The following is a 72089-nucleotide window of genomic DNA, read 5'->3' on the forward strand; positions in this document are numbered from 1 at the left end:
GATTAATAAAATTAGTAGTCTTCTCAATTTCAAAGGTAGCCTTGGTCTATGCAAGCTCAGCCTTGAGCTTTGTGTTTTATTTTTCTTTAGCAGGCCTACATATTCAAGATCATAGTTCATATGCAGCTGGTCCATGGCATTCTGGTGAGTGACACATATGACTTCAATTTCAGCTTATTTTTTTCCGTTTTGTATCACCTTTAAGGAACCGGTTCAATCTCTGGAGAAACAATAATTCACTCATCTCTAACCCCCAAAATCAGTAATCACCTTTCCTAAGAGCATTGTCTGCTTCCCAAAGTTTACAACTCTAATTTCAATAGAGTGAGTAAGAAGAATAAATTTTCTTCAACATCATTTATATAGGAACATGTTCTCCCAATTTGTTCCCTAGACGTGGTACTATCAGGTGTAGCACCAACTATAATAATTTTTTACATCAACCCTAAATCTCAGTTTATATGGATCCCAATAGAAGAACTAGGTTCGACAAAGGGGTCTCCCATTGATTCCCCCTCACTAAATGCACCCAAGTTGAGCCTAACAACTGAACTTTGTTCAACTGTAGGGTCCCCAAAATATTCCCCCTCACAAGGTACATCCTCCAAAACATCCTCAGTAATTTTAGACACACCCAATACAAATTCTCCCTAAGAACCAGCACAACCTACTTTCTACACCACAATCTATATTTTATAAGGCACCAAAGTAGAGGTGTCATCCACCAAAGTCATCTAAACCATAACATCAGATAGACCATCACACTTAGAATCTCCAAGAATGTAATTAAGAAACATAAATTGTAATTAATCAAGCATAGACATGTTTCTTGAAGAACGCTTTATTTCACAATTTTAGAAAAAAAGGATTTCTTGGTTAAGAAGTTTATGGAAGAGAAGAGTGTAAGTTGTAGAGACACACTAGGATAAGGTTTTTTAAGAAAATGTTTGTTTAGTAGTATTGAGGACATGAATATATCTTTTGGGACAAGTGGAAGGAACAGGTACATGTCCATTGATTATATATTTAATTATGAATAATTGTAGTGCACGTACCTTAGATCTCTGAAAAATGCTGAATTTTTGCTCCAATTTTACTAAGTTTCTCTCCTGTGACAGATGCAAATACAATGTTATAGTGCATGAGTAGCTTGGCTTTAAAAGTGGTATAGAGACATACAACTAAATGTACAAGACTGAGCATAAAATTCATGATTAGAAGGCAGTATGCGCAATGTTCATTAGCCACTGAGGGATACTCGTGTGATTTTAATCATCCCCAAGTTCCAACATGTTCCTTAAAAAGTGTTTCTTTAGTCTTGCCAACTTTTCCAACTTCTTTGATTTAACCAAAAAGAATTTTCACTACAAAAACTACCATTCCATCCTTTTCTTCTGCAGGTGAGAGGAATTTCTTCTAGTTTCAATCATGTGTCTCGAGCAACAGGTGTTCATATAGAATGTTGCTTGCTTCCTCTCACTTTTCCTGCAAATTCAAAGGTTAGATTTAGGAACCCAGACTAGCTTGGGTCCTTTGTATTGATAAAAGGGATGAGTAAGATCTCTATTGATCCATATTGGTAAAACATTTTTAAATTTTTTATTTTACCCCAACATGTTCCTTTGACGTGATTCCTTTTTTTTAACAAGGTTGATTTTTCTATTTGAGGCAGCTTTGAAGTTTTTATTCATGTGAGTTATATAACTATTGGGCATGTACCCCTTGAGTGACCAATACTACCACAATGTGTGCACAAATAAGAGGTTTTCTTAGAGACTTCTTTAACCAAACCTATTCCAGCTTTAGGGTTATGTGTTCTATTACTGAGCTGAGTTACAATCATTGATTACTGAGTCCATTTGTTTGCCCTCTCAAGCTCATACTTAGTTCTAGACAAGTCAAGATTTATTCTTCTAGATTTTTCCCTTTCAAAAAATAGTTCATCTTTTAACCTCTTTAGATCTTGGTCACATCTGATTTGGTCACCACTATTTTTTTTCTTTTCCATTCCCAGTTATACTTTGTTTCAAAATTTCAGATTTGAGAGCCAAAGTGCAGGAATCAAGTTGATGTACATGTTCCTTTAGGAATTGATTTTCTTTCTTGAGATTAGAATTAATTTTTTCAAGATCAATATATTCAAATTTTAAACTGGCTAAGGAAGTCAATAACTGATCTCTATTTTCATTCAACTCTTGAAAATTATCTATGGGAGTTAGAATAAGGGAAGATAATTTTTTCTTTGAAAAACATTTTAGCTTATTTTTAAGGTCAAGAAGATTTACCTCCCTTTTCTCAATGTCCGATTCAGAGTCTGGTTTAGAGTCCTCCATGGCCATCAAAACAACATCTTTTGTATCATCTTCAATTGAGTTGTCTGAACCTGTTCCCCAAGCAGCATACATAGCAATGTCAGATTTTGTTTCTTTGCTCGGAGGCAATTTTTTCTCATAGTTTCCACTTTTCTTGAGGAGCTTTCTGAGTTTTTTGTTGATCACGGCTATGTTCTCAGCATCCAGATCAGATTCATCACTCTCAGTTGCCTTGAAAGAAAAAAATCATATCTTTGCTTCTTTTACTCATTTTTGTGTTATCAACATTCATCTCATAAGTCTTTAGATTTCCTACAAGTTCATCCAAGCTCATAGTTGTCAAATCCTTTGCTTCTCTGATTGCAGTGATCTTGATCTCCCACGACTTAGGTAGAGTCCTCAGCACTTTATCCACATGTTCCTCAGTAGTATATATTTTTCCCAAAGACACCAGCCCATTCACAATAGTAGTGAATCTAGTAATCATATCTTGAAGTGATTCACCACTCTCCATCTTAAGTGCTTCATATTCAAATGATAGTCTAGCAATTCTAAATTTTTTTACTTGGGGAGTTCCTTCATGTGCATTGACTAGTGTATCCCAAATTAGTTTTGTTGTAGTACAACTAGAGATGCGATTGAACTCGTCAGGTCCAAGTCTACATACAAGGATGCACTTAGCTTTAACATTCTATAATCAGCTTCTCCATATTGAGCCTTGGGCTTTGGAATGACTTTCCCTTCATCATCCTTCATCATAGGAATAAGAGGACCATCAGTAGCTCTCATCCATAATTCATAGTCATGGGCTTGTATAAAATCCTCCATTGTCGCCTTCCTCCATGCATAGTAATATCCAGTGAATCATGGTATGTTGATGTGTTGACCTTCACTGTGTCCGAGAGGAGGTACAGAATTCATAGTGATCTTATCTTGAGTTATTAGACTCTACAAAGATAACCTGCTCTGATACCAATTGTTGGAATTATGACCCCCTTTATTCTGCAAAGGAACACATACTAACTACTTGTTCTTTACTGTTTGTGAGTTCTAGTAAATAATTTCGTAAAATAATAATTAGTTCACAATTTTGTATTATTTATCTCAACTCCAATCAACACAAAAATTACACACCTAGGTAATCTAAGGAATTATAAACTCTAATTCCTAGCTAAGAAATTATAAACTCTAATTCCTAGTTACCCAAGACAAAAAACCCCAGGTTTAAGTCTTCTGCCGTCCGTCAAGTATCTCAAACTTGTTAGACGAATCCTACACACACACTTGATTGTAATCAAAACTCTTAACTACAATCTTACAACTTTTTTCTCACAAACTCGCAACACTCCCCAAGTAAATCTCAAAACTCTCTCAAACTCTTGATCGTGTTTTGATCTTCTCTCTATGTAAGTGCGCAAACTTCTTCGAAGCAGTTATTACCCTATTTATAGATTAAACCTCCTCAAAGTTTTGTTCAACTCGAACTTGACTTTGCTGCATCCTCAACTCCTTGTTCAACTCGAACTTGTCTTCAATTTTCTTTCTTGACTTCACTTTGATTTATTTCCTTCTTGAACTCTTTATTTACGCCCCTTATTTCCTTCTTTGATCATGCTTCCTACTTCTCTTAGGATTTATACCTATGTTTACACTTTGACTTATTTGCGCTCCCTTTTCCTTGTAGGACTCCTTTATAAAAAAGAAACTTTATGTACTGGTTGCTTGTCGAAAAAATAATCCCTCCACTGTTTTATAACTTCTAATTCACGTGGTTGACGTTCTCCTTATCCCAGTCGGATTTGCTCTAAAAGGAACATGTCGCGCAACCGGTTCCTTTCATCTGTTCCTCTATGTGTATAAGATCATTAATTGCACATGTTGGATTAATATTGATGGCCTACTATATATTTACAAATACATAATAAATTATTTAAACCATCAAATACACCTTGAACTAACCATCCATTTACCAGAAAAAAAATTAATGCTTAACCAAAATAATTTATAAAATTCGTTTTATATTTGTTGTTAATTTTTTTTTTTGGGTTATATGAATAATACCATCATACACAAATCATACTCAATTTTCAACTTAAACAATTATACAAAAAATAATTCAAGTTTTTTTCCTGATCAACATACTAATTAAGATTCAAAATAATTATACAACATACGATTTACATAAAAATTCAACAAAAAAATTTAAAATTGTGTTTTCAGACATTCAGACGATTTTTTAAATTTAAAAATTGAATAATACATTCGTCGTTTCAATGCTTGAAACTATAAAAACTTGTAAAATTGATCTACGAAAAACTCGACACTAATTTAAAAACCTCATACGTACCTATTACATTCCATTTTCGGTCGTGCTGAATTAAAATTGACACATAGTTTCTTTCAGCCATTGAAACGAGTTTAACAGGAGATAGACAATTTGTTTTTGGTTTAAATACATTCTTTTGAGGTTATGAGAGAGAAGAATTAACTGATGAATGAGATATTTGTGAAAGGTAAATAACAGGACGGTGAAAATTAAGCAATTAAAACCCAATACCAATCATGCGTTATCTTTTAAATGTATATACTGTTTTTTCCTTCTTTTGTTTTCAGTTTTGTAAAGATTCTATTGCTATGTTGATGAAATGTTAAAATACTATTATATAGGAGTAATTTAGATGCCTAAATTGTATAGTTATGTTTTTTTACCCTTAGTCCAATTATATTAGCCATCTTATTTAAAATATTTTCTTAAATTTAGTATAGTCCAAATTAATTTATGGATAAATCTAATAGAATTTGGAAACTTGCATAGTTACTTACACAACAAAGTAACCAAAATTTTAATATTGCATATATTTCTTAAAATAGTCAACCAATCTGAACAATTAACATCCTTATTCTAGAAACTAAAATAGGACTTTTTAAGTTAAATTGCCTTATAAATCAACCTAAGTAAAAAATTCTTATCCAATATAGCTCAATTATTGTTTATTACACAAACTGTTTTTTCTCCTTTTTTCGTTGATGAAGTACATTCGGTCATTCCTTACACATTTTGACGATTTGTCCATGTGCCCACTTTTTGGTTATTTACAAATAATTCTAGCTTTAATTGTGGACACTAACTAATCGATGAAAGAAATTTATCGGTTTAAAATTTAATCTGTTGCAGATGTGAATTATTTTTGAGTAAATAATATATTAAATGACTCAAAATATTGAGAGAAGCTCATAGGGATTGCTTAGAGGAGATTTGAGTTGATCGGAATTGAAAAAATCAGTTTGTGTAGGAAAGATGAACTATTGAAATTTATAAATATTGTATAAACAACGTACATGGATGTATATACATTTTTCATACATAGTTATATATCATATAAATCCAATTATACATTATTTGTACACTATCGATACATTCCATCCTAATGGGTAGAAGTACAAGTAGGAATGCAGAGGCGGCAGTGGCATTGTTTTTTTTTGCCTTAAGTGGTGCATTGACAATGGCTTCAACATGATCATTTGTGAAACTGATTCTCTGGTAGTATATAATTTTTTATATGGGATCAGGACAGTTCCTTGGAGAATTGAAGATACTACTAAGGGAATGAGAAGATTAGTTACTAACTATGATATCATTATCCGACATTAATTTAGAGAAGCTAACAAAGTTGCTGATTAATTGGCTACTATTAGTCTGTACAATATTTTTGCTGAACTTCCTAAGAAAGTTCGAGGCTTGTTAAATATGTATAGCTGACAGCTACGTACCTTCATTCAGAGTCAAGAAGAAGAGACCAAGTATGCTCACTCATGAGCCTCCTTATACTTTCAGTTTTATTGTCACTTTTATTTATTATTTACGCACTCCCTTTAAAATAGGCAGGTGTCTTACGCCTGCAAATTCGAGGGGACCTATTTTTTAAAGTTATAATAGGCTATGTTTTTTTAAAAAAAAAGAAATAACATTGAGTACCATTTTTTTTGGTCTGCTTATTGAGTACTATTTGTAGAAAAAATAAAATTTTCATATAAAAAGCAAATATTATTAGAAGCTTGACACATCTACATTATTATGTCTCAAGAAAGATTAAATGAATTTACTATATTATCAATTGAAAAGGAATTATTAGAAAAAAATTGATTACGAAAAAATTATTAATTTTAATCTCAAAAATCAAGAAGAATACACTTGAAAAGATAAAAAGAAATTGTTTGAGAGAAAATTCTCTTCTCTATATGTTTGACATCACTGTACAGATGCGTATATATACAACTCACAAAATACGTGAACAACAAACTCCGTAAAGATAATGAAGAACGTGACCGACCAACTATGAAATGTCTCCTACATTATCTAACAAAGTAAGTGTCCTACTTTGTTTAAAAAACTAAAAGATAATTGCAAGGAATAAAATGAATATATATGAATAAATCGGCTAATTGAGACGAAGATGGAGTGAATGAGAGTGAAATTAAATCAGCAAGAAATTGTTGTCGGAAGAAATGGCAATCAAGCTCCACATGCTTGGTTCGCTCATGAAAAATGGGATTCTTGGCAATATGTATAGCAGTTTCGCTATCCGAGTGAAGAGGAACTGACAAAGCTATAGTAATCGAAAAATCAGTGAATAATCGTACCAACCAAGTCAACTCGGCAACAACTCTCCTCATGGACCGATACTCAGCTTCAGCAAAGCTGAGAGAGATAGAAGTCTGCTTCTTTGACTTCCAGGAGATAGGAGAAGCACCAAGAGCTATCTAAAATCCACTTACAGACTTTCGTGAATTGGGGAAAGCCCCCCAATCCGAATCACAAAAAGCTATCAATTGAAAGGATGTTGATGAAGACATGAATAATCCCAGACCAGGGTCCTTCAATAAGTAGCGAAGGACACGAAGAGCAACATTCAAATGAGGGGCCCTTGGATCTTGCATATATTGGCTCAAATGTTGTACTGTAAAGGCAAGATCTGGGCGAGTATGTGTGAGATAATTTAACTTTCCGAGTAGATGGCAATACAAAGTTGGGTCTTTGATTAGATCACCCGAATTAGCAAGCAATTTTGATGTGGGATCAAAAGGGGAAGATACTGCAGTAAGGCCGAGAATATCAATTTTTGTCAATAAATCCAAAGTGAACTTGCATTGACTGAGAATTAAACCCCGATGCTCGCGAAGTACCTCCATACCAAGGAAATAGTGGAAGTTTCCAAAGTCTTTAATTTTGAACTCTTGAGACCTATTAATCAAATAGGTTGTTTTATATTTGTGAACTTTGGAAGGAAACCTATTAATCAAATAGGTTATTGTTAAAAGACAATCACCCCAAAACTTCATAAGTAAATGCGATTGAAAAATAAGCGCTCTAGACGTTTCTAATAGATGCCTATGTTTCCTTTCTACAACTCCATTTTGTTGTGGAGTGGAAACACAAGTTGTTTGATGAATGATTCCTTGAGAAGACAAAAATTCAAATTGCAGTTTTCCAGTCCCTAATTCAAAAGCATTATCTGATCTTATTTTCTGGACTGTAGTGCGAAACTGCCTCTCTATCATGATTAGGAAAGATTTAAGTACTGTAAAAGCATTTGATTTGGAAGATAGTAAGAAAGTCCATGTTCCTCTACTAAAACCATCTACTATAGTGAGAAAATATCTGAAATTGTCATGAGTAGGATTGTTGTAAGGTTCCCAAGTATCTACATGAATTAATTCAAAAATAGATTTTGTAGAAATAGAACTAGAGGGAAAAGGGAGTTTGGACTGTCTAGCCATTGGACAAATAACACATGGAGATTGAAAATTTGAACAATGAGATACTGGAAAAGACATAATTTTTCTCATATTGATTAAAGGCATATGACCGAGTCTATAATGCCATAGCTTCTCTTCTACATTTGAAACATGAACGTTGAAACTAGAATTTAAAATAGGAATAGGATTGGCAACACAGTGCCTTCTTGGAATTAAAACTTGACTAGAAACAAAACTATCCCTAGAAGCTGCAGCTTTAGACTTCGATTTTAGAATGTAGAGTCCACCTTTTTCTTCACCAATATCCAGTGGCTGCTTCATTGAAGGGCCCTATAGAAAGCAAGAATCAAGAGTGAAGAGAACATGTCGATTAAGTTGTTTATACAACTCGTGGACAGACATAAGATTGAATTTAAAAGATGGAATATAGAGAACATTATGCAAGATCAAATTTTTCAGAAGAGTAACAGAACCATAATGTGTGACCTTAACTTTGTGAGAATTGGGAAGTGTCACCATGATTGGATTTCCTAATGACTTAAAATTGGAAAGAAGATGCTTGTTAAGAGTTATATGTTTAGATGCACCACTGTCCAATATCCAAGATTGGTGTCTATTTTAACCAAAAATGCATAAGAATTGAAAAACCTTTTCATACCAGCACAATTGGCACTCGTGGTAGCTTCAACATTGTTATCACTTTGCTATCCCATTTTGAATTGTTGAAGTAATTGCAAAAGTTCTCCTATGTTCTCCTGAGTTAGAGTTCTTCCATTTGAGAACTCATTACCCCCTTGATCAACCTCCTCCACAGCGTGGTAAGCATTGTTAGCTAGAGTTTGGAATTTCCTTTGCTTTGTGAACTTGAAATCTGGAGGAAATCCATGAATCCTGTAGCATTTGTCAATGCTATGACTTGGCTTTCTGCAATAGGCACATGTGCTTGAATTCTTCTTTGATTCAACAAATCCCTTTGGTGGTTTGAAACTAGGATAGTTTTTATTTCCTCCTGCTTGATTTGTTATGATAAATGATGCAGAATCCCCTGGATAGACAGGAGAAGTATTGATTTCTCGTTGCTTTTCATCTTGGATAACCAAGGAATAAGCCTGTACAATAGAGGGTAAAGGGGATGACAACAAAATATTGCTCCTAACACCAATAAAAGACTCATTTAGCCCCATCAGGAATTGTAACAACCTTTCATCTTGATGGGTTTCAGAAGTTTTGCCTTAGCACCACAATCGCACACACAAACACAAACAGAAAAAATGTTTAACGCATCTAGTTCATCCCATAGACTCTTCATTTTAGTGAAATAGTCTGATATACTAGAGTTACCTTGCACCATAACATTTAGTTCCTTTTGTAACTGGAACAATTTTGCACCATACGTCTGACCAAATCTATCTTTTAGGTCGCTCCAAAGTTCTTTGGCACTTTGGGAGTAAAGCACTGATTCAACTATCTCTTTAGATAAAGAGTTGAGAAGCCACGAAAGAACCATGTCATTGCAGCGTGACCATGCCTTTTGAAGAGCCAAATCTGCAATTGGAATTGCCAATGAGCCATCAATGAAGCCAAGTTTGTTTTTGGTAGAGAGCGCAATTATAACGGCCCTTCTCCATCCACCATTGCTTTTCCCATCAAACATTGTGGAAACGAGATTCATCCCTGGATAATCAGAAGGATGAATATAGTAGGGATGAGTTGAATCGATAACATTATTTCCAGCAGAAAAAGTGACTGGAGTGCTTTAAATAATTGGATCAGAAGTAGAAGACGTGGGTGCCATTGCAGAGAAGATGAAGAAAAGAGAAAACGAAACAAGGATTTTAGGCAAATTCTAAACCTGCTCGGATACCATGAAAAGATAGCAAGAAATTGATTGAGAGAAAATTCTCTTTTCTGTATGTTTGACATCACTGTACAGATGCATATATATACAACTCACGAAATACGTGAACAACAAACTGTGTAAAGATAATGGAGAACATGACTGACCAACTATGAAATATGTCCTATTTTATCTAACAAAGTAAGTGTTCTACTTTGTTTAAAAAACTAAAATATAATTACAAGGAATAAAATAAATATATATGACTAATCTTCTAGAATCTTTTTTTTTCCAGACAAGAAACACACCTAGCAAACCTCTGTCTTCTTCGTCGTTACTGTTTCACATTATCTACACCAACAACACTTCATAAAAAAATATAATATTTTTGGAAAAAAAGTTTAAGGCCTCTTTTTGTATTTAGCTTTAGTTCACTAGTGAGTAGTGTGTTTGTATTCAGCTTTAGGCCACTAGTGTGCTTGAGCAACATTGCTAACACTTAATAGGACCAACAAACCAAAAGTAGGGACAATGGGACGGGGCAAGTTTGAGCTTTTGTGGAGGCGGTGTCCAATTTTATTTTATTTTTTAAAAAAACATGTGGGGCGGAGCAGATTTGTGGTTTGCAAATTGAAATGGCAAATTTAAACTNCTGTCTTCTTCGTCGTTACTGTTTCACATTATCTACACCAACAACACTTCATAAAAAAATATAATATTTTTGGAAAAAAAGTTTAAGGCCTCTTTTTGTATTTAGCTTTAGTTCACTAGTGAGTAGTGTGTTTATATTCAGCTTTAGGCCACTAGTGTGCTTGAGCCACATTGCTAACACTTAATAGGACCAACAAACCAAAAGTAGGGACAATGGGACGGGTGAGTTTGAGCTTTTGTGGAGGCGGTGTACAATTTTTATTTTTTTTAAAAAAAACATGTGGGGCAGAGCAGATTTGTGGTTTGCAAATTGAAATGTCAAATTAAAACTAAAACCTAAAATCATTTCAATCAGGTTGTTATTCATTAGGTTTCCTTAATATCAATCCATCTATTCCAATTGTTTTGTTTTTGATTGTTTTTAATTATTTTTTTAATTTATCAACGGTCGATGTTAAATCAAACATAAACGACTTTCACTATTCGAATTAGATATTCATCAATAACTATAAGAAAGAGTAGTAAAGTTGCAATTTTTTCAGCTATTAATGTAAGGAAAAATTCATTTATAAATTCCACTCTAATATAACCATTCTAAAAAAAAAACATGATAACTATTTTGGGAGGGGGCAAGTCAGTAAATGAGAGCTCTTCGTTATAATTTTCAAGCAGAATAAGGAAACGAATGCACATATTGCTCCTATGTGAAGTGGGGCAGGTTAGGGTCATCACAACTTTATGCAAGTTTGCCTCGTAACCGCTCCGCCCAGGGGCGGACCTAGGTGGTGCCCAGGGGGTTCACCCGAACCCTCTCGTCAAAAAATTACACTGTATATATAACTTCAAATTCTGAGTTTATATGTATATATATTAAAATGAACCCCCTGAGAACACAGGACAGACTTGGCTCAATGGATAAGTGGTTCATGTAGTTCCCCTATGTCATGGGTTCAAGTCCCATTGGCAACATTTTTTCCCCTTTTTAATATTAGCTTTGGAAAATGGAACTTTTGGGCTTAGACCTTCTTCTTCTGTTTCATTATTTTTTCCTTTTATTCCATTTCTTCTTTTTAATTTATTTTTGTTTAAATTTATTAGACACATTCTTTTTATTTTTATATCTATTATTCATTTTGTTTCAACGCAACTCTTTTTTCATATACGTTTGAATAACTTTTTTAAAAAAATGATGAATTATATTGAACTTGAAATTGAGATAGAAATATAGTTTATTTTAAAAAAATATGTAAATTAGATGTAATTGAGTGAAAAAACTTAAATATCGTCAACGTCCTTTTAAGCATATTAATTTAATAGAATTAATGAAATTTCTTTTATATTTTTAATTCTATTTTAGTGAGATGAAAACTAAACTTATTTGATTTATTCGTTTTTTTTTTTTTTTTACAAATTATGACTAACCTAGTAAATTGAACTATATGAACTAAAAAAATTGACGATGATATTTATTTATATTAATAATATGCATTATAATATTAGTAACTCTATTCTTACACACTTTTAGAGAATCTTGACGATTTTCATAGTAATATTTGATTGAATGGATATTAATTTAAAAATTTTAAAAGTGAAATATAAAGTAAAACATTACAAAATAAAAGTATAAAAAGCACAAGAAATTTTAAGAATGCTCGAGGGAGCATGATAAAAGTAAAAAGAAATGTTTAATACAGTATGATAATTTGAGTTAAATTTAGCATGATAAGGTAAAGATTTTTCTTCCCCGTCTCGCTCCCTTTTTCATTATTTAATTTTCATGTGTTTTAGGAATTAACTTAAGTAATACCGTCGATCCACTAAAATTCTTATCAATGCATCTTTGTTTTCAATATCATTGATTAACTTAGTCTTTACTTTTATGAACCAATGAAATATCTATGGTTCTTGTACAAAGAGCATACCGAGGGGCTACTACGCTCACTGCACACTTGCATTACCACCTGAACTTCCTCTTTATACTTCGAACCCCCTGAGCAAAAATTCTAGGTCCGCCACTGGCTCCGCCCTGCCCCATTTTCCATCCCTAAACAAAAGCTACCTTCTCATAAAAGTCAAGTTTCAGAAGGTTGACATTTCTTACATCTATTTAGAAGAATATTACATATCACATGTACCAAAAATTTGCACATCACTCGGCACCAAAGCTGCAACCAACATAATTTTGNACCAAAGGACATCAATAATAACACAACTAAAAAAATATACTAACATGAGAACTAAATCCAGACAAAATTAAATTTAAAATCTCAGCATGTTAGAATGGTTTAATCTCCTCAAGCAGGCTGGCAAAATTAAACAAAAACTCAGCTCTTCTGGACAGTAAATGAATATTGGCAGAAGTGCCAAAAGGAGACAAAAATCAGCTTTTCTGCTGGACAGTAAATGAACTTATGAAGTCAAGAATGGTATCAATGTCATTTACATTTGAGTTCAAACTAACATTATATTCTTTCCTTTCTCGGTGAAGTATCATTGAATCTTCTCTCTAGATGATCCATAAGATTGCTGCCAGAAGGGAAAAACCTACCTTTGATCAAGAGTGTATAGCAAGACTTAATAGAAAATAGACCATTTGTTTGTCCTTCCCAATCATAGTATCAGTCTTGGGCTGTACTTTGGGGCTGCTGCTCAGTTGTTCTAAAAGCTGTCCTAGTTGCTTCTTCCTTCTAAGGAGGATTTTCTATCCTTCTTTAGGGTCCGCTACATAGTTAAACAAATCTGAGAAGGGGAGTGTAACAGTGGTTTGATACACGAAAAGATGCTAAACAATCTGAAATTCCGTTTTTAGCGGGTATTATCTTTCCATATCAGGATCTTTTTTTTTCGTATACTCAACCCTTGAATAATGAATAGTTCATGTTTCTGTAGTTCCTTCCACAAACCTCCAATGTGTGTCCTCAATCCTTTCGACTTACTAAAAATTATGTAGCAACGAATCAGTAAAACTCTCAGACATGGGTTTCATGAAATAGTTGAACCTCAAAGAATGCTATGAGGGTATGAACAGAAAGAGAGATAATACGTATACTCATACTCACAAAGATTCAACCTCTATCTCATACTATTTATCTATTTTTGAGGAAAAATTAGATAAGAAACATCTTTCATACTCAACAACTTTAGATCAAATAACTAACAGAAGGGATAAATGAGAACAAAATGTCACATTTATGTGTACATAAAGGCAATAAAAATTTACCTGGATTTGGGAAAAACCTTCTACCGTCATTTGGGCATGAAACAAATAGAGCATTCTGAGGGTTGAAAATGGCTTCACATACCAAGGAAAACCACTCCCTCGACACACCAGGCCCGGTAGCTTCTTCATTCTCAAATTGAATAAATAATTGACCTCGCAGAGACCTAGGACTAGCATGTCCAATGTACTCAAATGAGTCTTCAAACAAACGAGACCTACAAATGAGCATCTCGCAAAGCTCCTCGTTCTTGTGCCTCCCTTCTAGAAGCATCTTCAAGGCAAAATGCTGCCTTATCTTAAAATGTGTTACTTCCTTGTGCTCAAGAATCCACTGATAATCTGTAGACTTTTTTGAAAGCTTACCTATCAGAAAGCACAAAGCAACTCTTCTTTGCCTCATCTTCTCCCAAAACATTTCATTCAATCCCTTATACAACTTCGAAATGCTTTCCAACTCCTTTAGAATTAAAAGATACTGGGACCAACAGCCTATAATAGGCTCACCTCTTCCTATGTTTACCAAACCCAGCTGGCGTTCCAGTTCCTTCAGACAAAGCTCCGATTTTTCCAGCAAGTCACAAAAGACATGATGCATGCCTTTAATCTCAGATCTTTCATTTCCTGCTTCATCTTGCATCAAGGAAGGGAAACTAACCAGACTGCCAAATGCTTTTTGACGTCGTATTGCACACTTTACCCGATGCATGAATTGAATAAACTCACGCACATCAATCTCTGATAACTGTATAAACTCAGCTAATTGCACACTCAATTCCAAAGCATGAGATAACCTTGTTGCCAATTCATGAACAAAAGGGAAAATATCCTGCAATCTTAACACATGCTTAACATCATGGACATTCCTCTTCATCATTGCAGCTAAACTACTACGGCAAAATATATATAAAGTATCATCAACACCCACAGCCCCTCTTAGATTCGTACAGAACTCGAAGAATATCGGAGCAAACTGCCTATATACGGTTGTAGGATCGGTGAAAAGTATCTTACAGTTATCTATAAATTGACAAACGCATCCATGAGCAGCTTGTTTTTTAATTACAGAAGGAGATACATAAAGTTTTACCAGGGCCAGAGGAACAGAGAAGTTAATAAATATTTGGAGATATTCCTCCGATCCATCTGCGCCATCCTTCGGGGTATTTNTTATACAACTTCGAAATGCTTTCTAACTCTTTTAGAATTAAAAGATACTGGGACCAACAGCCTATAATAGGCTCACCTCTTCCTATGTTTACCAAACCCAGCTGCCGTTCCAGTTCCTTCAGACACAGCTCCGATTTTTCCAGCAAGTCACAAAAAACATGATGCACGCCTTTAATCTCAGATCTTTCATTTCCTGCTTCATCTTGCATCAAGGAAGGGAAACTAACCAGACTGCCAAATGCTTTTTGACGTCGTATTGCACACTTTACCCGATGCATGAACTGAATAAACTCACGCACATCACTCTCTGATAGCTGTATAAACTCAGCTAATTGCACACTCAATTCCAAAGCATGAGATAACCTTGTTGCCAACTCATGAACAAAAGGGAAAATATCCTGCAATCTTAACACATGCTTAACATCATGGACATTCCCCTTCATCATTGCAGCTAAACTACTACGGCAAAATATATATAAAGTATCATCAACACCAGCAGCCCCTCTTAGAATCGTACAGAACTCGAAGAATATAGGAGCAAACTGCCTATATACAGTTGTAGGATCGGTGAAAAGTATCCTACAGTTATCTATAAATTGACAAACGCATCCATGAGCAGCTTGTTTTTTAATTACAGAAGGAGATATATAAAGTTTTACCAGGGCCGCAGGAACACAGAAGTAAATAAACATTTGGAGATATTCCTCCGATCCATCTGCGCCATCCTTCGGGGTATTTGCGAGAAAATCGGTAAGCATCTTCGTCATACGAGTGACATTAGCATTAATATCTGTGTCGTCATTGCAGTTGCAGAGGTCATGAATAACCAAATTCAAGTCACTCATCAGTTGCAGGGTATCGTCATTTTGTACACCACATTCCAATAACGTTTGGGACAACTCAAGCTGTTTGCCGCGGTAGATTAATCGCTGTTCCATTGCTGGTACAGCAGAGGTCGATCGGATTGGTCGAATTCCGGTGATGGAATGGATTTTCCAGTGAACTGATGCAACTGTATCAGACGAATAGGCTTGAATGACCAGGGTTTTGCCGCCGGAAAACATACGGACGAAGAATTGAATGGGAGTTTTCAGAGAAGAATTGAAGAGGATTTCGTTATGTCTCATCCTGGCTGTGCTGGCAGCGGCATAATCATTGAACTTGCGTTTGGTGCTAGTTTCGTGAGGTAACTGGTACGCCATTGATGAGCAAGAAGAAGAGAGTTTTGAGCTCTGCACTAATTCTGAACATACGTTAAAGAGGCAGTCAAATTTGTCTTGCCTGTTAAGACTCACCCTTCTTCCACTTGTGCACTGATTTTAAACTATTTTCCTTTTTTGTCTATTTCAAATATTTTTTATTCTATTTTAAAAAGATATATTTTTTTAATTTTAGCTTTTCACATATATATTTAATGTCATAAGATTAAATGTTAAGGAGTATTCGCCGAAATGAATCAGACAAAAAAGAAGTCAAACAATCCAAAATACTCTCCCATTTTATACTATTTTCCTTTATTGTCCGTTATATATATATTTTTAGTCTATTTTAAAAAGATAACTTTTTATGACAATATTTTATCTATAAGTACATGTATATTTAAGGTCATAAGATTAAAGGGTTATTTTGATACATTTGACATAACTTTAATTTAGAATTACAAGAATAAAAAATCTTCCTTATTTTCTTAAATTTTGTGTCGTTTTAAAACTATTTTCCTTTTTTGTCTGATTCAAAAAAGAAAAAAATTATATTTTTTAAGTTTGTTTTAAAAAAGATAACTTTTTTTGTGGCAATATTTTAACTTTAGCTTTCTACATGTATATTTAAGGTCATAAGATTTAAATGTTAGAGGAGTGCTCAGTGAAATGTGTCAGACAAAAAAGAAGTCACAAAAATCCAAAATACTCCCCGTTTTAAAAGAAAATAGAATTATTTTTCTTTTTAGTTTGTTTCAAAAAAGAAAGGAAAAAGGGTCTGATATATCCCTCAACTTTGTTATTTGAAGCTAATATGCCCTTCGTTATGAAGGTCACTCATATATACCCTTACTGTTATACAAACGGCTCACATATACCCCTACCGTTACAAAATGAGCTCACATATACCCTTCATTTAACGGAAGTGAAAAAATTAGTTTTAAATTTATATTTTTGACTTTTGATTTTCTTAAAAATTATTCAGGGGTATATACGATTCTTCTAGAAAAGTTCAAGGTATATTTTAATCTTTTTCATACATAAATTATTTTTTGACTTTTTTATTATTATAATTATTTGAGTTTCTTATTCTTGTTTTATTTTTTTTTTCATTTCTTAGTGTAAAGAAAAAAAATTAAAACAAATTTTTTTGTGGCTATATTATAATTTAAAACAATTTTTTTGTCTATATTGTAATTTAATTTTTGTATTTGAAGAAAAAAATTTGGTCTTCTATAATAAGTTTTACAAGAATATTAGTGAAACATAAATAAATTTGACCATCAAAATAATAAATCTAAATTAGTCATTGCAACAAAAAAAAAAGTAAAAAAAATATATATATGTTTGAGGAGGATTAAATATACTCATATGAGATTATATTTTATTTTTTAAAAAAATAATAAAAAACAATTAAACTAAAATTATTATTTTTCATTTCCGTTAGAGGAAAAGGGTATTGTGAGCCATTTGTATATAAGTAGGGGTATATATGAGCCACTTTCATAACGAGGGGTATATCAGCTCTAAATGATAAAGTTGAGGGGTATATCAGACCCTTTTCCCAAAATGAAATGATATATAAATATTTTTGTTTGTTTGTTCTAGAAAGATGACTTTTTTTTTATGACAATATTTAATTTTAGTTTTTCACATGTATATTTAAGGTCATAAGATTAAAGGGTAATTTTGGTACATTTGATATAACTTTATTTAGAACTATAAGATTAAAAAATCTTCTTTATTTTCTTAAATTTTGTGTTACGTCAAACTAGGTCATTCTTTTTTAAATGCAGGGAGTATAATGATAAAAGTATTTAAAATTCAAGATTCGTGCGATATATATGGAAAAAAACGACCTAATTCGACGTATATTCAACCACATATATTAATCTTACATAAACTTTCAAATAATTACCTAAAATTTCACTATTTAAGAATTTTGTATCATTTTTGTTGTGAGATGCACCACTCTCTGACAAAAAGCCTAGAATAGAGCAATGTGTATAATATATCCCTTAAGGGTCGTTTGTTAGAGGGATAAGCTCAAGGATAATATATGAATTCGGTATTCATGTATTCATTTGTACCATGTTTAATTTGTAAATAAGAAAAAAGTTATGCATGTATTAATTTTTTACAATATTTGGTTGGTAGGTTTGCAAATGTTGTACAAAAATTATTCATGTATTATTTTTCTATAGTGTTTGATTTTTTTTTTTTGTAATCCTACATAATTAATAGAGAAAAGGCCCAAAATAATCTCTTATCTTTGAGTTAAGACCCATAGTCATTCTTGAGTGTTTTCACATGGAGCAATAATAGTCCCTCATGTTTGCAATATTGGTGCTATTTTGGTCCTCCCAAACTTTTATCTATTTTATCCACAATTTATGTATGGAATGTTCAATTGTCTTTTTATATACATAGTAGAAATAATAACTCCATGTGAGGGAAGGTGAAGAGTGAAACATCATGTTTTGTTTAGTATAAGTATTATTGCAACTAAAGTTGAGAAACTCATCATATCGTTTTAACATGCAATAGTAAAAAATTTCTTTTCTTGTAATGTCATATGTCAATGCCTTCTTAGTTTAGCTGCAATAATATTTCTAATGAATAGAACATGCTCTTCTTCTCTTCTTCTCTCACATTGAGTTATTATTTCTATTAAATTTATAAAAAATTATTGAATATTCCATACATAAATTGTGAATTAAATTAATGTAAAAAATATGCAACATTCTTCCTCCATCCGTGCAAAATCCGAAATACTTTTATTTTTCTTTTTAGTTTGTTTCACCTACTTTATCACACTGTTACTGTAACTCAACAATAAACATGGTTCTCTCATGAAACTCACACACAAATTATTAGTGTACCTATGCGATAACCATTCACGTTATTAGTGTACTGATGTGGTATCTGATTTAATAATAATATATACTGGCGTGATAACCGATCCAAATAAATATATGTACCGGCGTGGTACCCGATTCAATAATATATATGTATCAGTATGGTATTCGATCTAATATATATATATATATATATATACACACACACACTGGCATTGTACCCTATCAAATAAATTAATATATGCATCGGCGTGGTACCAATATATGAGCCCTTACCAAGGGCTTAATGAAGAGTCGCCGCAATCAACAACCCTATAATATCCTACTAGTGGTGCAGTTATGGAGTTTAGATTATCTAAATCCTTACCTAATTCGGTGTTCAATACTACTTCCAAAACCATGCAATAATGTTGAATAACTTTATGATGTCTCGTTTAGGGAAAAGGTCCCAGTTTAGGAGAAAATTGATTGTCCTTGTGTTGAGTTAATACTCAAAAAGGCTTCTTTATAGCTTTACTGAACTTGCTTTAAAAGACTATGCTTTATGAAAATTTGATTGTACTTTCTCAAAATTAAGATATGTTTTTTTAAAAACAAACAATGCTTTTCTTTCTAAAAATAATGCACTGGAAGCAATTCATGCTTAACTGAAACTCTTTTTGAAATAAAACTTTAAAACTTGAAATTTACTTTACTAATGAAAACCATGTTTATGAAATAATATGTCAAAATTTTCAAACAACTCTTAGCAAGATAGGGTTCATATGACAAATTAAGTATGAACAACAATCAAAGATCATTAATAATAGGAATAAGGGTGTGAAAAATACCCCAACGTTGGTCGGATTTGCTGTTGCGATACTAAACTTTCATAAGGACCTATTACCTCCCTAGATTATTTAATACCATATTTTTTACCCCATGAACTATTTAATAGTGTATTTTAAAGCAGTGGCGAATTTACAGCCAAAAAATAGGGCACCCGCACCCGTGGTCTCTTCGTAAAATTAGATATTTTATATGTAAATTTTTTAAGATTATTTGTATTTTTACATACATCTCAGAGTTATATGTATCTTTGCATACACACAAAGTTGGCATCATGTTTTTAAATAACTTTTCTTTATATTACACATGTTTTAAATTGCTTTTTATTGAAATGAGTTAAGTTATGTTGAGTTGAGTTGAGCCAGGTAAGTTCTTCAGTTTCTTTCATATTCTTTTCAAGCTTTCAAGATCATCAACAAGAGTTCGTTGATACATCCGGAAGTTCGAGTTAGCTATGGTGAGCCTCTTTTTTTCTAGAGGATTTCATTTACTTTTCAGTTCAATCAGGATGTCGTGTGTCTTGTCCCGACTTCCATCGTTATCAGTTAGAGGCTTCATAGATAGTCAGTATAGTTGAGAAGTCTGTATTATTCATTTATTTTATTAAATGTTTTAAAGACTTACGCTGCCTATTTTATGGCGAGTTGAATATATTATTTCATTCAGAGTTTTTCATTTGAGTTAAAGCTTTGTATTTCAGTTTCATGAATTTTAGTCAGTTTTTAAGCTTTGTATGCTTGAATCAATTTTTCGCTTGTAGTCAGCCAGGATGAGGGTTCGCTTGGGGACCAACAATGGTTCTCGAGTGCCGGCCACGTCTAGGGTGTAGGCTCGGGTCGTGACAAATATAACTCAATTATTGTTCATTACACAAAATGATCATTTACCCTCTTTTTTTTACTGGCGAAGTACATTCGGCCATTCCTTGCATATTTTGATGATTTCTCCAATTGCCCACTTTCTGAAAATTTACAAATAATTCTAGATTTAACTGTAGACACTAACAAATTGATGAAAGAGGTTTATGTCACTCTCCGAGCCTACACCCTAGGCGGGACTGGCACTCGAGAACCATTGTTGGCACTAAGCGAACCCTTGGCCTGACTTACTTACTCAGCGGAAGACTTAAACATAAGAAATGTACTCATGCAATAACTTAGCCAAAAATGGCACCTCAAGTCTTAAACATAAATAGCTAGAATGAATAAGACTAAATAGCTATAACTATTTGTCTATGAAGCCTCTAAAACAAAGAGGGATGTTGGGACAGGACCCCTGATCATCCTAACAACTGAAAACTAGAAAGCAATGTAAAAAAGAGCCCTCTGGAAATTAGTAAGGAGGCTCACCAACCAACTCTGAGTGCTCAACTGGATAAACGAAGCGCTGGATGTTGATCTTGGTTACCTGCTTCTGCATCATAAGACGATGTAGGCCAACTGGCATCAGTACATTGAATGTATGAGTATGTGAGTTGGAATGCTAAACATAACATAAGCTTGAAAAGAATCTGAAAGGAACACTTACCTTGGATTTACTCAACTTATAAACAACTTAACTCAATATAAAGCAATAAAACACATGCAATATATAGAAAACTTTTAAAACAGTAGAAAGCAACTCAGTTCGTTAAAGAAATGAAATAACAAACTCAACTTTATTCATGTAATAAAGTAATATAATTTTTGTGGGAGTTTCTCTAACCGACAACCACTACTATGAGCCTAAGTGGTGATACAACGTCTTTCCCATGCTGCCAGAACTATCCTATAATTTGTTGTCATATAGAACACTTTAACTAAGTGGATCCACTAGTCTATACTAAAAAACACTTAATGAGTCATCTAAAAAGTATGATCCATTACTACCCATGATGGCTACATGGTTTATGGAGACTTGAGTTAATATGAACTCGCATCCCCATATCGGTGCTCAACAATACTCCCAAAATATACTTAGCTCATATGTTTTAAAACAAAACTTAGCTCATATGTTTTAAAACAAAACTTCTTTCTTTGGTTTGAGATAATTACTTAAAACTTAGCTTAAAATCTCTCTTGGAAATCGGTGTTTCCCTTTCTTGTTCAAATGTGAAAACATTTTAAACTCTTGGGAATACTTAGTTCCCTTATAACATTTGAAGAAATGAACTCAACTCTTTACTCTTTGCTTAACTTAAAACTTTAGTCTTAGAACAAAGTTAAAACGTTTGTGAAAGACTTTCGAAAAACTTTATGAATTTCTCTTGACTTCTAAACTTGACTCTTAACTTTCCTTGAATTGAATTATGGATTCAAGGTTCATGATCTCATATTTATGGAAGATTTCATGATGTTCATATGTACTTTCGAGTATTGGAATCAACTAGGAAGTGTTAGTACACTTTAGAAGGACTTAAAGGGGCTATAAAACGTAATGAGGTGAAAAACTATGATTCGGGCGCATCCCTGGCGCACCACGCCAGACCCAACTTACTGGGGATCCAAAATGGCGCATTGATGGTGCGCCGCCCTAGCCTGCATGGCGCTATAGGGGAGCGTCGCGCCAGCCTTCCCTTCAAGAAAAAACCGACGAACTTTTGGTCTCATTTTCTGATCTTAAATCGGTTAAATTCGATTCCTTTTCTCAAATTCTCTTTAGAATCAGATACCCCAGACATATACACAAAAATCTAACTCAAACAACTCAAGGAAGCAACACTTCAATATCAAGAAACTCCTTAATCTCAACTCATGTTCAAGAACGAAAGTAATTCAAAAACAACTATCAAGAACATTCAAATTCCAATCTTTTTCGAACGAATTCACGCTGAATCAAACATGCTTGGCACGTGGGTGAACAAACCCAACGTTATGAAAGTCTCACATACCTTGTAAGATTAAATCCTTGGCGAAATCCTCAACCAAATTGTACGATCTTGACGAATTTTGCCTTTTCTTCTCCTTTCTCCTCTTTTATCCTTTCTCAAAGCCCTAGTGTGAAATTTCCAATTTTTCCTAAACTGATCAAATTGTGATTTGACCCTTATTAAACTCTTAAAAACGAAATAAACTAATAGGGTATGGAAAAGACCAAAACACCCTTTAAAAATCCGGATTGGACATTTCCTTATTCGAACAACCCAACTTGAAATGGACATATCTCACTCATACGAACTCGGAATCACACAAACTTGGTGGCGTTGGAAAGACCATTCCAAGATCTTTCCTACGATATCTGGAAATACACCTAACTAATCCTGAGCTAGAAGGTATGACCGTTTTAAGTTGACCAAAACTCAACTTAACATACTTAGCAAATTTTCCAGATTTCTATTCTTTCCAAATATTGACTATTTCCAATTCTTAACTTCTTCCTAGTTCTTTCAATTTGCGAGGTGTTACAATATCTCCCTGTTGGAAACATTCGTCCTCGAATGAGATTACTCTTATTAGGCTAAGGGTGTAAGATCTAACATTCAGCTCAAACACTCAAGACAAGCAATGCAATTACAACATGCAATCTCATAAATTAAAGAGTACTAAGAAGAGAATTAGTACCTTGATCTGGAATTTCTCCGGTTTCAAAGAGATGTGGATATCTCTTCGTCATATCTTCCTCCGCTTCCCAAGTAGCTTCCTCAAAAAATTGGTTCCTCCAAAGAACTTTGACTGATGCTACTTCCTTAGTCCTCAACCTGCGAACTTGGCGATCTAGAATCTGAATAGGAATCTCCCATAGGATAAACTATCCTTGATGCCAATATCTTCAGTTGGTATGATCAATGAAGGATTGCCCATGTATTTCTTCAACATGGAGATGTGAAAGACCAGATGAACCGCGACTAACTCTTGTGGTAGCTCCAACTCATAAGCTACATTACCTACCCTTTTCGATATTCTGTAAGGGCCAATCTACCAGGGACTAAGCTTCCCCTTCTTACCAAATCTCATAAGACCTTTTATCGATGAAACTTTCAAGTAAACCCAATCACCTACTTCAAACTCTAACTCCCTTTTCTTAATGTCGGTGTAGGATTTCTGATGACTCTACGTCGTATTAAACCTCTCTTGAATCACTTTCACCTTCTCCATAGTTTGATGAACTAAATCAGGTCCTATCGACCTAGCTCCACCAACTTCAAACCATCCAATAGGAGATCTGCATCTTCTCCCATAAAGGGCTTTATAAGGAGCCATTTGGATTCTAGAGTGGTAACTATTGCTGTAAGCAAATTCAATAAGAGGTAGGTGATCATCCCAATTACCTTTGAAATCAATCACACAAGCCCTCAACATATCCTCTAAGGTCTGAATAGTGCGCTCTGCTTGACCATCTGTCTGAGGATGAAAAACAGTACTTAAGTTCACCTTTGAACCCAAACATTTTCGAAATGACTTCCAAAATTGTGCACCTTTATATGATATAATCCAAACAGGGACTCCATAAAGTCTAACTACCTCTTGAATATATAACCTGGCATAATCCTCTGCTGAGTGGGTAGTCTTTACTGGCAAAAAGTGGGATGATTTTGTCATTCTGTCAACAATCACCCAAATCGAATCATGTTGCGTGCGAGACCTTGGTAAACCTGTGATGAAATCCATGTTTATCATCTCCCACTTCCATTTCAGAAGTTCTGTATTCTGGGCCAAACCGCCAGGCCTTTGATGCTCTACTTTAACTTGTTGGCAATTCGGACACTTGGCCACAAACTCTGTAATGCCCTTCTTCATACTACTCCACTAATAAAGTTTTCTCAAATCGCGATACATCTTTGTGGAACCCGGATGAATGAAATATCTAGAGCTATGAGATTTTTCCTGATCCTTTCTTGGAGTTCATCCACTCTTGGTACACACAACCTACCTTGATACCTCAATACGTCATCTCCCCCTTGTTCAAAAGCCAATATTTTTTGCCTATGAACATTTGCCTTCATTCAAGCAAAACGGGATCTTGGTCTTGCTTTTCTTTTACTTCTGATGCTAATGATGATTCAATCCCATTCATCACCACTGCCCCTCCTTCTGTGGAATCCGTTAGTCGGACTCCCAAACGTGCAAGTCTATGCACATATTTCGCTAACTCTCTCTTTTCTTCCTCAACATGGGCGGTACTACCCATAGACACCCATATTAAAGCATCAGGGTGGTAAAGAATACTCATTTCATAATCCTTGAGTAATTCTAAACACCTCATTTGTCTGAGATTAAGCTCTTTCTGAGTAAACACTAACTGAAGGCTCTTGTGATCAGTGAATACATCAACATGAACACCATACAAATAATGATGCCATATTTTCAAAGCAAACACTACATCAAGCAATTCTAGATCATGGGTTGGGTAGTTCTTCTCATGAACTTTCAACTGTCTGGAGGCATAAGCTATAACATTGCCATTTTGCATCAACACACAACCCAAACCAACTCTAGACACATCACAATATACTATAAAACCTTGAGTACCTTCTGGTAAGGTCAACACTGGGGCAGTAGTTAACCTCTTTTTCAATTCCTGAAAGTTTTTCTCACAAGCTTCAAACCATTGAAATTTCACCATCTTTGGAGTTAACTTGGTCAAAGGGGATGAAATATATGAGAACCCCTCTATGAACCTTTTATAATAGCCAGCCAAACCCAAGAAACTCCTAATATCAGTTGGAGATATGCGTTTAGGCAATTCTGCACTGATTCTATTTTATGGGTATCAACTTTAATTCCCTTTCCAGACAATGTGGCCTAAGAATTCCATAGACTCAAGCCAAAACTCGCACTTAGAGAACTTGGCATACTACTCTCTATCTTTTAAAGTCTGGAGAACTATTCTGAGATGACTAGCATGATCTTCTTCATTCCTTGAATAGATTAGTATGTCATCAATGAAGACGATAGCAAACATATCTAAATAAGGTTTGAATTCTCTATTCATAAGGTCCATGAATGTTGCAGGCACATTGGTCAAACCAAAGGACATGACCAAAAATTCATAATGACCATAACGGGTTCTGAAAGCTGTCTTTGGAATATCACATTCCCTTACTCTTAACTGATGGTAGCCAAATCTAAGATCTATCTTAGAGAAACAAGTAGCACCCTGAAGTTGATCGAAAAGATCATCAATCCTTGGGAGAGGATATTTGTTCTTGATGGTAACCTTGTTCAATTGGCGGTAATCTATACACATCCTAAAGGAACCATCTTTCTTTCTCACAAATAAGACCGGAGCGCCCCAAGGTGAGACACTTGGTCGAATGAAACCTTTATCTAGGAGATCTTTCAACTCTGCTTGTACCATTCTATATGGCAGAATAGATATAGGACGAGTATATGGAAGAATGTCTATACCGAAGTCTATTTTTCTGTCAGGAAGGACTCCGGGAAGATTATCAGGAAAGACTTCTGGAAACTCTCTTACTACTGAAACTGATTGAATATGAGGTATCTCAACACTAGAGTCATTAACTCGGACTAAGTGATAGATACACCCCTTGGAAACTAACTTTCTTGCCTTAAGGTACGAAATAAAATGACCCTTAGGCACTGCTGAACTACTTTTCCACTATAAGACTGGCTCATTAGGAATTTGGAACTTAACAACTCGAGTTCTACAATCAATGAAGGCATAACAGGCATGAAGCCAGTCCATACCTAGAATGGCATCAAAATCTACCATGTCTAACTCAATAAAATCAACCATGGTGTCTTTGTGATTGATGGAAATGACACAATCACGATATACTCGCTTAACTATAATAGACTCCCCAACAAGTGTAGAAACACAAAAGGGTTCACAGAGTTTCTCAAGTAGAACATCAAAACTATTTCCAACATAAGCGGTTACAAAAAATAAACTTGCTCCTGGGTCTAGCAAAGAATAAACATCAAGAGTAAAGACTTTGATCATACCAGTGACAATATTTGGATAGTTCTCTTGCTCTTGGCGAATAATGATCTCATAAAGACGGTTTGCTCCTCCGCCAGTACTGGAAGTAGCTCCTCTAGGTGCAGCCCTGTCTGGTGGAGCAACTGATGAAGATTGGGCTTTATTGCCCTGATTCTCATTCCCTTGCCGATTCTTGGGGCATTCTTTCATGAAATAACCCTCTTGTCCACACTTGAAGCAACTTGTGGAACCATCGCGACACTTACTTTGGTGGGTTCTACCACACTTAGCACATGCAGAAGCCCAGTTACCTCCTTTGCCATACTACCCTGAAGTATCAACCTCTTCTTGTCGAGCCCCTCTTTGTTGCCCAACCTGATTAATCACAACTTGACTTAACATCCTTATCGCTTCCCTAAACTCAACATTAGTAACTTCTCCTTGGGGTTGCACTTCAAGTGCATTAGGTACCCCTTGCTTCTTAACATTACGCCTAGCAAGACGACCTCTGACAGTTCTTCGTGGAGGCATGATTATCTGAAAACACGCGCAGGCACGAATTAAAAGAAACCTTTTAGAGATCAAACTCTAACGCACAAAATGAGTATGAAAGAAGTGAGAAATTTTCCTAAGTGTTGCAACCTCCTAATTATAGATATGGCGCACTTCACACCGATAACTAGGACTCTACAGACACAACTTCATAGACTCCCTAGGACTCAAGAAAAATGTGCTCTAATACCAAGTTTGTCATCCCCCGAGCCTACACCCTGGGCGAGACTGACACTCGAGAACCATTATTAGTCCCAAACGAACCCTTGGTCTGGCTTACTTACTCAGCAGAAGACTTAAACATAAGAAATGTACTCATGCAATAACTTAAGAGATAATAACTTAGCCAAAAATGGCAACTCAAGTCTTAAACGTATACAACTGAAATGAATAAGACTAAAGAACTATAACTATTTGTGTATGAAGCCTCTAAAACAAAGAGGGATGTCGGGACAGGACCGTCGATCATCCTAACAACTGAAAACTAGAAAGCAATGTAAAAATGAGCCCTCCGAAAACTAAGGAGGCTCACCAACTGACTCTGAGTGCTCAACTGGATCAATGAGGCGCTAGATGTTGATCATGGTTACCTGCGTCTGCATCATAACACGATGCACGCCAACTTGCATCAGTACATTAAATGTACGAGTATGCGAGTTGGAATGCTAAACATAACATAGGCTTGAAAACAATCTGAAAGGAACACTTACCTTGGCTTTACTCGACTTATGAACAACTTAAATCAATATAAAGCAATAAAACACATGCAATATATAGAAAGCTTTTAAAACAGTAGAAAGTAACTTAGTTTGTTAAAGAAATGCAATAACAAACTCAACATTACTCATTTAATAAAGTAATATAGTTTATGCGGGAGTTTCTCTAATCGACAACCACCACTATAAGCCTAAGATGTGATACAACGTTTTGCCCACGCTTGCAGAACTGTCCTATACTTTGCCGTTATAAAGAACGCCTTAATTAAGTGGATCCACTAGTCTATGCTAAAAAGTACTTAAGGAGTCATCTAAAAAGTATGATCATTTACTACCCATGATGGCTACATGGTTTATGGAGACTTGAGTTAATATGAACTCGCATCCCCATATCGGTGCTCAATACTACTCCCAAAATATACTTAGCTCATATGTTTTAAAACAAAACTTTTTTCTTTGGTTTGAGGTAATTACTCAAAACTTAGCTTAAAAGCTTTCTTGGACATCGGTGTTTCTATTTTTTGTTCAAATGTGAAAACATTTTAAACTCTTGGGAATACTTAGTTCCCTTATAACTTTTGGAGAACTGAACTCAACTCTTTACTTTTTGCTTAACTTAAAATTTAAGTCTTAGAACAAAGTTAAAACGTTTGTGAAAGACTTTTGAAAAACTTTATGAATTTCTTCTTGGCTTCTAAACTTGACTCTTAACTTTCCTTGAATTGAATTATGGATTCAAGGTTCTTGATCTCATTTATGGAAGATTTCATGATGTTTACATGTACTTTAGAGTATTGGAATCAACTAGGAAGTGTTAGTACACTTTAGAAGGACTTAAACAGGCTAAAAGACGAAATCGGGTGAAAAACAACAATTCAGGTGCATCCCTGGAGCACCGCGCTAGACCCAACTTACTGGGGCACCAAAATGTCGCACTGCTGGTGCGCCTCCCCAGCCTGCCTGGTGATATGGGGCGCGTCGCGCCAGCCTTCCCTTCAGGCAAAAGCCCATGAACTTTTGGTCTCGTTTTTTGATCTTAAATCGATTAATTTCGATTCCTTTTCTCAAATTCACTTTAGAATCAGATACCCAAGACATATACACAAAAATCTAACTCAAACAACTCAAGGAAGCAACACTTTAATATCAAGGAACTCCTTAATCTCAACTCATGTTCAAGAACGAAAGTAATTCAAGAACAACTATCAATAACATTCAAATTCCAAACTTTTTCGAACGAATTCACGTTGAATCAAACATGCTTGGCACGTGGGTGAACAAACCCAACATTATGAAAGTTGCACATACCTTGTAGGATTAAATCCTTGGCGAAATCCTCAAACCAAATTGTACGATCTTGACGAATTTTGCCTTTTCTTCTCCTTTCTCAAAGCCCTAGCGTGAAATTTCCATTTTTTCCTAAACTGATCAAATTTTGATTTGACCATAATTAAACTCTTAAAAACGAAATAAAATAATAGGGTATGGAAAAGACCAAAACACCCTTTAAAAATCAGATTGGACATTTCCTTATTTGATCAACCCAACTTCAAATGGGCATATCTCACTTATACAAACTCGGAATTGCACAAACTTGGCGGCGTTGGAAAGATCATTCCAAGATCTTTCTTACGATATCTGGAAACACACCTAACTCATCTTGAGCTAGGAGTTATGGTTGTTTGAAGTTGACCAAAACTCAACTTAACATACTTAACAAATTTTTCAGATTTCTATTCTTTCCAAAAATTGACTATTTCCAATTCTTAACTTCTTCCTAGTTATTTCAATTTGCGAGGTGTTACAATTTATTCGGTTTAAAATTTGATCTACTACAAATGTGAATCATTTTGAATAAATAATATATTAAAAGACTCAATATTGAGAGGAGCTCATATTTAAAAATTTGGGATTGGTTAGAAGAGATTTGAGTTGATCGGGATTAAAAAAACCAGCTTGTGTAGGGAAGTTGAACTATTAAGGTTTATAAATATTGTATAAAAAGTGTACATGGATGTATGTACATTTCTGATACATAGTTATATATCATATATACTCGTTTATATATTCTTTATACAATACCGATCCATTACATGTACATACAGTTATTAATTGAAATTACTTTTGGCCAGTGGTATATTTACGCAATCCCTTTAAAATAGGCAGGTGTCTTACACCTGCAAATTCGAGGGGCCCTATTATTTTCTAAGTAATAAAAGGCTATATGTTTTTTTAAGAGTACCGATTTTTTGGTTTGTTTATTGAGTATTATTTGTAGAAAAAGTAAAGTTTACGTATACAAAACAAATATTATTAGAAGTTTGACATATCTAGAGTACTACTAGGTCTCAAGAAAGATTAAATGAATTGACTATATTACCAATTTTAAAAGAATTATTAGAAAAAAAAATTGATTATGAGAAAACTATTAATTTTGCATCTCAAAAAGCTAGGACACACTTCATAAAAAAATATAATATTTTTGGAAAAAGTTAAAGGCGTCTTTTTGTATTTAGCTTTAGGCCACCAGTGTGCTTGAGCCGTCCTGCTAATACTTAATAGGACCAAAAAAACAAATCATTTCAATCAGGTTGTTATTAATTAGGATTCCTTAATATCAATCCATCTATTCCAATGGTTTTTAATGGTTTTCTTAGTTTATCAACTGTCAATATTAAATCAAACATAAACTACTTTCACTATTCGAATTAGATATTCATCAATAACTATAAGAAAGAGTAGTAAAAGTTGCAATTTTTTAGCTATAATGTAAGGAAAAAATCATTTATAAATTCCAGTCTAATATGCCCATTCTAACAGAGCATATGATAACCATTTTGAGAGGGGGCAAATCAACAGAGGAGAGCTCTTTCATGTAAATATTATGTTTTCAAGCAGATAAGGAAAAGAATGCACATATTGCTCCTACGCTGAGCGGGGCGAGTTAGAGTCTTCACAACTTTATGCAGGTTTTCCCCGCTCCATTTGCCATCCCTAAACAAAAGATACCTTCTCACAGAAGTCAAGTTTTAGAAGGTTGGCATTTCTTACATCTATTTAAGAATATTACATATCAATAGTACAAGTTCAACCCAAAAATTTGCACGTCACTCGGCACCAAAGCTGCAACCAACATAATTTTGGGTGATTATGTTAAGACGATTTTGCATGACATCCATAGACGGATAAGGAGGGAAACACAGGCGGTAAAAGCATGTGTGCGAGGAAGTCAAGCAATCATGATAGTCTGAAGTTCGGTAGATGCGAAGTTTAGAATCTAGACCACCAAAACCCTCAACAGGCAGAGACTTGATTGAAGTCCAGAAGAAGAGAAGCACATCTCTGCTCAGTCGACATACTTCCAACTATCTGCAGCAATAGAAAAGAAAACTTTGAAAATGTTGTCGGGATAATAACTTTGAAAGAGTTCAGAAATCTACCACATCCGAAAACAATAAAGAAAGAGAAGATCAAAGGGGCCAAGGTGTAGACTTCTCGATAGTTAATTCTCTGAAACATACTTAGTAGCCGACAAGAAATAAGTACCTCCCAGAACCAGGATATTTGAGGATCATCTTTTTTGTAGCCATTGTAATTTGTATGCTCTTCCCAATCTTCTACAGAAACCGTTGTTTTACTGCCATGAAGCAACCTGTTAAGGTCTTCATGATCAAGGATCCGGTAAAAGGATTCTCGGAGCCGTCGGTCAATAATTATGTCACCAAAACCTTGAGCAAAATGGGCTACCTGACGAGCAATTGATGTGACAAAACGGTGTTTAACAAGAAGATTCACATAGTTATCCCTATTCTGACTGTTCACTATCATATTTTTCCCATTAGGGCAAAGCTCCACTACTTTCCTGGATCCCAATTCTTCATCTTCACAAACAAATGTTAGGCCTAGGATATCTTCAGTATCTTCTTGCAGCCACTGTACAAGTAGGGATCTGCATCCCTAATGTCTTCAAACCAAATATCCTCTCTAGCTAATTGCAAAAAGAAAACACGGTCAAACGCAATGCTTATTTGTACTCTATGCAACAAGGCCAATGCAATAATCCTGCCGGAGAAGACAAAATACTCAAGGTGCAATGCTGCAAGCACAAATGCAGACGAAGGTTATTTGCATTGTAGCAGAGAGAATAATATTACTTTCGTAAAACATCAAAAGATTGTATCAAACAGCTTTCTAGTTACAACCATCTTATAAATGTAGCTGTGCCATACATTCCAAGTATACTAATGAGGAAAAAGAATGATAATACAACTAGTAAATACTCTTTCGACAAACTCTTTCGATCATTACTTCGTGAACTTTATCTGATTGCCTGGTGTGATTGGAGAATCAGAGAACCAAAGGACATCAATAATAACACAACTAAAAAAATATACTAACATGAGAACTAAATCAAGACAAAATTAAATTTAAAATCTCAGCATGTTAGAATGGCTTACGCTCCTCAAGCAGGCTGGCAAAATTAAACAAAAACTCAGCTTTTCTGCTGGACAGTAAATGAACTTATGAAGTCAAGTATGGTATCAATATCATTTACATTTGAGTTCAAACTAACATTATATTCTTTCCTTTCTCGGCGAAGTATCATTGAATCTTCTCTCTAGATGATCCATAAGAATGCTGCCAGAAGGGAAAAACCTACCTTTGATCAAGAGTGTATAGCAAGACTTTATAGCAAATAGACCATTTGTTTGTCCTTCCCAATCATAGTATCAGTCTTGGGCTGTACTTTGGGGCTGCTGCTCAATTGTTCTAAAAGCTGTCCTAGTTGTTTCTTCCTTCTAAGGAAGATTTTCTATCCTTCTTTTGGGTCCACTACATAGTTAAACAAATCTGAGAAGGGGAGTGTAGCAGTGGTTTGATACACGTAAAGATGCTAAACAATCTGAAATTCCGTTTTTAGCGGGTATTATCTTTCCATATCAGGATCTTTTTTTTTTTCGTATACTCAACCCTTGAATAATGAATAGTTCATGTTTCTGTAGTTCCTTCCACAAACCTCCAATGTGTGTCCTCAATCCTTTCGAATTACTAAAATTTTTGTAGCAATGAATCAGTAAAACTCTCAGACATGGGTTTCATGAAATAGTTGAACCTCAAAGAATGCTATGAGGGTATGAACACAAAGAGAGATAAGATGTATACTCATACTCACAAAGATTCAACCTCTATCTCATGCTATTTATCTATTTTTGAGGAAAAATCAGATAAGAAACATCTTTCATACTCGACAACTTTAGATCAAAAAACTAACAGAAGGGATAAATGAGAACAAAATGTCACATTTATGTGTACATAAAGGCAATAAAAGTTTACCTGGATTTGGGAAAAACCTTCTACCATCATTTGGGCATGAAACAAATAGAGCATTCTGAGGGTTGAAAATGGCTTCACATACCAAGGAAAACCACTCCCTCAACACACCAGGCCCGGTAGCTTCTTCATTCTCAAATTGAATAAATAATTGACCTCGCAAAGACCTAGGACTAGCATGTCCAATGTACTCAAAAACATGATGCACGCCTTCAATCTAAGATCTTTCATTTCCTGCTTCATCTTGCATCAAGGAAGGGAAACTGCCTATATAGAATAGCACAGAACTGCCTATAGAATCGTACAGAACTCGAAGAATATAGGAGCAAACTGCCTATATGCGGTTGTAGGATCAGTGAAAAGTATCTTACAGTTATCTATAAATTGACAAACGCATCCATGAGCAGCTTATTTTTTAATTACAGAAGGAGATACATAAAGTATTACCAGGGCCGCAGGAACAGAGGAGTGAATAAATATTTGGAGATATTCCTCCGATCCATCTGCGCCATCCTTCGGGGTATTTGCTAGAAAATCGGTAAGCATCTTCGTCATACGGGTGACATTAGCATTAATATCTGTGTTATTATTGCAGTTGCAGAGGTCATGAATAACCAAATTCAAGTCACTCATCAGCTTCCACGTGTAAGGATGGCTCGTGCTTCGCATTCTCCGGACGAGTTGCAGGGTATCGTCATTCCGATAACATACGGACGAAGAATTGAATGGGAGTTACCAGAGAAGAATTGAAGAGGATTTCGTTATGTCTCATCCTGGCTGTGGTGGCAGCGGCATAATCATTGAACTTGCGTTTGGTGCTAGTTTCGTGAGGTAACTGGTACGCCATTGATGAGCAAGAAGAGAAGAGTTTTGAGCTCTACACTAATTTTGAACATACTTTAGAGGAAGTCAAATTTGTCTTGCCTGTTAAGCCTCACCCTTCCTCCACCTGTGCACTAATTTTAAACTATTTTCCTTTTTTTCTATTTCAAATAATTTTTTTATTTTGTTTTAAAAAGATAAAAACTTTTTTAACTTCAACATTCCACATGTACATTTAAAGTCATAAAATTAAATGCTAAAGGAGTATCTATGGAAATGAATCAGACAAAAAAGAGGTAAAAAAATCCAAAATACTACCACCGTTTTAAACTATTTTCCTTTTTTGACTATATTAAATATTTTTCTTATTTTGTTTTAAAAAGATAAATTTTTTTAACTTTAGTTTTCCACATATATATTTAAGGTTATAAGATTAAATGTTAGAGGAGTATTAGCAGAAATGAATCAGACAAAAAAGAAGTCAAAAAATCCAAAATACTCCCCTCGTTTTAAACTATTTTCCTTTTTTGTCTATTTCAAAAAAAATTCTTATTCTGTTTTAAAAAGATAAACTTTTTTAACTTTAGCTTTCCACGTATATATTTAAGGTCATAAGATGAAATGTTAGAGGAGTATTCGCGGAAATGAATCAGACAAAAGAGAAGTCAAACAATCCAAAATACTCCCCTTGTTTTATACTATTTTCCTTTTTTGTCCGATATATATATATATATATTATTATATATATATTATTATTTTTTTCTAGTCTGTTTTGAAAAGATAACTTTTTTATGACAATATTTTAACTTTAGCTTTCTACATGTATATTTAAGGTCATAAAATTAAAGGGTTATTTTGATACATTTGAGTATTTGACATAACTTTAATTTAGAATTACAAGAATAAAAAGTCTTCTGTATTTTCTTAAATTTTGTGTCATGAAACTATGTCATTCTTTTTTAAATCCAAAATCCAAATTCCTTGTTTAAAACTCTTTTCCTTTTTTGGCTGTTTCAACAAAGAAAACTATATATATTTTTTAGTTTGTTTTAAAAAGATAAACTTTTTTAACTTTAGTTTTCCACAGGTATATTTAAGGTCATAAGTTTAAATGTTAGAGCCTAGAGGAATGTTCTTGTAAATGAGTCAGACCAAAAAGAAGTCAAAAAATCCAAAATACTCCCCGTTTTAAAAGAAAATTGAATTAATTTCCTTTTTATCTTGTTTCAATAAATAAATAATATATAATTTTTTTAGTTTGTTTTAGAAAGATGACTTTTTTTCTTTTATGGCAATATTTTAACTTTAGCTTTTCTACATGTTTATTTAAGGTCATAAGATTAAAGCTAATTTTGGTACATTTGATATAAGGGAAAAGACATAAATTCACCTTTGACTTTTCTCGAAAAGTCAGTACACGCTTAAACTATCATGACGACCTATTACACACCTTAGCTATTTAAAAATGAATTTTTCCCCACCCCACACCTCTTCATCTTCACAGGCAACCAACTTCTTCTTCTTCTTTATTTTTTTTTAATCATTTTTTCATAACCAATTTTCATCCACGCAACTATACCTCCACCAAAATCCTTTCCCACTATCTCTCATCCTATCCTATTTTAATGCTTATTCGATTTCACTATTTTCATTATATTTGATTTTTCTCTTCGGCATTGTTGGTGCTTGATAAAATTGATAAGTTTTTTTTAAAAAAATCTAATGATGCATTTGTTGGTGAGGTGCGACAACGAAGTGGGAATTGAAGGTTGTGGAGAAGAAAAAATCAATACTGACAATGGTAGTAGTGATATTTGGTGGTGAGTTTGGACCTTTTGATGGTGATGATGTAATTTTGGTGATGAGTTTGTTTATGGGTGTCAAATTTTGTGGTGGATCTTTATAATTTTTGTGGGGATAATGGTGATAGTATGTTTTTTTAGTCTGTTGTAAAAAAAGATAACTTTTTTTGTGGCAATGTTTTAACTTTAGGTTTCCACATGTATATTTAAGGTCATAAAGATTTAAATGTTAGAGGAGTGCTCAGTGAAATGAATCAGACAAAAAAAAGTCAAAAAAATCCAAAATACTCCCCGTTTTAAAAAAAAATTTTGTTAAAAAAAAGAAATGATATATAAAAAAAATTATAATTAGTTGTGTACTTGAGAAGTTAATTAAAATTTAAAAACACATCTCTTGGGGTTCAATGAAATAATGTATGTCGCTTAAATAATTTGGATTAAATGATGTCTTGGCAAGTCCCTTATTCAAAATCATTCGCAGTCGATGACACTACTTTGATAGCAAAAAGGCATATTTTGTTGTTTATGTTTCGAACAATATGGTTAAAACTTTTTTTTGCGACGTTTAATCTAATATTTATGTTTATAAGGACATAAATATTTCTTTAATATTTGACTAATATAGATTCATTCTACTTTAAGGGGTAATTCATTGACTCCAATCCAACATTTGAACCCCAAACTTTTGATTAAGGTTGAGTACAATACTTACCATCCCACTACATTCCTTTATTTTTTGGATGTCACTAATGGATTGAATGCCTCAATAAGATAGAAAGTTGAATAACTTAAACTCCAAACTAGTGTGGAACCACCATAACTTCTTAACACTCAAAAGTACCTTCTTGGGTATCCCATAGATCTTTTAGCTACTAAAAACTCTATAAAGATCAAAGTCGTTTATTTTACAAGTTTAAGAATTATAATATACATGAGACCAATAGTCTAATGATTACATCAAACTCTTGATTAACATATCTTTCCTTCAACATAATGATCAAAAGCAAAAACATAAACAATAAAGTTTAAAACATGTACTAAAAAATAACAATTAATAACATAAGCATAAATTATTGACCGTAAAAAACATACCAACCAAGATCTGTAACAATAGAATGAAAGAGAAAGGAAAAAATCGAGTCGTTGAATGCACATTGTCCCATTGAGGTTTAAAGAAATAGATCCTCTCATGATAGAACGATTCTATTCACAGTGTCTTGATACAAAAAAAAATGGTGTCAGTGAGCCACTCAACAGGAGCAAAGTACATGAATATTCAATTTAGCAAAAGAAAAAAAAAAGTTCAAAATTTTCGTTGTTTTAAAATGTGAGGAAATCCCTCTATTTATAAACAGCAAAGGGTAGTGTGAATTAATGCTTAGTGTGCCTTATCGGAAAGGTCACAACTCATTGGAAAAGTCACAATCTTTCATAAAAGTCACAACTTTTCAATAAAGTCGCAACTCTTCATAAAAGTTGCAATCCTTCATAAAAGTCGCAACTCTTTCTAAAACTCGCAACTTTTCATAAAAGTCGCAACTTTTTATAAAAGTCACAACTTTTCATGAACGCGACTTTTATGAAAAGTTGTGACTCTTCGTAAAAGTCGTAACTCTTCGTAAAAGTCGGAACTTTTCATAAGTCACAACTTTTTATAAAAGTCACAATTTTTCATGAAAGGAAGGGCTAATTTTGGAAATAGATAAATTAAAAAGGGAATCCTGGTTTGTGGTGGCGCCACGTAGGCGGGCCTAGGGTTCTCTTTTATATATATATATTACACAAAATGATCATTTACTCTTCTTTTTTTTTGCTGGCGAAGTACATTCGGCCATTCCTTACCCATTTTGATGATTTGTCCAGTTGCCCACTTTCTAAAAATTTACAAATAATTCTAGCTTTAACTGTGGACACTAACTAATCGATGAAAGAGATTTATTCGGTTTAAAATTTGATCTACTGCAGATGTGAATCATTTTGAATAAAATAATATATTAGACTCAAAATATTGAGAGGAGCTCATATTTAAAATTTGCAACTCTTTAGAAAAAATTTGAGTTGATCGGAATTAAAAAACCAGCTTGTGTAAGGAAGTTGAAATATTAAAGTTTATAAATATTGTATAAAAAGTGTACATGGATGTATGTACATTTCTGATACATAGTTATATATCATATATACTCATTTATATATTCTTTATACAGTACCGATCCATTACATATACATACAGTTATTAATTGAAAATATTTTTGGCCAATGGTATATTTACACAATCCCTTTAAAATAGGCAGGTGTCTTACGCCTGCAAATTCAATGGCCCCTATTATTTTTAAGTAATTAAAGGCTATATGGAAAAATAACTCTAATACCCCGAAAAATGAAATTAGCTCAGAATTCCTCAACTCCCAATTTCGCACCCCCGAAAAATGGTATCAGACCTATGGAATCAGGCATAATAAAACCAATAATACAAGTTGGTATTTATCTCTGATACCATGATGAAATAAAACCAATAATACAAGTTGTAAAAATAGGATTAACCAGAGATATGATAATTCCAGAAGATATCGGACAACAACCAGAGATACAAGAAATTGAGATACCAAGTTTCTATGCTAATAAGAGAATAATTGGTATGTCAACAATTATCCATGAACTAACAAATAATTATCTAAATGGGAATGCAATATCGAGTTATTATTCACGAGACCAACTTATGATATATTCAAACTCAAGGGAGCTAAGGCAAGTAGATATGGATGAAGTACAAAAATGGATATTATCTCTACTCAAACCAGAAGAACAACCTATTACCAGAGCATTAAAGAAGGGATTCATCTCAAATGAACTATTAACCAGATATTGTAAGCTAATTGGACAAAAATATCCAGATCATATATGTTCAAAATGCAACGGAGAAGATAATGTGATACCAAATGTCCAGCTAGAATAATCAAATAAAGAGAAGAAGAAGAAGACAAAGAGATAAAAAGAAGATAATACATGGCCATAAAGACAAATAAAATATGTATTATTTTGTAGGACATTATTAAAGTAGGTAAAAAGTCATGAAGTAGGTGCAACAAGATAGACAAAGACAAGAAGATAAGAATGAACAAGTGACAACAAGATAGACAAAGAGATAAGAAGACAAAAGACAAGAAGATAAGGGAGCACGAGAATGAAGAAGAAAAGATGTAAAGAAGATAGTGACATAAAGTAAAGTAAAGGCTTTCTTTTTCTGAAAAGTCAAAGAGTGAATAGTACTATTATTGTAAATTATTAGTTTTATCGTAAGAAAGTGTAGTGTAAATTAGTCAACAATGTAGGATGCATATTAAAAGTGGTAGGTGTGGTAGAGACAAGTGTAAAGTAGGTAGGTGTGGTAGTGTAAAAAAGTCATAAAGTAAATAGTACTATGTAAGAAAGTCATGAAGTAGTGCATTATTGTGCATTATTGTAAATTAATGTAAGATATGATAGAATTTGTAAGTGCAGTAGATAGGATTTTCTTTCTATATAAAGGAAGGAAGATGTAACATAAAGGACAGACTTTGAATAAATGGTGTACTTTCATAAAAAAAAAAAACTCTCTCAAATATTTAAAATACTTAATGGAACAACCCTCAAATATCATGGATAAGCAAGAGGCAAAGGTATATTGTTCAACAAATATGCAGAACTAATTTCATATATTCCTGTATATCATATATATGATTGAATAAATTTATGTTAGTTATTATTTATTAGAATTATTTGAATTATGATTTCTAATTTATTAGCACACTGGAAACAGGGAGAAAACTTCTATACTATGTCATCCTAATGTTGAAACCAGTAGGCGAGGAAAGCCGTTTAGGGGAATAAACAAAGTTGAGGCGCTGATAAGGAGGAAGTATCCGCTAAAGTACGATGCTAGTAGTGACAAGAGAACATGATAAACAGATAATCTAGTTCATAATAATCTAATATGAATTTAATCAATTATGAATATGATAGGAAAGAATAATTGAAAATAAAAACCTGCATGATAAAGAACATGACTACATACTGATAAAATGATAAAAAAACCTATGAAACTTATATATACTTAAAGGTATAAAAATAATTGAATTAAGAAGAATCATATGGAAAAAAATATTTAATGATAACGAATCAGAAGATATATTAAACCAACAATGGTATGAAATAGACCTACATGATTTAGACCTCGAAAGAATAGAATGGTATGATTTAGAAATAAATTCAGACTAAAATGATCTACGAATATTTACAATATTTGACAGAATCTATGAATGATATAAAACTATTAGAACAATTAATGGAAGAAAATTTATATATGTACCTAAGAACCCAAGATATGTTATAACTAGAATATATCATCAATAATATTAAAAAGATATCAAGATTAAGACCCTTGAAAAAAGAATATTATAATAAAATCTTTAAGATAAATTCTCACCTACCACAGTACCAAAAATATGAATTCCTCAACTACCAATTTCGCACCTCCAAAAAATGATATCAGAGCTATGGATGAAATTAGCTCTGATACCATTAGCTCTGATAAATTCTTCACCTACCATACTATCATCTACCACACTACCAAAAATATGAATCCTCAACTACCAATTTCCCACCCCCAAAAAATGGTATCAGAGCTATGGATGAAAAGAAATAAAAGAAGAAACATACTAGCAGAAAGTTAAGAAGAAGAATAAGAAAATAAAATAAATTATATCCAGAATACAAACAACTCAATATCACAAAAACTGATAACGACAAATTAGATCAATTAATAGATAATATATCTAAAATAGAATATAAATATATTCAATATTTAAAAACACAATGAATAACGAGAATAACGAATATAGACAAAAACTTACTGATATAATTATAGTGAAAAGATAAGAATTAGCACATAGGCAAAGTAGACTTAACAGTAATATATTCGCAGAAACTTGTAAAAAATCTATAGTAGCACAAAGGAAAAAACTATTTTATATCTACAGATACAGATAGAAAGTTTAGAATATAAACTTCAACACAATCTATAAATGAATAAGGAAGAATATGTCATAGAAGAAAAAATATATGAAAACTATGACGGATTAAAAATAAATATAATATTTTCTAATCTAGAAAGAAGATACAAAAAAATAGGTGACAATATAAGTTTAATGTTAGAAAAAGAAACGGTAAAACTAGAAGATAGTTTAACTGCTATGATAAGAATAACAAAAGAAAATGAAGAAATAGATAGAAAAATGGAAATTGAAAAATAAAATAACAAGCAAAAAAGGAAGTATAACAATTAGAAGAAGTAAAAATACTAAAATAATAGAACTAGAAAAAGAACTGGCAATATTAAAAGAAATGTATGAAATTAAACAAAAAGAAAAAGAACAAAAAACAAAATTAGCAAATGAGATAAATAAATTTAAAGAAAAATTGCAATTAGAAGAAGAACTAGAAGAAAAAGAAGAAAATAACCAAGATAATCTACTTGAAATAAGAATTGATGAAATAAATGATAATGATCTAGATGAACAACATTCGGAAACAAGCGAAACATATACGGAGTTTTAGCAAACATAGATAATACAAAGAATTTAGAAGTAAATACATCAGACGTAGACATGGATGAAAAACCTAGCACATCAGGAGTAAAAAACCAAAAAAATTTAAATCCAAAATATTATAATGAAAACCATGAACAATATGATAGAGAAAAAACTATATGGGATAAAAGATTAAATAAAAAATGGACGCCTAAACCGATAACTGAACAACATGATTTTTTAGATTTAGACTGTGTAGCAGATATAAATAAAACAATCCAATTATGGATAGGATATATATCAAAACAATTAATAGATAAAAAAATAGGAATGATGGAAACACCAGGATATATAGAAAGAACAATTATAGGAACAGTAAAACTATGGAAATATTATATAAATACGAAGTAGTTATAAGAAATGAATTTAGTAGTATGACAACAGAAGTAGAAGAACAAAATAAAGAAAAAATCATAAATTGGAATCTGATGACAAAAATTAGCAATATGTAATATGTGTTATATAGATGACTATACATGTGCATTTAGAGAATACTATTATAAAGGAACATATAGCACAGAAGAAAGTAAAGAAATAAGAAAATTATATTTTACAAAATTATCAGAACCTTTTAATTCAAAAGTAATAAAAAGTTGGAATGAACCAGGATTAACAGATACCTTATGAGCTAGAATGAAATTCTTACAACTATGGTTTATAGAACTACGTGAAAAACATAAAGAAGAAATAAAAATGGAAACATTATTAGTAAAAAACTTGGCATGTTACAAAAATAAAACAGTACCCCAATTCGGTTCTACATACAGATACTATAGAGAGAAATATAATAAAAAATACATATCAAACTATAAATATAAAAAACCGAGAAGACGATATTATGTAAAAAATTACAAAACCAAAAGACCATATAGACCAAAGAGAAAACTAACGGAATATACTTGTTATAATTGTGGAAAATTAGGACATATAGCTAGAGATTGTAAATTACCTAAGAATCCAAAGAAAAGACAAATATAAAAAATAATAATAGACGATGAAAAATATATGCAGATAGAATACATAGATTATGAATTAGAAAGTGAAGATAGCATATATGAAATATCAGAAAATGAAATGGATAACGATATAGAAATGGAATCAGACAATGAATTCTATAATATAACAAATGACTGAAACAAATATACAAATAATAACTAAAGAAGAACATCAAGACGAAGAATCTTTAGAAAGAAAAATTGATAATAGTATATTTGAACAAATAAAAGGAAAAGAATTAGACCTAAGCGTAGCAAAAATATTCAAAATACCAACAATAAGAAACTGGTTTAAACGACAAAAAGAAGAATATTATGTAGTAAGTCAAAGAGAACACATCATAGATTGCAAATACACCAAAGAAAAGGCTAAAATACAAATAATAAATAAACGAATAATACATAAAGAAATACAAGATATTAAGGCTAAAAATCTAATTAAATGTGTACATTGTAAATGATGTTCTACTTTTTCTCCATCATACTCGTATTTTAAGATTCCTCCATAAATTTTTTCACTAGCGTCTGATTCTACTATATAAGTAATTTTTTTGTTTTCATCCGGAAAATATAGTTTAGGTAGGTTCTTACATAATAGTTTTACTTTTTGTATTTGTGTTTGGTCTTTTCTATCAAACTGGTATTCTATGTCTTTCTTTAATTTTTGTTGTAATGATTTTAAATTCTCTGCTAATTTTGGTATGTATTCTCTCACTTGGTTTACTAGTCCTAGAAATGATTGTAATTTCTTTTTCGTATCTAATTTTGGTATGTGTTCCTCCTAAATTACAAAAAATTACAAATCCAAAAAGTAAAATTATTATGTAAGAACCTACCTAAACTATATTTTCCGGATGAAAATAAAAAATTTAATTATATAGTAGAATCAGACGCCAGTGAAAAAAGTTATGGAGGAATCTTAAAATACGAGTATGATGGAGAAAAAATAGAACATCATTTACAATGTACATATTTAATTGGATTTTTAGCCTTAATATCTTGTATTTCTTTATTTATTATTCATTAATTTATTATTTGTATTTTAGCCTTTTCTTTGGTGAATTTGCAATCTATGATATTTTTTCTTTGACTTACTATATAATATTCTTCTTTTTGTCATTTAAACCAGTTTCTTACTGTTGGTATTTCAAATATTTTTGCTACGCTTAGGTCTAATTCTTTTCCTTTTATTTGTTCAAATATACTATTATCAAATATTATTTTTTTGTTCTAAAGATTCTTCGTCTTGATGTTCTTCTTTAGTTATTATTTGTATATATGTTTCAGTCATTTGTTATATTATAGAATTCATTGTCTGATTTCATTTCTATATCGTTATCCATTTCATTTTCTGATATTTCATATATGCTATATTCTCTTTCTAATTCATAATCTATGTATTCTATCTGCATATATTTTTCATCGTCTATTATTACTTTTTATATTTGTTTTTTCTTTGGATTTTTAGGTAATTTACAATCTCTAGCTATATGTCCTAATTTTCCACAATTATAACAAGTACATTCCGTTAGTTTTCTCTTTGGTCTATATGGTCTATTGGTTTTGTAGTTTTTTACATAATATCTTCTACTTGGTTTTTTATATTTATACTTTGATCTGTATTTTTTATTATATTTCTTTCTATAGTATCTGTCTGTACAACCGAATTGGGGTGTTGTTTTATTTTTGCAACATGCCAAGTTTCTAGTTCTTCTTCTAATTGCAATTTTTCTTTAAATTTATTTATCTCATTTGCTAATTTTGTTTTTTGTTCTTTTTCTTTTTTTTTAATTTCATACATTTCTTTTAATATTGCCAGTTCTTTTTCTAGTTCTATTAAGAGTACCGATTTTTTGGTTTGTTTATTGAGTATTATTTGTAGAAAAAGTAAAGTTTTCATATACATAACAAATATTATTAGAAGTTTGACACATCTAGAGTACTAGGTCTCAAGGAAGATTAAATGAATTGACTATATTATCAATTAAAAATGCATTATTAGAAAAAAAAATTGATTATGAGAAAACTATTAATTTTCAATCTCAAAAAGCTAGGACACACTACATAAAAAAATGTAATATTTTTGGAAAAAGTTAAAGGCGTCTTTTTTTATTTAGCCTTAAGCCACTAGTGTATTTTCTTGCTAATACTTAATAGGACCAAAAAAACAAATGTAGGGACAATGGGACAGGGTGAGTTTGAGTTTTTGCGGAGGCATGGTGGGGCAGGTTCAATTTTCTTTTAAAATCAGGTGAGCCTGGGCAGGTTAATGGTTGCGAATTGAAATTTCAAACTAAAACTAAACACGAAAATCATTTCAATTAGGTTGTTATTCATTGGGATTCCTTAATATCAATCCATCTATTCCAATTGTTTTTGATGGTTTTCTTAGTTTACCAACTGTCAATATTAAGTCAAACATAAACTACTTTCACTATTCGAATTAGATATTCATCATAACTATAAGAAAGAGTAGTAAAAGTTGCAATTTGTTAGCTATAATGTAAGGAAAAATTCATTTATAAATTCCAGTCTAATATGCCCATTCTAAAAGAGAACATGATAACCCTTTTGAGAGGGGGGAAATCAGCACAGGAGAGCTCTTCATGTAAATATTATTTTTTCAAGCAGATAAGGAGAAGAATGCACATATTGCTCCTACGCAGAGCGAGGCGAGTTAGAGTCTTCAAGACTTTATGCAGGTTTCCCCCGCTCACAGAAGTCAAGTTTTAGAAGGTTGGCATTTCTTACATCTATTTAAGAATATAACATATCACATGTACAAGTTCAACCCAAAAATTTTCACATCACTCGGCACCAAAGCTGCAACCAACATAATTTTAGGTGATTATGTTAAGACGATTTTGCATGACATCCATAGACGGATAAGGAGGAAAACACAGGCGGTAAAAGCATGTGTGTGAGGAAGGCAAGCAATCATGAGAGTCTGAAGTTCTGTAGATGTGAAGTTTAGAATCTAGACCACCAAAACCCTCAACATGCAAAGACTTAATTGAAGTCCAGAAGAAGAGAAGCACATTTCTCTGCTCAGCCGACATACTTCCAACTATCTGCAGCAACAGAAAAGAAAACTTAGAAAATGTTGTCGAGATAATAACTTTGAAAGAGTTCAGAAATCTACCACATCCGAAAACAATAAAGAAAGAGAAGATCAAAGGGGCAAAGGTGTAGACTTCTCGATAGTTAAAACTCTAGAAACATACTTAGTAGCAGACAAGAAATAAGTACCTCCTAGAACTAGGATATTTGAGGATCATCTTTTTTGTAGCCATTGTAATTTGTATGTTCTTTCCTGTCCTCTACAGAAACAACTGTCTTACTCCCATAAAACATCCTTCTAAGATTTTCATGATCTAGGATCTGGTAAAAGGATTCCCGGAGCCGTCGGTCAGTAATTATGTCACCAAAGCCACGGGCAAAAATTGGCTACCTGATGAGCAATTGATGTGACAAAACGGTGTTTAACAAGAAGATTAACATAGTTATCCCTATTCTTACTGTTTACTGTCATATTTTTCCCATTAGGGCAAAGCTCCACCACTTTCCTGGATCCCAATTCTTCATCTTCACAAACAAATGTTAGGCCTAGGATATCGCCATCCACCATCTTCGTATCCATCTCCAGTATCTTCTTGCAGCCACTGTACAAGTAGGGATCTGTATCCCTAATGTCTTCAAACAAAATATCCTCTCCAGCTATTTTCAAAAAGAACACACGACCAAAGGCAATGCTTATTTGTACTCTATGCAACAAGGCCAGTGCAATCATCCTGCCGGAGAAGATAAAATACTCAAGGGGTAAGGGGTCCACTTTAGATGATGCAAGCATAAAATGCAGATGAGGGTTATTTGTGTTGTAACAGAGAGAATAATATTACTTTTCATGAAACATCAAAAGATTGTATCGAACAGCTTGCAACCATCGTATTGTCACGACCCGGGGTTACCCCCTAGACGTAACATGGCATAGTTGACCCCGAAGGGGTCGCATACAAGCCCTTAGCATAAACATACACATAATGTCATAAGAAATAATGCGGAAATTAAAACTTTTTCTTCAACAAACGAAGTACTTTTTTTTTCAAAATCGAAAGGAGTCTAAACATTGTCTCATTGGCCATCTATACAATCGAATACTTAGACATATAGGGATACAACGCTTACATAGTTCTAAAATGAAACTAATAAAAGAAACTACTAAGATATCTACTAAATAAGATGTTGGTCCCCGAACTTGAGGACTCATCAACTGGCTTGGAGGATCACATATTCCAAGCCCTTTAAACCAAAACTACCATTTCCATGAACCAACCCCCTACATTGTAGAAAACATAGAAATATGGGTTAGCACAAAAATGTACTAAGTATGGTAGCCATGCACAAAACCATTAAAACATGCATGAAAAGGGACATTTCATTTGAAATCACACTTTATGCCATTTTTGAACATCATCTTTGAAATAGTTGGAGAATGCAACCAATAAGGCAACTCACATACATTTCATTATAACCTGAGAGATATCATTATAACAACAAGCATAGTCTCCAATATCAATATAATACACATCCCAATCTTCACAATACATAGCCTCCAATTATACAAGAATACACTGTTAAATACCAAGACCATCACATCATGAAGTAATCATCACATAAGCAACCTCTGAAACACACTTGTGCAATATATGGTAACTAACATGTATTTACAATGTACAACACAAATCCAATATCACATTCATACTCATTTCATGGTAAAGCCACTACCTTAGTAACCTCTAGGAAACACTTGTGCAATCTGGGGTTAGCATCCCATGATACCAACCCTACTAGGTTAGCATCCCATAATACCAACCCTACTAAGTACTCCTTTGAAGCTACCTTAGTGATGCATTACATATTTAGACCATTATATGCAGTATTCACAAATTAAGGAAATAGTCATGTCCATTACTCAAATACAAGGAAAGTCATGCATAACAACTATCCATTCAATATACATACATGCATTCGAATCTCATCATAATGCAAACGAACCATCCCATGACATACTACTTAGTCTACTTGTGCAATGTGGAAGTAAAGTCCCATACCCCCACTCCTACTAAGTAAACTCACCAAGAAGTCATAGTATAGTTCATGTCTCATTCATTAACTTCATTATTATAGGGAAAAGTTGTCATAACCGACATAGACCATGTGACCTACAAGGAATCCGGTGTCATATAACCCCCCACCGAAAGAAGGCGTTCTTACTTACCGAAGGTAGAACTAATTATATTTAGCTTCTAAGTGGATCCACTAGCTAAGTCCTATGTTTGGCACATAGTTATGGGATATGGAGATTGCTACTAGAAACCTAACCTATTGCATTAGCGGAGGAGCTTCCATCTCATGAGTTTACTAGAGATAACCCAACCTATTGCATTAGCGGAGCGACCTTTTCCTCATCGTCCATATCCACTCGGTACTAAGAATTATTTCCCAATTATACATAATTAGTATGGAATTGTATCTACATGTGTGAAGGCATACTTTACCCTTCGTTCAATACAACTCACTAAATAGCTCATAGATTCATATATAGGTGAGAACTAACTTTCAACCTTAGAATCATCATTAGTGTGTGAGTATAACTTTCACACTAAGATCATGAGTTCTCATGAGAATGGACTTTCAATCAACACAATAGGATCATCATGGTCATGTACATTTCATGCATAATAATGAGTAAAGGTGCATATGAGAACTATGCTTTCAATTAACACCATTGATACATCATATTCATGTTTATGCATGGAGTGTGTGTATGCGCGCATAATTGTCCTCACAACGGCACAACAACAACAACATTATCATTGTAGACACTTCCCTTCTCAAGGGGGTAGCAACATGTACATAATATCCCAACTCACGTACGATTCACATATATTGCATTTAAGGATCTTAGACCATATAAATCAACATATCTAATATTCATTACAATAGACATGGATACATTTATCATAGCAACACCATCATGATCATAACATAACATTCGTATTCATATCGTATCATACTTAGTCATATCTAGGGTTGTAGGGGAGAGGGACCTTATCTCAACACTACAATGCATATGGAAAGTAAGCACCTCCACCATAAGTGGATCAACAATTAATAATTAGAATACTTGACAAGTAAACACCCCCATCATAAGTGGATCAATCCATTCATATATAATAACTTCACATAACATACCTTCATAGATTGCCCTTCAAGGCCAAGAGTCGAGATCAAGTCTAACATCTTAGATTTGGCACAATAGATAGAAGAACATCATAATCCAACAACATAACCAATATGATCATTTTCAAGGTAATTAATATCTACAAGATTCTATCATATTCCATTCATGTCTAGGTGATCTAAACTAAGGCCATTCATCAAGAAATTCATCAACCCCTAGAAGATCACATCTAACCCTCAATTTGCCTCTTTCATGATATTACCCTAGACCAAATCAATTTCATCTTAGATTCATAAGGTGATCAAGAATACATGTAAAACTATACTTAGATCATGTAATTACATCATAAATAACTCTAATTCAATCAATTGAATCAACTTCTAACAACATTAATTGTGTAGAGAAAAGCCATAGCTAGGGTTGGGGGAAAACTCATGGAATCTTTAGATTTGAAGTTAAAATCATCTAAAATCAGTAGTATTACCAATAATAAACATAGTTCAATCTTTAAGAACAACTTAGAAAGGAATCCATGGGGTTGAGTTGAAACCCTAGCTTTTGAAGTTTTCTAGAATTGAATTAAAAGCTTTTGAGAGGGCTCCATGGGTGATAGCTACACATGGATGAAAACCACCATACCTTAGGTGTAGAAACCCACAAAAATCCTAAGAGAAAGCCTCCATCTTCAATCCCCTAGGTTGGTTTCTTCATTTGTCTTCAATGGTGTTCTTGGAGAGAAGACTTTGGGAGAGAAAGGGAATTGGGTTTTGATTGGGGGGNNGGGGGGGGGGGGGGTCTTTAGTTGAAGTGAATTAATGAATTAGTTTAGGGTCCTATAAGTTTATATAAGTCATTAATTAACAACCTAATCAGCCTCCCTTAACCCATATGTAACATCCGGCAATTTGAAATAACCATGAAGAGGCTTAGAATTGGAAATAGTCTTTTCTTGGAAAGATTTAAAAATCTGGAAAATTTGGTTAACTATGGGAAAAAGTGATTTTTTGGCAAACTTTGAACAGTTATAACTCCTATATCAGGATGAGTAAGGCGTAATTCCAGTTATGTTTGCAAAGTTCGTAGAATGGTCTTTCCAACGCCGCCGAGTTTGCTTGATTCCGAGTTCGTATGCGTGAGTTATGTCGTTTGGAAGTTGGGCTGTTGGCAGGGCAGTTAACCCGATTTTGTAAGGGTATTTTGGTCTTTCCCTAGCCTTTTCTTTTGGATATGTATTAAGGTTTTAGACTGATTTTAAATCAGTTTTTCCTTTTTAAAGTGAGATTTAGGGTTCTTGATAGAAAAAGAGAGAAGAGGAAAAAGGAGAAGAAGAAGCAAACTTCGTAAAGATCGTCGTGGTTTTCGTCGGGGGTGATCCCTATTAAGGTATGTGAGATCATAGTGTTGGGTTGGTTCTTTCCCCCACATGCCAAACTCGTTTTATTTCCGAGAAAAGATTTGGTTGTGTTTGTTGAAGCCTTGTTGTTGTGGTTGTTGAAGTCTTGTGATTGTGTTGAAGTTCTTGTTGATTTGGGACATGATTCCGGTTGTGTTTCCAGGTTAAATCTATTGTATGTTGAGGGGTTTTATGATTCTAAGTGTTTGGGGATGGAACCATTGAAGTTAATGAGGTTTAGAGTTGGAAAAATGAAGGAGAAAAGTTGAATTTTTGGGGAAAAGGGTTGGGGCGTCGCGCCAGCCAGCGTGCCCCAAAAGGGGCTCTGAAGCCCAGCCCTTGGGGCGGCATGTCTCTCAGAGCGCTCAGCAGGCTCCTCTGAGGTCTAAAGGCTGGCGCCCCGCACCTCTCAGAGCGCCAAGGACGCCAAGTCTTCCCATTCATTCCCCACTTTTTCTTACATGTTCCTTGGGGATGTACCTATATTTTATAGTAGTTTTCAACACTCTAAGGTACAACTAGACATCCCGAACTCATTCATAAACATGATATTATTACCCTTGAATTCATAATCCAATTCGAGGAAAGTTCGGATCAAAGTCAAGTGAAGTTAGAGTCAAGTCTAGAAGTTAAGAAGTAAGTCAAAGCAAGTCTTCAAAGTTTTTCAAGAGTCTTTGTTAAACGTTTTAACTTCATTTTAAGGTTCAAGTTTCAAGTTGAGTAAAAAGTATAGAGTTTCAAGTTAAGCCAAGAGTATAGAGTTTAGTTCATTTCTCAAAAGTATTAGGAACTAAGTAATCCCCAAAGAAGTTTATAAATGTTTTCACATTTGAGTAAGAGAGGAACTATGATTCCAAAAGAGCCTTTGGGCTTGTTTTCAAGAAAAGGGAACATCGATTCCAAGTGAGCCTTTGGGCTAGATTTTGAGCAATATCTCAAACTAAATAAAGATGTGTTTTAAACACTTATGAGCTAAAGTATTTTGGGAGTAGTATTGAGCACCGAATTGGGGACGCGAGTTCATATTAACTCAACTCTCCATAAGAACCATGTAGCCAAACATGGAAATTAACAGGTCATTCCTTTTAGATGATCACGTAAGATTAAGCTAGTGGATCCACTAAGTTAAGTAAGGGCCTATATCACGGCAAGGTATATGATGATTCATGGGCAACTTGAGGTAAAACGTTGTATCATCACTAAGGCTCATACTGGTGGTTGTCGGTTAAAGAATCTTCCACTAAAGTTATATTACTTTTATATAAGTAAAGCTGAGTTTGTTATCGTTTTATCCTTAACGAACTAAGTTGTTTATAGTGTTTTACAAGCTATTTATGTATTGCATGTGTCTTATTTCTTTACATTTGAGTTCAGTTATCAATGAGTCGAACAGAGCTAAGGTAAGTGTTCACTTGTACTCCTTTCAAGCTTAAGTTGTTGCTTAGTTTTCCAGCTCGCATACTCGTACATTCAATGTACTGATGTCAGTTGGCCTGCATCTTATGACGATGCAGACACAGGTACCCAAGATCAGCATCCTGCACGCCGTTGATCCAGCTGAGCACTCCAGAGTCAGTGGTGAGCCTCTTTGCATTCTGGAGGACTCGGTTATTTTGTTCTCTTAGTTTTGTTTTATTAGGATGTTGCGGGGTCTGTCCCAACATCCATCTCAGTGTTATAGAGGCTTCATAGACAGCCAGTCAGTTAGTTAGTTTTGAGTCTCTCATCTATGTATATATGTAAATATTCTATTTTGGGACTCGAGTTGCCTTTTAGGCTAGATTTTATCAGTTAAGTTGCTTTATGTCCTTGTATTGCATGGAGTTATTCTGTTGAGTTAGGTTTCCGCTGAGTTAAGAAATCCAGGCCAATGGTTCGCTTGGGGCCAGCAATGGTCTTCGAGTGCCGGCCACGTCTAGGGTGTACGCTCAGGGCGTGACACCTCACTTAATTAACTAATCAATTAACTAACCCCTAACTCGAAACAAAACTGCCAACACACAGCCCAACCTACGGACAGCCTTCCACGGACCGTAGACCAATCTACTGGTCGTGGCTGGCTTCCGTGGTTTGGGACTGTGGCTCTAAATGTTGTAGGCCCAAGGAGAAACTAAGTATGGACTCACGAGGTCCACCCACGGACCGTGGTATGGTCTACGGGGTGTGGTTTGCCTCCGTAGATCACCACCAAAAGAAATAGACCATGCTATCCAGGCAGCTATGGGGGACTGTTTTGAGGTCCTCCTCAAGGACCCCTCCAGTGGTCTTTAGGGAGTTTTACCCAGACGTTTAACCCCTAAACATGTCCATCTAAGTATGAGAGTCACTTCTACAAGTTTTCACCCTCAAACAACACTCCAAACTTCAACGACAAGACCCCTTCAACTCACTAGTTCAAATGACTAGTTTCCGAACGTTATATTCGTTTCTTGATGTTTGACCTCCAATCTCCTCAAACTAACTTCAAAAGCCATTTTTCATCATTTAAACAAGTTTCCAACTATAAACTAACATGTGAGGCTCTAGTTCAACCTACTAGATTTAGTCAAGCCCTAGCTAGGTCGTACTAGGTTTTACGGGGTGTTACACTTATAAATGCAGCTGTGCAAGATTCATCCTAATCTAGAGAACTCTGACGAAGTATATTCCCAGTTGTTTCAAACATATTGTAACAAGTAAAAAAATTATAATACAGCTAGTATATACTCATTCATATCCCATACAATCAAAGTACACTATGCAGCTTCATTGAGAAAGATATCAAGGTAGAACTGCTATGGCCATAAATAAGAAGTGACAAAAGGAAACAAATGATTTCTCTTCATGCTTTTTTCCCCTGATGAGCATATATAGTTTTTATTTATGAGAGGACCTAACAATAAGAAGTGACAAAAGGAAAGAAAAACTCAGTTTTTCTGTTGGACAATAAATGAACTTATGGAGTCTAGTTTGGTTTCACTCTCATTTACATCTACCATGAAACACCAAAAAGGATGCATTTGAGTTCAAACCAAGAGTATATTCTTTCCTTTCTCGGCGAAGTATCATTGAATCTTGTCTCTAGATGATCCACAAGATTGCTACCAGAATGGTATCCCAAGTCTTTATGATAAGATGTCTTTTCTACTAACCCTATAAGAAATTCTGCTGCAGCCTTGGCATGATCCAATCGTAACCCTAGCAAGTTAACAACCCTTCTCCATATATGCGCTACTTTTTTGCAACGGAGGAAAAGATGATTCACCTACTGTAGATATATATCCCTTTAATCGAGAAATTATTCTATCTGAGACATACAAGTTATTCTCCATAGCCAACTACACAAGGGAAAAACCTACCTTTGGTCAAGAGTGTATAGCAAGACTTGATAGTAAATAGACCATTTGTTTGTCCTTTCCAATCACAGTATCAGGCTTGGGCTGTGGGTTGGGGCTGCTGCTCAGTTGTTCTAAAAGTTGTCCTAGTTGTTTCTTCCTTCTAAGGAAGATTTTCTATGCCTTCTTTTGGGTCCGCTACATAGTTAAGAAAATCTGAGAAGGGGAGTGTGGCAGCGGTTTGATACACGAAACGATGCTAAAGAATCTGAAAGTCCGATTTTAGCGGGTATTATCTTGCCATATCAGGATCTTTTTTTCCCCCTATCCTCAATCCTTGATTAATGAATAGAGCATGTTTCTGTAGTTCCTTCCACAAACCTCCAATGTGTGTCCTCATTCTTTTATCTTTAGTTATACAAGTTTCATTTCGCTTACCATTACTTTAAATAGATTAATGCACTTTGGAATTACTTAATTTAGGTAGCAACAAATCAATAAAACCCTCAGACATGAGTTTCATGAAAGAGTTGAACCTCAAAGAATGATATGAGGGTATGAGCAGCAACATCAAGCAACCTTACATGGTTTACATAAGGAGAGATAATACGTATACTCATACTCACAAAGATTCAACCTCTATCTCATACTCTTCATCTATTTTTATGGAAAAATCAAATAAGAAACATCTTTCATACTCGACAACTTTAGATCCAAAAACTAACAGAATGGATAAATGAGAACAAAATCTCAACAAAAGCTTACCTGGATTTGGGAAAAACATTCTGCCGTCATTTGGGCATGAAACAAATAGAGCATTCTGAGGGTTGAAAATGGCTTCACATACCGGAAAACCACTCCCTCAACACACCAGGCCCCGTAGCTTCTTCATGCTCAAATTGCATAAATAACTGGCCTCGCAGCGACCTAGGACTTGCATGTCCAATGTACTCAAATGATTCTTCAAACAAACGAGACCTGCAAATGAGCATCTCGTAAAACTGCTCGTTCTTGTGCCTCCCTTCTCGAAGCATCTTCAAGGCAAAACGCTGCCTTATCTCAAAATGTGTTACCTCCTTGTGCTCAAGAATCCACTGATAATCTGTAGACTTTTTTGAAAGTCTAACTATCAGAAAGCACAATTCAACTCTTCTTTGCCTCATCTTCTCCCAAAACATTTCCTCCAAACCCTTAAACTACTTTGAAATGCTTTCTAACTCCTTTAGAATTAAAAGATACTGGGACCAACAGCTTACAATAGGCCCATCTCTTTTTTGTTTATCAAACCCAACTGGCTTTCCAGTTTCTTTAGACACAACTCCAATTTTTCCAGCAAGTCCAAAAAAACACAATGCACGCCTTCAATCTCCTATCTTTCATTTCCTACTTCACCTTGCATGAAGGAAGGGAAACTGACCGGAATGTCAAATGCTTCTTGACGCCGCATCGCACACTTTACCGGATGCATAAACTTAATAAATTCATGCACATCGTTGTCTGATAACTTTATAAAACTCACCTGATTGCACACTCAATTCTAAAGCACGTGATAACCTTGTTGCCAACTCACGAACAAAAGGGAAAACATCCTGCGATGTTAACCCATACTTGACATTATGGACATACCACTTCATCATTGCAGCTAAACTACTCCGGCAATATATATACAAATTATCATCAACACCTGCAGCTCCTCTTAGAATCTTACAGAACTCGGACAATATAGGAGCAAACAGTTTATATATGGTTACACGGTTGGCAAAAAGAGTCTTACATGAATCTATAAATTGACAAATACATCCATGAGCAGCTTGTTTGGTAGTTACAAAATGTGATACATAAAGTTTTACCAGAGCCGCAGGAACAGAGGAGTGAATAAGTATCTGCAGATATTCCTCCGATTTATCTGCGCCATCCCTTGGGGTCATTTCAAGAAACTTGGTAAGAATCTTCATCATACGGGTGAAATTATCATTAATATCTATGTTGTCATTGCAGTTGCAGAGGTCATGAATAATCAAATTCAAGTCACTATGACCCTAAAAGATGAACTGGGAAAGGTGATTACCGATAGACTAATACTAATACTAATATCTCCAACTACTTATTCACTCCTTTGGTAAAGCTTTTGTGCCTCCTTCTATATTTAGCAACCAAGCTGCTCATGGATGCATTTATAAATTTGTGGACTTATGTAAGACACTTTTACTCTACCCTGTTACCGTACATTGGCAGTGTGCTCCTATATTGTTAGAGTTTTGTAAGCTTCTGAGAGGGGTTGGTGGTTTTCATTATGCTTTTTATATATTCTGCCAGAGTTATTTAGCGACTAAGCTGGAGTGGTAATGCATGTTAAAAATGTTCTAAGATTGCAGGATGCTTTTCCATTTATTCACGCATTGGCAACAAGGTATTTAGGTGCTTTAGAATATGATGTGCATTCAACTGAGTTTATGGGGTTATCAGGTAGCAATGAACGTGAGTTTATCAATGTTGTGCATCCCATAAAGTGTGCTCTATGTCGTTAAGAAGGATTTAGTTGTTTGATTAGTTTTTCCCTTTATTTAAGCAAAGTAACGGTGAAGTAGGAAAGGAAAGATTTGAGATGCACAATTACAAAAATAGATTGAAGGCTTTCCAGTTCCTTCAGACAATTTTTCCAGCAAGTCACAAAAACACGATACATGCCTTTAATCTCAAATCTTTCATTTCCTGCTTCATCTTGCATCAAGGAAGGGAGACTGATCGGACTGCCAAATGTTTCTTGACGTCGTATTGCACACTTTACCGGATGCATGAACTTAATAAACTCACGCACATCACTCTCTGATAACTGTATAAACTCAATTGATTGCACACTCAATTCTAAAGCATGAGATAACCTTGTTGCCAACTCAGGAAAAAAAGGAAAAACATCGTGCAATCTTAACACACACTTTGTTGGAAAACTGATTTCAGTATCTCAAAAAAAAGTATTCATATTATTATCTATATTCATCCTATTAAATGGGTGTTAATATCCTATTAATTATCTTATAAATCAATATTAATGTTGGTCAGAATGTGGCAGTTGCCAACGTCTTTTACCTCTTAATTGGCCTTCAATTCTTTTGCCTTTAATCTTCATTAAACAGCCCTTGTAGCCCTTAACTCTTTTAACCGTTGGTTGATGACTATACTTGGGTGTATATATATGCCTTTTGTGTTCTTGTTGAGTGGAATTGAGAAAAGATAATGAGTGATCCTTCTTGTTCTTATATTATTTTGTTGGGTTTATATTATAAAATCTTTATTAGTTTATGACTCCTAGTTTATACTAGAAGAGCTTGTTAAATCCTGGGGATACACCCATACCGGGTGAAATATCATTAAGGACAATGTCTTTCGACACGCCACAAGCTTGGAGAATTTCCTACAAATGTTTGTGGTGAAGTATAAGTCTTTGTGGATTCTAAATCAGTACATATGATAAAGATATTTTTCGTAAGATTTCCAACACACTTAACATCATGGACATACCGCTTCATCATTGCAGTTAAACTACTCCGGCAAAATATATAAAAAGCATATCAACACCCACTGCCCCAGTTAGAATCTTACAAAACTCGAACGATAAAGGAGCAAACTGCCTATATATGTACAGGGTTGGCAAGAAGTGTCTTACATTTATCTTTAAATTGACAAATACATCCATGAGCAGCTTGTTTTTTAGTTACAAAAGGAGATACATAAAGTTTTACCAGAGCTGCAGGAATAGAGGAGTGAACAAATATTTGGAGATATTCCTCCGATCCATCTGCCCCATCCTTTGGGGTCGTTGCGAGAAAATTGGTAAGTATCTTTGTCATACAGGCGACATTAGCACTAATATTTGTGTTGTCATTGCAGTTGCAGAGGTCATGAATGAGTGAATTCAAGTCACTCATCAGCTTCCACGTGTAAGGATGGCACGTGCTTCGCATTCTCCCAATGAGTTGTACCACATTCCGATAACGTTTGGGACAACTCAATCTGTTTGCGGCGGTAGATTAATGATGTTCGATTGTTGGTACACCGACGAGTTGCAGAGTATCATCGTCATTTTAACATTGAAAAAAACTGCCCCTTGACTAAAATACCATGGAAAACAACTCTAAGCAATCGGTAGTGAATGTAGTGATGGCAGTTCACAGAGTACCCCTACAACCATCTCCTTGAGCAGCAGCAAGAGCAGTTGGAGATGTTCTAGACCTACCAGAGCAAGGAAATCAAGCAGGTTAACAATTTCAAGAACCATCTTCCCCTTTCTCACGTCAAGAAGATCATGAAAACAAACAAGGATGTATGCATGCTCACAAGCCTTGGCAAACTAAATTATTGCTTTAACAAAGATCATGCTGAAATCCTTGTCAGCTTTCATGATCTTCTTGATGCGAGAAGGGGAAATTGGTGGTTCTTGAAATCGTTAACCTGCTTGATTTCCTTGTTCTGGTAGGTGTAGAGCATCTCTAACTGCTCTTGTTGCTGCTCAAGGAGATGATCGTAGGGGTCCTTAACGAACTGAGCCGTTGTCACTACATTCACCGCCGATTGCTTAGAGTTGTTTTCCATGGCATTTCAGACAAGGGGCAGTTTTTTGAATGTTAAACGACGACGATACCCTGCAACTCATTGGTGTACCAGCAATGGAACAACGATTAATATACCGTAGTGAACAACTTGAGTTTTCCCAAACATTATCGGAATATGGTATACAAAAAAATGATACCCCGCAATTTGTCAGGAGAATGCGAATCACATGCCATCCTTACACGTGGAAGCTGATAAGTGACTTGAATTCACTTATTCATGACCTCTGCAACTACAATGACAACACAGATATTAGTGCTAATGTCGCACGTATAACGAAGATGCTTACAAATTTTCTCTCAATGACCCTAAAGGATGGCGCAGATGGATCGGAGGAATATCTACAAATATTTATTCATTACTCTATTCCTGCGGCTCTGGTAAACTTTATGTATCTCCTTCTGTAACTAAAAAACAAGATGCTCATGGATGTATTTGTCAATTTATAGATAAATGTAAGACATTTTTCGCCTATAACCGTTTTGCCTTGAAGATGCTTCGAGAAGGGAGTCACAAGAACGAGGAGTATTACGAGATGCTCATTTGCAAGTCCCGTTTGATCGAAGAATCATTTGATTACATTGGACATGTCAGTCCTAGATCACTGAGAGGCCAGTTATTTATGCAATTTGAGAATGAAGAATCTACGGGCCATGTGTTTTCTTATTCATTCTCAAATTGCAGAAATAAATTGCCTCGCAGCGATCTAGGATCCACATGTCCAATTGACTCAAATGATTCTTCCAACAAATGGGATCACAAATGAACATCTTGTATAGCTCCTCTTTCTTGTCTTTTCCTTCTCGAAGCATCTTCGAGGAAAAACATTTCCTTATGTTAACTGAGTTACCTCTATGTGCTCAAGAATCCACGGATAATCTCTAGACATTTCTGACAGTCCAACTATCAAAAAGCAGAATGCAACTGTCACGCCCCGAGCCTACACCCTGGGTGAGACCGGCACTCGAAGACCACTGCTGGCCCCAAGCTAACCCTTGGCCTGGCTTACTTAACTCAGCGGAAACTGAACTCAACAGAAATAACTTCATGCAATGAAAGGTTATAAAACAACCCAACTGATAAAATCTAGGCAAAAAAGGCAACTCGAGTCTCAAAATAGAATATTTACATATATACATAGATGAGAGACTCAATACAAACTGACTAACTGTCTATGAAGCCTTTATAACACTGAGATGGATGTTGGATTGACCCCGCAACATCCTAATAAAGCAAAACTAGGAACACAAAATAACAAAGTCCTCCGGAAGGCAAGGAGGCTCACCACTGACTCTGGAGTGCTCAGCTGGATCAACGGCGTCCTGGATGCTGATCCTGAGTACCTGCGTCTGCATCATCATAAGATGCAGGCCAATTGGCATCAGTACATTTAATGTACAAGTATGCGAGATGGAAAGCTAAACCACAACATAAGCTGGAAAGGAGTACAAGTGAACACTTACCTTAGCTATGTTCGACTCATGAATAACTGAACTCAAATGTAAAGCAATAAGACACATGCAATACATAAAGCTTGTAAAACATTATAAACAACATAGTTCTTTAAGGACAAAGCAATAACAAACTCAACTTTACTTATATAAAAGTAATATAACTTTAATGGGAGATTCTTTAACCGACAACCACCACTATAAGCCCTAGTGATGATACAACGTTTTACCTCACGTTGCCCAAGGACCATCCTATACCTTGCCGTGATATAGGACCTTGCTTAACTTAGTGGATCCACTAGCTTAACTTTACGTGATCATCTAAAAAGTATGACCCGTCAAATCCTATGTTTGGCTACATGGTTCTTATGGAGAGTTGAGTTAACATGAACTCGCGTCCCCAATTCGGTGCTTAATACTACTCCCAAAATACTTTAGCTCATAAGTGTTTTAAACACATCTTTCTTTAGTTTGAGATAATTGCTCAAAATCTAGCCCAAAGGCTCACTTGGAATCGATGTTCCCTTTTCTTGAAAACTAGCCCAAAGGCTCTTTTGGAATCATAGTTCCTTTCTTACTCAAATGATAAAACATTTATAAACTTCTTTGGGAGTACTTAGTTCCCTAATACTTTTGAGAAATGAACTCAACTCTATACTCTTTACTCAACTTGAAACTTGAGCCTTAAAATGAAGTTAAAACGTTCAACAAAGACTCTTGAAAAACTTTGAAGACTTGCTTTGACTTGCTTCTTAACTTCTAGACTTAACTCTAACTTCACTTGACTTTGATCCGAACTTTCCTCAAATCGGATTATGAATTCAAAGGTAATAATCTCATGTTTATGGATGACTTTGGGATGTTTAGATGTACCTTAAAGTGTTGAAAACAACTATAAAACATAGGTACATTACCAAGGAACATGCATGAAAAAATGGGGAATGAATGGGAAGACTTGGCGTCCTTGGCGCTCTGAGAGGCGCGGGGCGCCAGCCTTCAGACCTCAGAGGGACTGCTGGGGAGCTCTGCTAGGCGCGCCGCCCCAAGGAGGGAACTTCAGAGTTCCTTTTGGGGCGCGCTGGTTGGCGCGAAGCCCCAGCCCTTTCCCCAGAAAACCTGACTTTCTCTTTCTTTTTCTCCAACTCTAAACCACCTTAACTTCAAAGGTTTCAACCCTAAACACTTAGAATCATAAAACCCCTCAACATACAATAGATTCAACTCGAAAACACAACCAGAAACATGTCCCAAATCAACAAGAACTTCAACAACACAACCCACAACTTCAACAACCACAACCAACAACTTCAACAAACACAACCAAATCTTTTCTCAGAAATTAAAACGAGTTTGGCGTGTGGGGGAATGAACCAACCCAACACTATGATCTTACATACCTGAATAGGGATCACCCCCGACGAAAACCACGACAAATCCTTGCTTCTTCTTCTCTTTCTCCTCTTCTTCTCCNGGGATGTTTAGATGTACCTTAAAGTGTTGAAAACAACTATAAAACATAGGTACATTACCAAGGAACATGCATAAAAAAGTGGGGAATGAATGGGAAGACTTGGCGTCCTTGGCGCTCTGAGAGGCGCGGGGCGCCAGCCTTCAGACCTCAGAGGGGCTGCTGGGGCGCTCTGCTAGGCGCGCCGTCCCAAGGAGGGAACTTCAGAGTTTTTTATGGGGCGCACTGGCTGGCGCGACGCCCCAGCCCTTTCCCCAGAAAACCCGACTTTCTCTTTCTTTTTCTCCAACTCTAAACCACCTTAACTTCAAAGGTTTCAACCCTAAACACTTAGAATCATAAAACCCCTCAACATACAATAGATTCAACTCGAAAACACAACCAGAAACATGTCCCAAATCAACAAGAACTTCAACAACACAACCCACAACTTCAACAACCACAACCAACAACTTCAACAAACACAACCAAATCTTTTCTCGAAAATTAAAACGAGTTTGGCGTGTGGGGGAGTGAACCAACCCAACACTATGATCTCACATACCTGAATAGGGATCACCCCCGACGAAAACCACGACGAATCCTTGCTTCTTCTTCACTTCTCCTCTTCTCTCCAAAGCCCTAACTCTCACTTTTAAAAGGGAAAACTGATGTAAAATCAGCTTAGACCCTTGATATAAATCCAAAAGAAATGGTTAGGGAAAAGACCAAAATACCCTTAAAATTTCGGATGAACTGCCCTGTGCCAACGGCCCAACTTCCAAAGGGCATAATTCACTCATACGAACTCAGAATTGAGCAAACTCGGCTGCGTTGGAAAGATCATTCCAAGGGCTTTCCAATCATAATTGGAAATTCACCTAACTCATCCTGAGATAGGAGATGACTGCTCAAAGTTGACCAAAAACTCAATTTTTTTCCCATACTTGACCAAATTTCCAGATTTCAAATTCTTTCAAAAAAAAAAATAACTATTTCCAATTACAAGCTTTTTCATAGCTATTTCAAAATGCAAGATGTTACATCAACTCTTCTTTGCCTTATCATCTCCCAAAACATATCCTCCAAGCGACCAAGCCCTTATATAGTTTTGAAATGCATCTTAACTCCTTTAGAATTACAAGATACTGAAACCCATAAAGTACAATGGGTTCACCTCTTCATTTTTTTATCAAACCAGCTAGCTTTCCTGTTTCATTAGACAACTCTAATTTGTCCAAGTTACAAAATATATGATCCACACCTTTAATCTATTTTTTTGTAGTTGTACATCTCAAATCTTTTCCTTCCTGCTTCACTCTTACCTTGCTACAATAAAGGGAAAACTAATCTTACAACCTAATGCTTCTTGATGCCATATTGTACACTTCACAGGATGTACAAAGTTGATAAACTCATTCACATCACTACCTCATAACCCTATAAACTCAACTTATCACAAACTCAATTAACTTGTTTCCAACTCACGAACAAATGGAAAATATCCTGTAATATTAACACATTCCTAACATCATACCACTCCATTATAGACGCTAAACTACTAAAAAAAAAATATACAGAGCATCATGAACACCAGCAACCCCTCAAACAAGTTTACAAAACTCTAACAATATAGGAGCACTGTCAAGACCTAACCCACCAGGCTGTGCAGACACCTATTTTAGCATTTCTGTAGATTGTTTAGTTTATCCTTGTTGTTCTCTATCAGAGGTTAGGTCCATGTCCTCCTCGGATTTTGTAACTTTTTGGATTTTATACACATGGTGCTCAAATATATAAAAAGTATATAAGAAGAAGAAGACAATCGACAACACCTTAGAAAATGTCCTTTGGTCTGATGTAAGCCTCTTTGTAGACAGCTCCTTCAAGGTTCTGTAAAGAATCATGAATATTCTATGTGAAATTGTTGTGCTAAAAAGGAAATAACCATTAGCCTGTTGGAGAATTCAAAACTAATGATTAATTTATAAATAAAGTCGGAAAATACCATAAAGGTATTTAGAGAATAATACAAATACATAAATAAATTATAACATTCACTAGAACATGTATTCTTCTAAATTAGAATAGATTCATTGCGGTGATATATGCACCTCCCTTTAATATATGTCCACATAATGTTAAAACTAAAAATTATGTATTCGGGGATCAAGGTGAAAGAAGAAACTTAAATGCATCCATATTGAGAACGACTCACCTTTCTGACACCTTGGTGGAATCATTGGAACTCAAAGACCAACTTAGAATATTATATCTTTAATGCTTGTTTAAATTGATTGAATATTGCAGTCTACCAATGGCTGCATTAGAGGATTCCCCATTAAGATATGAACAAGTTTTAAGATTGTTTCTCACTGATTGAGTATTCTTAAAATGAAATCTAGTTTATTGGGTCTAAGAGTTTCATCTAAAAATAAAAATCTCACTAAGAAACCAATTCGGAAAAAATCTCAAGAGCCATTAGAGTAAAAAGCAAGATTATCAAACACACCTAAACTCGTCTTCACTTAAATCCTCATTTCCACCCCGTATAGCACTTTTACATAGACTACCAAAAGCATCAAAGTTAGATTAGCATAAACAAAACATACATTTTTAATGATTACAAGAAAATACATAAACAAATCTTATGATTACAAATTCAATTAAGTACCTCATAATCTGATCAAGTTTATTAAGTACTTGAGGCAACCTTAATATTGGAATTGTAGAGAAGGCCAAACCAATAGTCTTCTTCTGGAAAGAGGTAACATTGTCCACCTGAGCACAAAACAAAAGACCAACAATAACATAAAACCAAGTCAGGTGAGGAACACCACACAAAGTTGTTATCAGAACTAATTTCAAAGAAGAATTTCACGCTAAACTTCCCCAAACCTTCTATAAAGGGATTGAGAAGATGCAAGACCTCTAAGTTGATTACCGAGCCATAAATAATTTACAGATGATGGCCTTTCTCCTTCATTAACTGGAAAAAATGATTACCGAGCGACTAATACTACTACTAATATCGTTCATATGATGAAGATGCTTATCATGTTTCTCACAATGACCCTAAAGGATGACACTAGTAAATATGAGGAATATTGTTAGGATTTGAAACTTTTAGAGAAAAAAATAAGGTTCAGCAGCAGAAACTTTCATTCATATTCAACTTTTTAAAAGCATACACATATATCTACATAAGCTTTTTCAAAGTTAGTAGAGGACCATACATATCCAACCACTATTGACTTTCTTACAAAACATATTCCATAAAACAAGGACTACATTTCCTTTACATACTTAACATAATATTTAAGAAAATAACAATTAAACAAAAAAACATCTAGAAATATCTCATTTTCTAACACTCCTCCTTGAGATTTTTCTTGGATACTCCCAACTTAGCCCTTAGAACTTCAAATTTCCCTTTAGGAAGAGCCTTGGTCATGATGTCTGCAATCTGCTGATTTGAGCTGCAATGAACAAGTTGAACTTCGCCATCCTTCTCTGCTTGCCTGAGAGTGTGAAACTTCACATTTATATGCTTGCTGCGACCATGTTGCACTGGATTTTTAGCCATAGATATTGCTGACTTGTTGTCAACCTTAATGACAGTAACTTCAATGTCATTTTGCTCCAGATCACATAGAATCTTTCTTCACCATAAAGCCTTATTAGTTGCACCAGCAACGGCGATGTATTCTGCTTCTTCAGAAGATAGAGCTACCACCTCTTGCTTTTTTGAATTCCATGAGAACATGCCTGAACCAAGTGTAAAAGCATATCCAGAAGGGCTTTTCATATCATCAACGCTTCCTGCCCAATCACTATCTGAATAACCCATCAGTTGCCCTTGCTCTTCCCTTTTAAACCAAATACCATAATCAGCAGTTCCTTTGATATATCTCAACGTTCGTTTAGCAACACCAAGATGAACTTGACTTGGAGCTTGCATAAACCTCGACAGCAAACTTGCCGCGAACATGAGATCGGGTCTTGTTGTTGTCAAATACAGCAAACTACCAATCAGACTTCTATAAACTGTTGGATCAGCCCTGTCACCTCCTTCAAACTTTGAAATCTTTTCATTGTGAACCAGTGGAGTTGGTACAGACTTGCACCTCTCCATCTTAAACCTTTTAAGAATATCCCATGCATATTTTCTCTGAGAAATAAAGATTCTAGCAGTAACTTGATGAATCTCCATTCCCAGAAAGTAACTCATTTCACCCAAATCTGACATTTCAAACTTGGTCTCCATTTCTTGCATGAACTGATTCACCATTGCTTTATTACTTCCTGTTACCAGAAGATCATCAACATAGAGTGACACCACAAACACATCTCCTCCTTTTGCCTTCTTCACATATAAAGTGGCTTCATTTTCACTTCTCTTGAAGCCACAATGAATGAGATGATCATCAATTTTACTGTACCATGCTCGAGGAGCCTACTTTAATCCATACAATGCCTTATGAAGTCGGTAGACTTTATCCTCCATTCCTGCAACTTGAAAGCCTTCTGGTTGATCAACATATATCTCCTCCTGCAACAGTCCATTTAAGAATGCAGATTTCACGTCCAAATGATACAGCTTCCAATTTGATTGAGCTGCCAAAGCAAATAGCAGCCTTATTGTATCATGTCGTGCAACAGGTGCAAACGTGTCCCCATAATCTAGACCTGCAACTTGCACATAACCTTTCACAACAAGCCTTGCTTTGTATTTATAAATTGAGCTACCTGGATTAAGTTTGGTTCTATAAGCCCACCTCACCCCGATCACATTTCTATTTTTGGGTTTATCAACTAACTTCCAAGTATCATTCTTTTCTATCATACCAATCTCCTCCTTCATGGCTTCAATCCAAACTTCATGCCTTGATGCTTCTTGATAGCTATTTGGTTCTGAGATTGCAACATTACATCTTTCATATATCTCGGAAAGAGACCTTGTCTTCAAAATTGGCGAATCAAGTGAGGATTCTCCGTCTGATTCTTCGTCTTCTTCCAGAGTTTCAGACCCAAATGATTTGATTTCAGGCAGCGGACTCAAGTTCTGAAAAACTGCATTATCTTTCCCAATTTGATCCTTATCCCAATTCCAATAAGCATGCTCATCCACGACTACATCTCTTCGAATTGAAGTACTTTTTGTTTGCAAGTTGAAAACTCTATAACCCTTGGCTTGTGATGAATAACCAATAAAGATCCCCAATTCACCTTTTGGTTCAAGTTTGCTTCTCTTGACAGAAGGAATATGAGAATAACATATCGAACCAAAAACTTTTAGATGCTTGGCAGATAGTTGTATTCCACTCCATGCCTCAATAGGAGTCTTTTCATCCACAGCTTTTGTTGGCAGCCTATTTAATAAATACACTGAAGTATGGATAGCTTCTGCCCAAAAACTTTGTGGCAGTTTCTTTTCCAGCAACAAACATCTAGCCATTTCAACTACTGTTCTGTTCTTCCTCTCCGAGACTCCATTTTGTTCGGGCGAATAACTTACTATCAACTTGTGATCAATCCCCATATCTTCATATTACTTATTGATCTCATTTGAAGTGTATTCGCCACCATTGTCCGACCTCAAAGCCTTTAGCTTACAACGACTTTGTCTTTCCGCAAAAGCTTTAAATTTCTTGAAAACTGAAAATACTTGAGACTTGTTACTCAGAAAATACACCCAAGTCATCCTTGTTAAGTCATCAATAAAGAGCACAAAATATTTATTGTGTCCCAAAGATGATGCCTGCATGGGTCCACACACATCAGTGTGAACTAGTTCAAGTTTTTCAGTTGCCCTCCAGGTAGCACTTTTAGGAAATGATTTCCTGTGTACCTTACCCATCTGACATGACTCACAAACTTCTTTAGACAGTGAAATCTCAGGTAAATCCTTAGTCAAGCCCTTTTCATACATAGACTTTAAAGTAGCATAGTTAAAATGACCATATCTTTTGTGCCACAACCATGACTCATCCTTACTTGCAAAATTTGCACTATCAAACCTCCCATCTAAAGGAAAATTTTATCCACCATTCTTACTTTAACAATCAAACTATCTTCGGAGTCAAAAATCAAACAATGTTTGTCCTTAAAAAATAAGGAATAGCCTTTAGACATCATTTGAGCCACACTTAACAAGTTACATGCTAAAGAAGGAACATATAACACAGCATGTATAAACTTTGTACCTTGTGTAGTCTGAAAGGAAACTGAACCCTTTCCATGTGCATCAACCATTTCACCATTTCCCATCCTAACTTTAGCTTTGAATGACCTGTCAAGTGTGTGAAACAAGAGTTCATTGTGTGACATATGACTCATACATCCACTATCTATGAACCATGAGGATTTGTTGGCTGTGTTTTCTACATGAGAAGCCATAAACATGATTTCTTCTTCATTTTCAGACTTTTCAACAAAATTTGCCTGTTGCACATGGTTTTGTTGTGGTTGATTCTGCCTGGCCCTGCAATTTTTCTCAATATGACCCATTTTTCTATAGAATCTACACTGAATCAGTGGCTTTCCTTTGAACCAATAATCTTTTTCTTGATGATTGGTTCTTTTACAGTGGCTACAAGGTGGAAACTTCCCCTCTTTGAAGATTCCTTCCTTGGTTTTCCCTTTTCTAATTTATCTCCTTCCATCTTTCTATTGTCCTTCATAGGCTGTTTGCCTTTATGTTGTGCTTGAAATGTCATTTCTGATACTTCTTCATCTCTTATACTTGATCTTTGTTCTTGGGCTTGCAACTTGCTGATCAGTTCTGCCACAGATAAAGTCTTCAAATCACAAGATTCTTCTATTGCTGAAATCTTGGACTCAAACCTTGCTGGTAAGCTTATCACCATCTTCTCCACCACCCTTGAATCTGGAAAGGTTTCACCAAACAACCATACTTTGTTTACAATCTCCATAAGTTTGGCAGAATACTCTTTCACAGTATCTCCTTCTTTCATCCTTAACATCTCAAATTCTCTTTTGAGAATTAACAGTTTGACAGTCTTCACCCTGTCACTTCCATCGAACTCCTCTTTTAGCTTCTCCCATACTTCTTTAGGTGTTTCACAAGCTATTATTCTTGTGAAGATCACATCTGAAAGTGTTGAATGAAGATATGTGAGAGCCTTGGGTTTCCTTAACTTCGCATCTGCATAAATCTTCATTTGTGCAACTGTTGGATTTGGTCCAAGTGGAAGAGGATCATTTTCACTTTCAATGGTTTCCCATAGACTAAGAGCTTTGAGATAAGCCTTCATCTTTATCACCCATATGTGATAATTTTCTCCTATAAACATAGGAGGGCCTGCACCCAAGAAGCTGTTGGATACCATGTTACTGCTGCTCAGCTCTCACCTTAGAAGGAGAAAAAACCTTAGCCTTCTGGCTCTTGATACCACTGTTAGGATTTGAAACTTTTAGAGAAAAAAATAAGGTTCAACAGCAGAAACTTTCATTCATATTCAGCTTTTTAAAAGTATTCACACATATATCTACATAAGCTTTTACAAAGTTAGTAGAGGACCATACATATCCAACCACTATTGACTTTCTTACAAAACATATTCCATAAAATAAGGACTACCTTTCCTTTACATACTTAACATAATATTTAAGAAAATAACAATTAAATAAAAAAACATCTAGAAATATCACATTTTCTAACAAATATCTCCTAATATTTATTCACTCTTTTGTTCCTGCGCCTCCTTCTATATTTAGCAAACAAGCTGCTCATAGATGCATTTATAAATTTGTAGATTCATGTAAGATACTTTCTCCCTGCCATGTAACTATATATAGGCATTGTGCTCCTATATTGTTAGAATTTCTAAGTTTCTGCGAGGGGTTGTATGATGTTAAGAATATTTTAAGGTTGCAGGATGCCTTTTCATTTGTTCACGCATTGGCAACAAGGTAATTGCATGTTTTAGAATATAGAGTGCAATCAACTGACTTTATGAGGTTATCAGGTAGCAATGCGCGTGATTTTATCAAGTTTATGCATCCCTTAAAGTGTGCAATATGCCGTTAAGAAGCATTTGGCTGTCCGGTTAGTTTCCCTTCATTGAAGTAAGGTAACAATGAAGCACAAAAGGAAATATCTGAGATGCACAATTACGAAAAAGAGATTGAAGGTGTGCATTATGTTTATTTGTAATTTGTTGGACAAATTTGAGTCATGTCTAAAGAAACTGGAAAGACAACAAGCATTCCATCTTATTTTAGGGGTGTGATTTTCTCAATTATTATCCATAGTCACTCTTCACTATTAGTAAGATTTTCATTTAATTAAGAAAAAGTATATGAGCCCCCATCCCCGAATTTGCCTACAGCTAATAGTTTTACTGTACCTCAAGCATCAGCACATCCCATCATTAAATTTTGAAAATTTGTAATTAGATTAATTTTAGAGAAAAATTATATTAGTCTTCTTCCATTTCTTTGTGTTTGTGTTAACACAGAAAAAATCGCCCCTCATCCAAAATAACATGAAAAACAACTCACAACAATCAGCAGTGAATGTAGTAGTGGCAACGACTCGGTCCACTGATGACCATCTCCTTGAGCAGTAGCAAGAGCAGTTGGAGATGTTCTAGACCTACCAGACCAAGGAAATCAAGCAGGTTAACAATTTCAAGAACCATCTTCCCCTTTCTCACGTCAAGAAGATCATGAAAACTGACAAGGATGTCTGCATGCTCGCAAGCCTTGGCAAACTAAATCAGTGCTTCAACAGAGATCATGCAGACATCCTTGTCAGCTTTCATGATCTTCTTGATGCGAGAAGGGGAAATTGGTGGTTCTTGAAATCTTTAACCTACTCGATCTCCTTGTGCTGGTAGGTGTAGAGTATCTCCAAGTGCTCTTGTTGCTACTCAAGGAGATGGTCAGAGGGAGGGGTACTCAGCGAACTGAGCCGCCGTCACTACATTCACCGTTGATTGCTTAGAGTTCTTTTCCATGGCATTTCGGACAAGGGGCAATTTTTTCAATGTTAAACACAAAAAAGTGAAATAAGAAGAATATAGTCGTTCTCGATATATACAGAGAAAAAAAAAACTAATTAGAAATTTTCTAATACAGTTAAAAAGCTCAATTTCAGTAGCTTGTCATTCTGGAGGGTGGCGCAAATGGATGGGAGGAATGTCTCCAAATATTTATTCATTCCTCTGTTCCTGCGATTATGGTAAAACTTTATGTATCTTCTTGTGTAACTACAAAACAAGATGCTCATAGATGTATTTTTCAATTTATAGATAAATGTAAGACATTGTTCGCCAACCATGTAACCGTATATAGGTGGTTTGATCCTATATTGTTCGAGTTTTGTAAGATTCTAAGAGGGGTAGTGGGTGTTGATGATGCTTTATATATATATTGCCAGAGTAGTTTAGCTGCAATGATGAAGGGGTATGTCCATGATGTTAAGTGTGTGTTAAGATTGCAGGATGGTTTCCCTCTTGTTCGTGAGTCGGTAACAATGTTATTGCATGCTTTAGAATTGAGTGTGGAATCAGCTGAGTTTATACAGTTATCAAAGAGTGATGTGCGTGAATTTATTAAGTTCATGCATCCGGTAAAGTGTGCAATAAGGCGTCAAGAAGCATTGGGCAATCCGGACAGTTTTCCTTCCTTGATGCAAGGTGAAGCAGGAAATGAAAGATTTGAGATTGAAGGCATGCATCATGTTTTTTGTGACTTGCTGGAAAAATTGGAGCTGTGTCTAAAGGAACTGGAAAGCCAACTGGGTTTGGTAAACAAAGAAAGAGGTGATCCTATTCTACGATGTTGGTCCCAGTATTTTTTATTTCTGAAGGAGTTGGAAAGCATTTCAAAGTTGTATAAGGGTTTGGAGGAAATGTTTTGGGAGAATTTGAGGCAAAGAAGAGTTGTGTTGTGCTTTCTGATTGGTAAACTTTCAAATAGGTCTACAGAATATCAGTGGATTCTTGAGCAAAAGGAAGTAACACATTTTAAGATAAGGCAGCATTTTGCCTTGAAGATGCTTCGAGAAGGGAGGCACAAAAACGAGACCTGTAAATGAGCATCTCTTAAAGGACCTCATTCTTGTGCCTCCCTTCTCAAAGCATCTTCAAGGAAAAACGTTGGCTTATCCTAAAATATGTGACTTTCTTGTGCTCAAGAATCCATTGATATTTTGTAGGCCTTTTTGAAAGTTTACCAATCAGAAAGCACAATGCAACTCTTCTTTGCCTCAAATTCTCCTGAAACATTTCCTCCAAACCCTTATACAACTTTGAAATGTGTTCTAAATCCTTTAGAATTAAAAGATACTAGGACAAACAATGTACAATAGGCTCACCTCATTCTTTGTTTACCAAACCAAGCTGGCTTTCCAGTTCCTTCAGACACAACTCCAATTATTCCAGAAAGTCATAAAAAATATTATGTACGCCTTTAAACTCAAATCTTTCATATCCTGCTTCATCTTGCATCAAGGAAGGGAAACTGACCAGACTGCCCAATGCTTCTTGACGCCTTATTGCACACTTTACCGGATGCATGAACTTAATAAACTCACGCACATCACTCTCTGATAACTGTATAAACTCGGTTGATTGCACACTCAATTCTAAAGCATGTGATAACCTTGTTTCCAACTCACGAACAAAAGGGAAAACATCTGGCAATCTTAACACACACTTAACATTATGGACATAACCCTTCATCATTGCAGCTTAACTACTTCGGCAAAATATATATTCAAAGCATCATCAACACCCACTACCCTTCTTATAATCTTACAAAAATTGAACAATATAGGAGCAAATTGCCTATATACGGGATTTGAAATGCTTCTTAACTCCTTCAGAACTAAAAAATAATGACCAATAAAGTACATAGGTTCACCTATTCATTTTTATCAAATCCATCTCGCTTCCTGTTTCATTAGACACAACTCTAATTTGTCCAAGTTACAAAATACATGATGCATACCTTTAATCTATTTTTGTAATTGTGCGTCTCAAATCTTTTCCTTCCTGCTTCACTTTTACCTTACTTTAATGAAGAGAAACTAATCCTACAACTTAATGCTTCTTGAGGGCATATTAA

General features: G+C 34.7%; 2 protein-coding genes across 2 annotated transcripts; both read right to left on the bottom strand.

Annotated features, from left to right (window-relative positions):
- Positions 1–13992: 13992 nt before the first annotated feature.
- Positions 13993–16161, bottom strand: LOC125856173 (E3 ubiquitin-protein ligase UPL5-like). Its single transcript, XM_049535729.1, has 3 exons — positions 15003–16161; positions 14141–14794; positions 13993–14048 (listed from the first exon to the last, which is right to left on the bottom strand). The coding sequence occupies exons 1-3, from the start codon at positions 16144–16146 to the stop codon at positions 13993–13995; spliced, it is 1854 nt and encodes a 617-aa protein (XP_049391686.1). The 5' UTR covers positions 16147–16161.
- Positions 16162–31068: 14907 nt separating this feature from the next.
- On the bottom strand, positions 31069–55021 carry LOC125856851 (E3 ubiquitin-protein ligase UPL5-like). The gene is given in 6 exon segments (XM_049536498.1): positions 31069–31300; positions 31302–31330; positions 31508–31878; positions 31881–32057; positions 33275–33459; positions 54414–55021. Coding segments are annotated over 6 exon segments (1245 nt in total). The 5' UTR covers positions 54665–55021.
- Between the last annotated feature and the right edge of the window lie 17068 nt (positions 55022–72089).

The sequence above is a fragment of the Solanum stenotomum genome, chromosome 2, assembly GCF_019186545.1.
Source record: "Solanum stenotomum isolate F172 chromosome 2, ASM1918654v1, whole genome shotgun sequence".
In the NCBI taxonomy this organism is placed as follows: Eukaryota; Viridiplantae; Streptophyta; class Magnoliopsida; order Solanales; family Solanaceae; genus Solanum; species Solanum stenotomum.

Bases quoted from the DNA above. Each gene is read 5' to 3' on its own strand.
- LOC125856173 (XM_049535729.1), bottom strand. From the start codon at position 16,146: ATGGCGTACCAGTTACCTCACGAAACTAGCACCAAACGCAAGTTCAAT. The intron at 14,795-15,002 runs GTTGGTCCCAGT...GTCAATTTATAG, and splicing joins AGGTGAGCCTATTATAGGCT to ATAACTGTAAGATACTTTTC. The intron at 14,049-14,140 runs GTAAGCTTTCAA...TTTGCCTTGAAG, and splicing joins TGCTTTGTGCTTTCTGATAG to ATGCTTCTAGAAGGGAGGCA.